Source organism: Myotis lucifugus, unplaced genomic scaffold (genome assembly GCF_000147115.1).
Source record: "Myotis lucifugus unplaced genomic scaffold, Myoluc2.0 scaffold_46, whole genome shotgun sequence".
Taxonomy (NCBI): Eukaryota; Metazoa; Chordata; class Mammalia; order Chiroptera; family Vespertilionidae; genus Myotis; species Myotis lucifugus.
The window spans coordinates 7,301,863-7,364,657 of record NW_005871094.1 but is presented as its reverse complement, the minus strand read 5'-3'; the positions used below and the strand labels follow the sequence as shown (position 1 = coordinate 7,364,657).

General features: G+C 46.3%; 2 protein-coding genes across 4 annotated transcripts; both read left to right on the top strand.

The window, feature by feature from the left end:
* The first annotated feature begins 11,203 nt into the window (after window positions 1–11,203).
* On the top strand, window positions 11,204–19,139 carry TSPAN33 (tetraspanin 33). 2 transcript variants are annotated; one of them, XM_023753533.1, is made up of 8 exons: window positions 11,204–11,384; window positions 13,421–13,478; window positions 14,129–14,256; window positions 14,545–14,619; window positions 15,623–15,718; window positions 17,163–17,291; window positions 17,693–17,854; window positions 18,064–19,139. In XM_023753533.1, the coding sequence occupies exons 2-8, from the start codon at window positions 13,430–13,432 to the stop codon at window positions 18,163–18,165; spliced, it is 741 nt and encodes a 246-aa protein (XP_023609301.1). In that variant the 5' UTR covers window positions 11,204–11,384; window positions 13,421–13,429; the 3' UTR covers window positions 18,166–19,139. The 2 variants fall into 2 exon arrangements, with proteins under 2 accessions (XP_023609301.1, XP_023609302.1); XM_023753534.1 differs by lacking the exon at window positions 11,204–11,384 and having other exon boundaries at window positions 13,426–13,478; window positions 14,132–14,256.
* Window positions 19,140–35,806: 16,667 nt separating this feature from the next.
* On the top strand, window positions 35,807–58,468 carry SMO (smoothened, frizzled class receptor). Of its 2 annotated transcripts, none has more exons than XM_006088371.3 (12): window positions 35,807–36,670; window positions 48,880–49,085; window positions 50,748–50,957; window positions 51,176–51,348; window positions 51,695–51,914; window positions 52,011–52,134; window positions 53,648–53,740; window positions 54,423–54,531; window positions 55,296–55,481; window positions 55,890–56,038; window positions 56,575–56,709; window positions 56,945–58,468. In XM_006088371.3, exons 1-12 carry the CDS (start codon window positions 36,334–36,336, stop codon window positions 57,376–57,378), a joined length of 2,376 nt encoding a protein of 791 aa, XP_006088433.1. In that variant the 5' UTR covers window positions 35,807–36,333; the 3' UTR covers window positions 57,379–58,468. The 2 variants fall into 2 exon arrangements, with proteins under 2 accessions (XP_006088433.1, XP_023609300.1); XM_023753532.1 differs by lacking the exon at window positions 35,807–36,670 and adding an exon at window positions 47,450–47,630.
* The last annotated feature ends 4,327 nt before the right edge of the window (window positions 58,469–62,795 follow it).

Below are 62,795 nucleotides of genomic sequence, written 5' to 3'. Positions count from 1 at the left end.
TGCTTTTCTTCTTCAATATGCTCTTTCTGGGTTGAGTCTTAGGGGGTCGCGGGGGCACCCGGGCTGCAGAGGAGGGGTGGAGTGCCCCCCCGCGGCCGGGCAGGGGGCGTCCTGCGATCCCGGGTTCTAGGGAGCGTGGTGAGCGGCACTGCCTAGTTTTCTAGGCTGATGGCACTTTGGGGTAATTTATCCTGGGGAGGGACACCCCAGGGTCGCTGTGTCTGGAGGGGGCGTTGGGTGGAGGGGATGTAAGGGATTCAGTTAAGACTTCTGGGCGTTCTCTGGGCATCGGAGGAGGGTCTGTGCCAGGCCAAAGAGGTGGGTGAGCGCGGGAGGAGCGGGTTTTCCTGTGGGACCAAAGCAGACCCACTGGTACATTCATGACGGGGGGACTTTCAGGCCTGGGGACTGGGAGGCCCTGCTGGCAAAGAAAAAAGAGAAAGAGGGAAACCCCAGACCTTCCTTCCCCTGACCTCGGAGAGCATGGGTTCAGGGGCTCTGAGCTCTCCCTTCTGCAGGCCTCTGGTGCCCCCTGTCCTCAGAGGCGGAGAAGGGACGGGCATGGCCTCCAGGGGTGGTGTCTTTCCGGGCACTGTCCCAAACTTTGCCCCCTTTCCCAGGACCAGAGGCCATTCCCTGGGGTCTGCCGGTCTTCAGCGTCTTTAAATAGGACTCGATGTTGGGCTGGAAGGCCAGGGGTATTTTCAGACTCCTGCTTGGGGGTGGAAGAGTGGCAAAAACGTAGGACTGGGGTTGCCTGGCTTCTCATCCCCACTCTGCCAGTAATTGCTGACTACGCTGGGCAATATGTTCACCCCTGCAGGCCTTAGTCTCTTAGTCTCCTGCTCCAAACCCAGTTTGATCAAGGATGGCAGGAACACTCTGCTGGAACGGAGAATCCCGCTGGACCAGATCATGAAATGCTCGTTCCGTCCTGTTTCATGTCTAGAGCGTCCCTGGGCCCCTCTGGATCTGAGAGTGTAGGGAGCTTCACCCCCACCCCCCTTTCTTCTTCCAGCTCCAACTACACGGGAGCTGCCGCTCTAGGTACCCATTATGCTTGCCCCTCTCTCTGCCTGAGACCTAAATTTCAGACTTGCAGGAGGGAGTAATGATGAGTCTAAAATATGTTTCTGAGGAGAGAGAGAGCAGACCGGGCATCTAAGCCAGTTGTTGTAAAGGTTTCACAAGGGCTGTGGTGTGAAGAACAGACACAGAGTACATAAGTGCGAGCCCGTTGGGACAAATGAGAGAAATCCTGGAGAGAGGTGATGACAGCTCACACGCAGCCATTGTCCTGGGGAAAATGAAGTTTGAGCTCTTAACAAATTCTCAGTTTTAGAACTGGGGGGAAAATTTAAAAGACAGCATGTCCCACACCCGCATTTTATATATGAGAAAGCTAAAGCACATTGTTTTTATCCAGGGTCCAACAGCTAGTTAGGAAGTAGGCTTGATCTGGCAACTTTTCTGCTCAACCACAGTGCCTCTAGGGGAAGTTCTTGGCCCAGATGGCTGCTACTGTAACTAGAGTGTTAGCAGTGTTAGTCGTTAACCAGACAACCCAAGGTCCCGTGGCCTAGGTTCTGCTTCAACTGCAGATTAGAAGAGAACTGGAGAACATCTCACCACCCCTCTGCCAGGGCTTGGGGATGTCCTAAAGGGAACTCCCGCCTCAGGGCAAGTCCCGAAGAACCCTCCTAGTTGTCACTGAGTGTTGCCAGGCCAATGGCGTGCTGTCCTCAAGGAGGACATACTATATCCTCAGTGCTAGCACTAACATCCCGGGACCTCAGAGCCTCAGGCTGACTTCCCCTATCAGCCAAGACTGCATCTCCTTCGGAGCCCTTGGCACCACACCCTTATCTGTGCTCCCCAGAGGCAACAACAGCTGGGTGCATCTGTTGCCCTTGTGTTCATGGTCATTTTCTTGGACTTCCCCACTCCATTCCACCCCCTTTTACCAGACAGATGACTTGGGGAGGCTGCAGCCAGGGAGAGAGCTTGGCCCCACAGGCCCATTTACCTTGGTAAAAATGCTTCATCCGAGGTCGGAGGACCGGGCTAACCAAGCTGACGCAACCCCAAGTTAGAGAAGAGCCCCTTCTTGGTTCTGCTTTAGACTCATCAAAGTCAAAGGCTCTGGAAATAGCACAGGGAAGGATGAGTTTCTTTCTGGCACCAACTTACTGTGTGACCCGAAGCCAGTGTATCTGTCTCTCTGTCAATCTTTGTACTCTAAAAGGGAACATATTTCTGCTTCTGTGAACTATTTAAAGATGAATGTATCACTTTGGGGACTGTTTTAGTTCTTCAAGATCTGGGGCTGGATCTAAGGATACATCTCTCCTGTGTCCTGGTATCCCTGGGACATTGACCTTCCCAGGGACAGCACTTTTGGGTATTCCTGAGTATCAGTTCGCCCCCAGGCCCAGAGCTGCAGAGCTTCATTCCGCACAAGTGCAGCTGGGGATGAGGCGCTGCTTCTGCAGATCAGGGTCATCTTTCTTCCCATCCCCCCTCCAGGGACTGGTTACTGGGTTTTCTTCGTTGCAGACTTCCATAATCCTAATCAAATTCCCTTCTTCTGTCCAGGAGGCACCCATGGTTGGGACTGTCCACCCACTCTGTTTCCAGGCAGAGTGTTCTGGATGGAGTATGGATGATGTTTGTGTCTCTGCCTGGAATACATTGGGAAGGTAGCCAGCGTCGTCTGTGCTCATAGTCAGTGATGCAGTGGCGGCAGCGGTTACCTCTGCTGCTGCTCTAGGAGCCCTGACCCTGGGGGGCTTTGGAGCCTGACTCGGAAAGCTCCTCTGGGACCAGGACCAAGTGCTCCTCTTTCTATTTTAAACCTCACTTTCCCTTTTGCCTGGGAGTTCTGATTTTCTCCCCAGAATCCATGGGATCCCATGGCTTGGAGTAGTTGTCCCAAGATACCAAAAGTATTTAAATCTTTCAGTCAAAAAAATAGTCACCCATGCCCTAGCTGGTTTGGCTCAGCGGATAGAGCGTCGGCCTGCGAACTGAAAGGTCCCAGGTTCGATTCCGGTCAAGGGCACATGCCCGGGTTGTGGGCTCGATCCCCAGTGGGGGATTTGTGGGAGGCAGCCGATCCATGAGTCTCTCTCATCATGGATGTTTCTATCTCTCCCTCTTCCTTCCTCTCTGAAATCAATAAAAATATATTTTAGCCAAACCGGTTTGGCTCAGTGGATAGAGCGTCGGCCTGCGGACTGAAAGGTCCCAGGTTCGATTCCGGTCAAGGGCATGTACCATGGTTGCGGGCACATCCCCAGTGGGGGGTGTGCAGTAGGCAGCTGGTCGATGTTTCTCTCTCATCGATGTTTCTAGCTCTCTATCCCTCTCCCTTCCTCTCTGTAAAAAAATCAATAAAATATATTTTTAAATAAATAAATAAATAAAAATATATTTTAAAAAAATAGTTACCTTGCCCTGGCCAGTGTTGCTCAGTGGTTAGAGTGTAAGCCCACACACCAAAGAGTTTCGGGTTCGATTCCCGGTCAAGGGCATGTACCTGGGTTGCAGGTTCGATCCCCGGGACCGGTCAGGATGTATGTAGGAGGCAACCAATTGATCTCTCTCTCTCCCCCCCCACCCCTTCCTCTCTTTCTCCCTTCCACTCTCTCTAAAAATCAATGAAAAAATATACTGGGTGAGGATTAACAATAACAACAAAAAGGAACAGCTGCCTGTCCTCACCAATCCAAGGGACAGCCCTGTGCAGAGGGAAGACAGGGGGTGGTACATGCTTTATCAGCCTTGGGCACACATTGGCAGGAACATTATCAGCACTGCCCACAGCAGCCACCTCCTTCCTTGTTGGTCCTTTTCCCATTTGGGGCAACAGTTGGGGTGGCTTCTGAGTCAGGCAGAATCCAGAAGCTCAGACCTCCAGCCCGTGCCTCAGCCCAGACTTCCTTGGTGTCCATGCCTCAGGGCTCCCACGGCACCTTATACATACTTTGATTGTCAGGCCCCTTATCTCTGCTGCAATTAGGCGTTTATTTATGTCTCCTCTAGACTTCAGGCTCCTGAGGGTAGATTAACTTCTGTATTCCCAGTGCCCGGCTGTGTTTGGCAAAGAGTGGGTATTTATTGAATGTTTACTGGATAGCAAATGAGAGAGCAGACCCTACAGGGTGGACATGTCCTTCCTTCCTCTCATGGACATTAGTCTGTCAATATGTATCACAACCTTAAGTCCTTGAGCATTCCTGCTAGGGGTTATCCAACTGCGTTCTCCTTTGCAGGGGGTCCTGTGGCCTTCTCAAGCCAGGTCTGAAAAAATGACAGCCATCCTCTCCCTCAGGGCCAGGTATAATTACAATCTGTAGCAGCCGGACTTTTTTTACTTCCAATACAGCACACGTGGATCCCCATTCAGGTCCTCCCTAGGCTGACGAAGGCCTCTGGTGAAGTATTTTCTTCGAGGAATTCACTTTCTTGTCCAGGCCACAGTATTGGAGTCTCCAGGGCACTCAGAATGCCCCACACATCTGCAGCACCATCTGTTATAATCTGACTCAGAAGCCATGAGGAAGTGACCAGGCATCAAGCCTGGCAAAAAACCCTCCTGAATGGCAGAAGTCCCTTCCCGCCACCAATACACGCCCGCGCGCGCGCACACACACACACACACACCTAAATATACTAGGAAGTAGAGCCCATCTCCCTCCCTTCCCCATAGATTTAGCAGACTGCAATAAGTGAAGTAGTCACATTCTTTTTATTTTTTTAAAAAGCAAAAGATAAAATAATAAAACCTCATAGACACAGACAACAGTATAGTGATTACCAGAGGGAAAGCGGGGTGGGAGGAGGTATAAGAGGGTAAAGGAGGGATAAATGGTGATGGAAGGAGACTTGACTTTGGGTGGTAAGCACACAAGACAATGTACATATGCTGTATTATAGAATTATATACCTGAAACCTATATAATTTTATTGACCAGTGTCACCCCAATAAATATTTTTTAAAAACCACCCAAAATGAAGACAAGAACCACACCCTTTGCTGTCAAGTCACATGCATACCTTCTTAACTACCCTAATAGCTCTCTTTGCCTTCTACCAAGTGGAAAATCATAAACTTCGAGCAGTCTTTGAAAAAAATAAAACATATAGCACTTCTCAGGGTCTCAATAGCAGGCTATGCATCAGGCTGGTCACTCCAGGGCCACGAGTTTGAGTATCTAGACTACTGTGAGCCCTTGTGGGCTTCCCTTATGCACTTGTAAACTTGAGAAACCAAAACCAGCCATGGCCTAAGTCAGCTAAAGGGTTGGCCCTAGACATTGGAGAGGAAAGAGCCCCAATTCAGAAAGTCAAAAGCCATTTTCACACAGAGACTTGCCTCCTCAGAAACCCAGGAACAACAGTGCTGGGTTGGCCACAGATGGACCAGAATGTGCAGATCCTGGGCCCGGCTTTAGCTCTAGCAGGCTGTGATTTCCTTGACATCATCCAAAATAAGAACAGAAAGGACCAAGAAACCGGAGTGCAGACCCTTCCCTCCCAACATCCCTGTGGGGAGGGACAGGATTTTGATTCCTACAAAGGGAATCATTCTAATATCAGCTGTCCTCCACCATCACCTTCAAAAGAAGAGGGGAAGACATTTCAAGGATGAGGAGAGGACCCTGAGACAGATACACCCACTTCACACAGACCAGACTTTAGAATGTGGAAGACAGGGCTTTCTCTCGGGGACTGGTGGGCGCTGGGTGGTGATGCTGTGTCTTCTCCTTTGGGGGCACTGTTCCAGGGACTTCCCTGCTGGCACCATCACTTCCTGGTGCTATCTTCCTTCCCCTTGCCTGAGCCCTACCCAGTTTGGAGATTACCAGCTGCTCCCCCAGAAGAACTGTAGGCAGCTTCTTCCCACCTCATATGTCCCAAGGCGATTGCACTGGTCCTGAGGTTGCTGTGAGGCAGAGAAAGGAAGGCAGCCATAAGGACCTAGGTTCCAGACCACCTCAGCCACTCACTAACTGAGTGAACCAGGGAAAGTTACTTGAATTCTCCCAGCACCAGTTCTATAAAATGGAGATACTAACACCCTCTTGGGGTTGCGGTCAAAATGCAATGAAATAGTGATATAAAGTGTTTACACCAATGTTTGGTCCATTAATTACTGTTGTGTTAAAAATAGCTCCTAGAGCCCGGCCGGCCGGTGTGGTTCAGTGGTTGAGTGTCGAGCTATGAACCAGGAGGTCTTGAATCAATTCCCTGTCAGGGCACATACCCAGGTTGCAGGCTTGATCCCTAGTGCAGGGTGTGTACTAGTAGAAGGCAGCTGATCAATGATTGATGTTTCCATCTCTCTCTCCCTCTCCCTTCCTCTCTGAAATCAATTTTTAAAGAAAGAAACAGCTCCTAAAGGTCACCTGTTGAGGGTGAACTTGAAGAGCTAGGATGTGTGCTTCTCCGACAAGTAGATGGAGATTGAGCCTGACTTCCTTCAGTCTTGAACTCCCTACTATTAGCCAGAGGGAGATGATAATTAATGATGTCTTAATATGTTACTAGAGGCCCGATGCACAAAATTCGTGTAAGAGTAGGCCTTCGCAGCTGCAGCGGCTGCGTGGATCTCTCCCCTGCAGCCACAGCAGCTGCCTAGACCCCGCAGCTGCAGCCCCGGCTTCTTGTCCAGAAGGTCATCCTGTCTAATTAGCATATTATGCTTTTATTATTATAGATAGTTTACAGAGAAATTATATGTATATAACTTCTGTTATCTCTGAGGACTTGTTATAGGTTCATGCTTTAAGGCCTGACACACCACCTTAGTCTTAAGATGGAAATGGACTCCAAGAGCTAATCTGTGTGTGATTTTTGGCATTTGAGCACGAGAGCCAGAACTCTTGTTCAGGGCCTTAACTTGAGGCCCCTATAACTCTTCCTCTCCCAGCACTGATGGCCCTGAAGTAGTGTCCTGGGGGCTGGAATAAGGTTGTTTCTCACAAACATCAAATTGTGGCCATCTTTTCCCAATTTGTTGGGGGAGGGGTGAGGGAGGCAAGATAATGGAGATAATTTTTTTTTCTACCATGAACATTAGTACCTGTGGCTGCTTATTTACCAGCTAGTACTAGCCAATGGCAAAGGAAAGAAGACAAATGGCAACCAAATATTATAGAAAATAATTTAGAGTAGTTCCTATATTACTATTTTATGAGATGCAGAGACATATGTTTAACAACTACATCATCTCTTAGTAGATCATTCCTTATTTCTATGATAGAAGTTATGTTGTGCTTCCTCACGTGACACACTAAGAAGGAAACATTATTCCCATCATATTCTTGTAAAAAATATGTCATCTGATTCGAATTGTGAGGAAACAATCAGATAAATCCAAATTGAGGGACATTCTGCCAAACAACAGGCCTGCACTTATAAAAAATGTCATTGTCGCCCTAGCTGGTTTGGCTCAGTGGATAGAGCATCGGCCCATGGACTGAAGGGTCCCAGGTTCGATTCTGATCAAGGGCATGTGCCTTGGTTGCAGGTTCAATCCCTGGCTCCGGGTCAGGGTGGGTGCAGGAGGCAACCAATCGATGTGTTCTCTCACATCAATGTTTCTCTCTGTCTTTCCCTCTCTCTTCCATTCTCCCTAAAAATCAATGGAAAAATATATCCTCGGGTGAGAATTAACAGCAACAACAAAAAAAGGCAGAACAAGGGTTAGCAATGATGTAGAGACTCTAGAACCCTCATACATTGCTGGTGGGCCTGTGAAATGGTACAGCCACTGTGGAAAAACAGTTTGGCAATTTTTCAAAAAATTAAACATAGAATTACCATATGACCTGGCAATTCCATTCCTATGACCTGGCAGGTCCACCCCTTGGTGTGTACCCAAAAAAATTGAAAACAGGTATTCAAACAAAAAATTTGTACACAGATATCCATAGCAACACTATTCACAGTAGCCAAGAGGTGGGAAAAAAACCCCAAATGTCCATCAATGGGTGAATGGATTAACAAATTGTGTTATATCTATACAGTGGAATATTATTAGGACATAAAAAGCATGAAGTACTGATACATGCTGTAACATGGATGAACCTTGAAAACATTAGGCTACGCGAAAGAAAGCAGAAACAAAGAGCCACATATTGTATGATTCCATTTATAGGAAATGTGTAAAATAGGCAAAACCATAGACACAGAAAGCCAGTTGGTGGTTGCCAGGAGTTGGAAGAATGGAGGGAATGGTGAGTGGGTACAGGGTTTCTATTTGGAGTGATGAACAGATAGTGGTGAACAGAAATGTGAATGTACATAAGGCCACTGAACTGTACACTTTAAAATGGTTAATTTTTGTGGTATATGTATTTTACCACAACTTTAAAAAGAGTCAGTATCTTTAAAACAAAGTAGAGGAAAAAAGTTGCAAAACTGTTCCAGGGTAAAGGGGACTTGATCACTAAATGCATGATCCTTGATTGGCTCCTGGATCTGAAAATGGAAGAAAATAGTTAAAAGGACATTATCAGGATAAATGGGAAACGTTAATAGGGACTGTAAATTAGATAACAGTAATAGCATATTAACACTTGAGAAAAAATTTAACATCTCAAAATTGCACAGGCTAAACCAACAGAGCACTGTAGCTTCCCAGCGCGCTGTCACCTCAACAGTGTTAAGATCCGCTGCTTTACACTTTGGTGATTGCATGCAAGAGAATCCAGTTTAAGAAAATCTGATATAAAAAATGAGGATTTTCAAAACTAATAAATGGGGGGTGGCTATTTTTAAAATGTATTTTATTTTTTTTATAAGTTTTAGTTTAGGAAAATTGAGAAGGTAGTACAGAGAGTTCCCATATACTCCACATCCAGTTTTTCTTGTTATCAACATCTTACCTGAGTATGATATATTCGTTAGAATTAGTGGCATTATCGTTATTGTTAAGGTCCATACTTTATTCAGATTTCCTTAGTTTTTACTTAATGCCATCTAGGATAAAACCAATTTCATTTAGTTGTCACGTCTCCTTAGGTTTTTCCTGGCTGTTACAGTTTTTCAGATTTTCCTTGGTTTTGATGACTTTGACAGTTCTGAGGAATACTGGTTAGATATTTTGTAGGATTTGCAGCAATATCCCTCTATTGCAGTGGTTCTCAACCTTCTGGTCCCTTAAATACAGTTCCTCATGTTGTGACCCAACCATAAAATTATTTTCGTTGCTACTTCATAACTGTAATGTTGTTACTGTTATGAATCGTAATGTAAATATCTGATATGCAGGATGATCTTAGGTGACCCCTGTGAAAGGGTCGTTCGACCGCCAAAGGGGTCACGACCCACAGGTTGAGAACCGCTGCTCTATTGGAACTTGCCTGATGTCTTTCTCTGATTATGTTGGAGTTACGGGGGTTTGGGGAGGTAGACCACAGAGGGGCAGTGCCATTTCCATCACAGCATATCAGACACCAGTGATTTTTCTCGTTGATGTTGACCTTGATCATTTGGCGGAGGTATGTTTGTCAGTTTCTCCACTGTAAAGTTAGCCTCCCCCACCGCCCCCCCGTTTCCACACTGTACTCTTTGGAAGGAAGTTACTATGTGCAGCCCACACTCAGGAGTGGGGAGTTACACTCCGCCTCCTCGAGAGAACAGTATCTACATAAATTATTTGGACTTCTCCTGCATGGGAGGTTTGTCTTTTCTCCCCCATTTATTAAGTCATTTATATCAGTATGAACTCATGGGCATTTATTTTATATTTGAGGTAGTAATTCCATACTTCTTTATTTTGATGTTCCTTTGTCATACCCACATCAATGTGTGGTTTTGTTTTTGCTTGTTTCTGAGCATTTCCTTATTTTCTGGTATTAGAAGAAACTCCAGGCTTATCGTGTATATTTCCTGCCCCAGTTCTAGAATCAGCCACTTTCCGAGGAGCCCCGGGGATGGCTATTTTCATTTTTAGTTGATTACTCACCCCACATATGGATAAAGGTACTGGTGCATGCAAATTAGTTTACATAATTTGATCGACAACTCTTCAGGAACATGCCTTTTGCTGGACTCAGCTATTTTAAAAACTATGTCTGGTTTTTTAAAGTTTCCAGCGAGGTTTTATTCTAGCCAGAGTATGAAAAGCTGTTCTAAGATGAGAAGTGTCTTTATCTCCATCCTTATCATGAAAGGAGGTCATTGGTGATACTGCGGGGTGTTATAAGGGTTTTGTGGCAAAGACTGATATGGTGGAAAGAACCAAACTGAGATCGGAAATTGGATTTAGTCCAGATGTTACCACTGCACCTATGTGCACTTGGTCAAGTATCACTTTGCTCTTTCTGCCTCATCTATAAAAAGAGATGAGTGGCAGAGCTCATTTCTAAGGTTCCATTCAGTTTTTAAATGCTCTGCTATTAACAATAACAGCACTATTTTGGAATGGCAGGAACTTTAAAGACTTCAAGGTGAGAGATGTGGGCAGGAATAGAAGTGTGAAAGGGCAACTTGTGACTCCAGGAGAAAGAGGCAGATCAGTGACCGAAATGCAGAACTTTAGAGTTAGCTAGTGAGCACCAGCATAAGTCGTATCATTCATAATCACATGAAATATTAATGATAATATTAAAGTCTTAATCTTGATTGTAATATAGCCTGCGGCGGCTGCCCTAGATCCCTGGCAGGGTGGGTTTTAGGCTGTGGTTCTCAAACTCGGCCACACATTGGAATCACCTGGAATACAATCAGAACTACTGTTGCCCAAGTTCCAGTGCCAGAGATTCAGATATACTTGTTTTGGGGTATAGCCTAGGCATCAGGAATTTTAAAGTTCTCCTTCCCCCACCCCATTCTAATGGCGGCCAAGGTTGAGAAGCACTGCTTCAGGCTATAGAGCAGTGGTTCTCAATCTTCCTAATGCCGCGACCCTTTAATACAGTTCCTCATGTTGTGGTGACCCCCAACCATAAAATTATTTTCGTTGCTACTTCATAACTGTAATGTTGGTACTGTTATGAATCGTCATGTAAATATCTGATATGCAGGATGTATTTTCATTGTTCGAGACCCACAGGTTGAGAACCGCTGCTATAGAGGCTCTTGCCCCTCTCCCAGATAACACATGTATCTCCTTAAGGGTAAGGACCACATCTTACTTGTCTTTGCAGTCCTCAGAGTACCTTGTACATAACACCTGATGAATTGGATTTGGAGAGTGTATTTGTTTTCCTATTGCTGCTGTAAAAAATTACCACAAACTTACAACACAAATTAATCTTCTTACAGTTCTGGAGCTCGGAAGTCCAAAGAAGCTCTCACTGGCCTAAAATCAAGGTGCTGGCAGGGATGTGTGTGTTTTTTCTGGAGGCTCTACAGGAGAATCCATTTGCTTGGTTCGTGGCACCCCATCACTCCAACCTCTGTTTCCATTGTCACACATATCTCCTCTGACACTGAGCCTCTTGCCTCCCTCTTTAGGTCCCTTGTGGTAATATTGGGCCCAAATGGATAATCTCCCCATCTCAAGAGCCTTAACTGAATCACATTTGCAAAGCCCCTCTTGTCACATAAGGTAACATGCACAGGCTCTGGGAATTAGTACAAGACATCTTTGGGGGGACACTATTCTATCTACCACAAATAGAACAACTGCTATAGCTACAGGCCCATGCCTGGAATTAAGCCACCCTGTGATACATGGCGGCTCTTTACTTTCCCTTTCTTGTTTCAGCTGTGTTAGGATTTAATTAGAGAGCATCTTTGTGGAAAGTTATACACTCTTGTGAAGATTTAACATGTGAGAAAACAGTGAGGCACCTGAAAGCAACAGAAATAAAGAGCAGATACGTATTTTTAAACGATCCAGTAAAGTGATATTCAGAAATGTAATTGCCTGTGGTGTTTTAAAGAGCAGGCAGAGATGCTCCTTCGCTCTGGCAAAGTGCTGTGCCTCTGGGCCTGGGGGGATGACTGCATCTCTGTCGTGTGGTTTTCTTGCCGCCCACTCACCCTATTGCTCCCTGAGCCTGGTTGTGCTTAGGACAAGAAGCCAGTTGGCACCTCCAGCCCCACCCTCCGCTCTACAAGCCACTCCCTGGACAAAGTGTGTGAGGGCCAGATGATAGCATATCTGGCCCGAAGTCAGAGACAGTGTCAAACGGTTGAGGGGTAAGGAGAGGGGGCTGTATATTTAGGCAGAGAAGGGTCCTGGAAGACATGGTTTTGGATAAGGGTCTCCCATTTACTGCTGAGTACACCAGATGGCAGAGGCCCCTGAGGAAAAAATGTCTTTCTATGGAGGGATTAGTCTCACCCTGTTACCTGCTATCAGGGTCCAATTCCCTTCTCCCATGAAAGCCCCAAGACGGCTCTTTCCAGCTGGTCTCTGTCTTGCAGGACAGTGGAGTCTAGCCAGCCGTATCCCCCACTGAGTTGGTCAAGACCCTGTTCTGAGATCTCTCTCCAGCCAGAGCGTGGCCCCAGCTATTGCCATGGTGACAGCCAGCTGCTGCTTAGCACCACCAGCCTGGGGACAAAGAAAAGGCGGCCTAGGGATGTGCAAACTGGGCAGCCCTGGACGCCTGGAGGCCTTGGGGGGTGGCAGAAAGACCCCTTTGAGGACCCCTGGTAGTCTCTGATGGGCAGTCAGGAAGTTTGAAAGGCCTCCATCCTCCATTCCTCCACACTGTAATCGGGGTTTATAAAGATAAAGGTTGCTTTGCCAAGGGAGTTCTGCTGTTCTTACACCCACACATTCATGCATGCATTCTTTCACTTTGGTATGCACTGTAATTCTTGAATTTGACATCATATTGACCTTCAAGAGAGTTGGAGACCTGGGAGTATGCATCTGTTTGTCCTGCTTTGACTTTAAGACCTGCCCTTAGATGTAGCTGCGTTAGAATCCAGAACTTCATGGCGCTTCTGTGTGACCCAGGGCAACTTAGTTAACAGTAATGATAGATCGTTTATTGTCAGGCATTGTGGTGCATACTTCCCATACATTATCTTATTTAATTTTCATCTACTTTTTTAAAAAAAATGTAGTTGTTTTTAATTCCCACCTTTAGATACAGAAACTGAGGCTCACGATTTGTCCAGCATGGACCAGGTCTGAGTCATTCTGAAGCCCAAGTTCTTAGCCATTGTTCTTAACCTTGTAAGCTGTGATTTCCTCATCTGTACAATGGGGATAACAGCTGCCTCCCAAGATGACGGTGTTGTGAGGATGGAATGGGATAATCTTGGTAGAAGCTTTTCATGGAGATAAAGCGCTGACAGATGCTATCAGCTGTATCCCTGAGGAGGAGAAGGCTGCTTATCTCTGGGTCCTGGGAAAGTCCTCCCACTCTCCTTTAAGGTTACCCAATGGTGGCCGGGCCTCTGGTTTCCAAAATCTCAGGGTCCGGCTGGTCCCTTGTCTCCACAGGTGATTTCCATGGTGATGGTGGCCATAGGAGTCTATGCTCGGCTGATGAAGCACGCAGGTGAGCTATAGGTCCGCCTCTGTCTCCCTGCGGCTCTTGCCTGGCCTCTTCCTTCTCTGTCTCCTTCGGCCCTGTACCAGCCCTTCCCATATAAGCTATGGGGCTAAATGGGTCAGCCACCCTCTAGCCAAATCTTGGCAGCTTGTTCTCACATCAGTTCACCTGGATTTCCCAGAGCTCCCATGAACCTTGCAAATATACCTGACTTGTAGGCTTAGGAAATGTCTAGGATGGAAGGTAGGCCTCTGGGAACAAAGTAATCAGAGGCTTCAGCCCCTCCCTCACTCTGTCCTGGAGTAACTCAACCTCCATTCCTATTCCAATGCACAAAATCTCCTGGAAACGATCAGCAAAGCTGGCAAGCCTAATGCCATTCTAATTCTTTTCTGGAGCGAAAGTGGTCCCTCCTTTCTTGATCCAAGGAATGAAGGCTCTTACTTTGTTAGTTCCTCAACTCAAATGCCACAAACCCTGCTGGCCCTTTTTGTTCTCCCCTGAGAGGGGAGCACTGCCTCCCCATAACCTTCACCCAACCACAGTAGACATCCCCCCACTAGGGGAGGAGAACATTTGAGGGGGCACCTCCACCCATTCTGGGTGCCACCTGAGTCGGCACCAGGCTCAGACTGAGAAACAGCCCCTTCTCCCAGAAGCAGCCTTGGCCTGCCTGGCTGTGGACCCAGCCATCCTGCTGATCGTGGTGGGCATCCTCATGTTTCTGCTCACCTTCTGCGGCTGTATTGGATCCCTCCGGGAGAACATCTGCCTCCTGCAGACGGTGAGTGCTCAGCGGCCCCACTAGAAAGACCTTGGCCCCCTTCTCCCTGCGCCTCTCAGCCTCCCAATGCCATTCCTACAACCTTTCGATGTCCTCTGTCCCACCCTACCCCCGAGGTCGGTGCTGTCCACTCCTCACTATAGAGTTCAGCCCAGGTGACCCCTTTACCGGGTGGGGGGTCATCTGGGAGAAGTAGCCTGTGGTCCCTCAGTACTTCCCCTGGCCCTGGGAGGGGCTGCTGCCCAACATGGTAACAGACTGTTGCCTTTTCCTGCCCACTCCCCACAGTTCTCACTCTGCCTCACCATCGTGTTCCTGCTACAGCTGGCTGCTGGGGTCCTGGGCTTCGTCTTCTCAGACAAGGTAGTGTTGGGAGCCGAGGGCCTTCTCAGGTGTGAACCAGAAGAGGAAGGGAAAGTTTCTGCCTGGGATTAGCCTGATTAATTAACCACAGCACGGAGAAGTATCAGCCTTTGAAAGTTTCTCCTTAGGGATGAATGAATAGCCTTTAAAGTCACCATATTTAAAGAGGACTTTAAGAGTGTGAGGTGTTCCCCTCTGACAATCTGAGAGGCTAACAGGGAAGTAAGTTCTATGAACACAAAGTCAAAATAATCTGCAAACTTTAACGGCAAATGATTGGACCACAGACAACATGAAAAGCTTTTTACTTCTTTGGAAAAAAAAAAAAGTCTATTGGAATAAACAGTAGGAAGGAAGGAGGAAAGTAAACAAGATTTTGAACGGTGCTCGCCATATCTGGACGTGATCTGTCATTCAGTGATAGTTCCTTTCATTAAGAACCAAAATTCCTTTCCCAAAGGGCAAATGATTGTAGAGGACAGTATAGGATTATGGATAGGACATTTTGGGAAAAGTAGTGGAGCAAGAAGGAAGAGATCATGGTAGAAACTATGAAGTTGAGAGCCACTGTATTCATTCAGAATGTCCTAGTCCTTCTGGCTTAGTGAACTCTTAAAATGATAAATGTAGATGTGTTGAGTCTAAAGAGATGTAGTTCTCTTATGTCCACTAGAGGTCAGTGCTTCAGCTCAGTAAACCTTTTTCTACTAAAAAAAAAAAAGTTTGTCTGCTTTGCATCAATCAGCAAGTATTTTGTGGTAATAGTATTCAGAAGTAGATAAATATTTGATTATCATGAAATGTGGCTCTTTGAAGGTCCACTGGTACCTGAGGGCCCAGGGATGGATGGGCTTCAGAACTGGCTGTCTTCCAACACTAGGACATGGTTCTGATGTCAAGGCTAACTTAAACAAAGATGACTGCTGTCTACTGTTATTTCTGCAGGGAGGAGCAGGTTAGGGTTTAGTTCTGTGTTCTTATTCCCTACTTCTGTCTCTGGCAGGCACGAGGGAAAGTGAGTGAGATCATCAATAATGCCATTGTACACTACCGAGATGACTTGGACCTACAGAACCTCATTGATTTTGGCCAGAAGGAGGTATGGGCTAAGAGGTGGGGGTGGGCAGCTAGTGGTCTGGGAAGCTGTGAGCAAAAGTGCCTCCCCAAGAGAGGCCTCGCCCTGCAGGCCTGTGGGCTTCTTCATTACCTGCCAGAATAATGGATTCTGGGAAGGGGGTTGGAAAAAGAAATACATGCAGGGTGCTTTAAAAGTATTTTTAAGGGCATAGAACAGAATATATAGTAATCTACCACTTGTGTAAAATAAGAGGGAGGAAAGAACATGTATTCATATTTGCAAAAGGAATCTGAAAGGATATGTAAGAAACTATTATAAGTGGTTGCTTATAGGGGGGGATGAAGAACTTGGAAGATTTTTTAATATTAACTTTTATTCAGAAATTAAATTTTTAAGATTGTGATAAAATATACATAACATAAAATTTACAATTTTAACCATTTTTCAAGTGTACAGATCTGTGGCTGTAAGTACAGTCACATTATTGTACAACCATCATCACCATTTACCTCCAGAACTTTTTCATCTTCCCCAACTGAAATTCTGTACCCATTAAGCAATAACTCCTCATTTCCTCCTCCCCCAGTTTCTGGCAACTACCATTCTACTTTTTGTTTCTATGAATTTGACAACTCTAGTACCTTTTATAAGTGGAATCACACAGTATTTGTTCTTTTGTGACTGGCTTATTTCACTTCGCATAATGTCTTCAATATTCACCCATATTGTAGGATGTGTCAAAATTCCCTTCCTTTTTAAGGCTCAACAATATTCCATTGTATGTATATGCCATACTTTGATAATCCATTCATCTTTTGATGCACACTTGAGTCAGTCCCAACTTTTGGCTATTGTGAATAATACTGCTATGAATCAAAAGCTACATTTTAAATAAAAGTGCTTCTGAGACCAGTGTTGAGTTCCCCTTCCCCTGGCGTAATAGACACTGACCTAGTCCTACTTGCTTTCATGGAGTAATTATGGGCCCACAATATTGCAGGTCCTCCTCTTGTGTTTTCCCTACATTAGCACAAATGTTTACAACACTGAGCCTTTTATTTCAGTCAGTATTTTTGAACACCTCCGTTTGCCAGGCTCTGTGCTATTCAGGACTTCACAACCAGAAACTGCCCTCAAGAAACTCATAGTTTAAAGCAGTGGTTCTCAACCTTGGCTGCACATTAGAATCACCTGGGAATCTTTTTAAAATCCTGATTTCTGGGCCTCGTTCTCTGGAAATCCTGTTTCTTTGTTATGGGGTGGGGCCACAACAAGTTTAAAGTGTAAAACTTCTTCCCCTCAAGGCCATTGAGAAACTTGGGCTCATGTTTCAAGGTTGTGTTAAACACAACCTGCCCTTACAAGTGGAAACTTGCCATAGACTTTTGGCTGCTCTGAGAATTCTCCTGATCACCTCATTGTGAGTGTGGGTGATTCTTAACCTCTGTGATGGGCTTCGTTGCAGTTCAGCTGCTGTGGAGGGATTTCCTACAAGGACTGGTCCCAGAACATGTACTTCAACTGTTCAGAAGATAACCCCAGCCGTGAGCGTTGCTCTGTGCCTTACTCCTGTTGCTTGCCTACTCCCAGCCAGGTAAGCAGACTTCACACCTCATTTCCTCCCGGGCAGTGATCTGAGTTACTTTCTGATTAGGGCAGTCACAATTGGGAATCCCCATTCCCTGGTTTAACCAATCAATTTTGTTGGACAGCTGTCAGAGGTTTTTCTTCACCCCAATCTGATGGCTTTGTTAGCCTTTTACTCATGTAGCCCACATGGGAGTTCAGAAGGGGCGAGTCTCTGGAGCAAAGAGAACTGGACTCGGATCTCTCTGAGGAAGGGAAGCCTACATTTAGCAACTTATAACCTAGCATCCTCCACATATATTCTCTAACAATTTAGGACTTTAAGAAGGGTGGGAAGCCCATCAGCTGGGGTCTGAAAGAAAAGGTCATTGGAATGGGAGTCCCACTCGGCTTTTACTTTCTCACTAGGCAGTGATCAACACCATGTGTGGCCAAGGAATGCAGGCCCTTGAGTACTTGGAAGCTAGTAAAGTCATCTACACCAACGGCTGTATTGACAAATTGGTCAACTGGATACACAGCAACCTCTTCTTACTTGGTGGTGTGGCACTGGGCCTGGCCATCCCCCAGGTAACTTACCCTGCAAGACTTGTGGGTCCCACAATTCTGCAAAGACTCCTTTGTTTGGGGGAGGGCACCTGGGATCAGCTAGGGTGTCAGGCACTGACATTGCTGAGGAGCAGGGGATGAGATGGTGCTGACGGAACTGGGAAGATTGAGTCAGGGAAAACAAGGGCATTGCTCATTGCTGAGGGCCCAATCCTTCTTGCCTCTGCCAGCTGGTGGGAATCCTGCTGTCCCAGATCCTTGTGAATCAGATCAAAGATCAGATCAAGCTACAGCTCTACAACCAACAGCACCGGGCTGACCCATGGTACTGAGAGTCCATCTGCACCTCCTCACTATGGCAACAGGCAAGCCTCATCACCAACAGCAGTGGGTACAGCGCTCAGTGCTCAATGGAGACTTGGATTCCCCCCAGCAACAGCCCAGTGGGAAGAAGCAAACTCCAGACAGGCAGATGGCAGGTGCACAGGTGGCTCAAGTCTCGGGAAGATGCTCCTCCGCTCCCCTTTCTAGCCCTCAGCGTAGTGTTAGTTATTTTGTATTGTTTCTAACCTAACCCATTTGGGTTTATGTTTTTTTAAGTTTTGTCTGGGCAGAGATGTTTGGGAACAGCAGTTGCACCGAGTCATGGGGTATAGCTGCTGCTTTTCATGGAGGCACTATAACTGACCGCTCTACTGAGGCTGCTACTGAGGTTGACGGACACACTCGGAATCCAACTGTTGCCAGCAAGACCTGGCTGAGGAGTGGACCCAGCAGCCCTGCCTGGAGTCCATTTGGCATGATCCCGGCTCCAGAAGGGAAGGGAAGGGAGCAGGCAGTGAGCTTGGGGGTCAGCTGGGGACAGTTGTATGTGTTGGGTAGCAATGGAAGGCAATATGTTTACTAAATGCCTGCCCTGCCATCCTCCCAGGTAGTCAGAGTGAGGTACATCCTGTCCCTCCCTCATTTCCATGGAAACATGGCAGCAAGGACAACAGCAGCCAAATTCATCCCTCTCTCCGACACCCTTTGAAAAATGTTCGGGACCATGGTCTCTATATTCTGCAGCCAGCAAAGGTGGAACTGAGCCATTCCTTCTTTTTAATTCCTCCAGTGTGGCCCTCCCTCTCCAGCGAGTGGGGTTCTTTAAGCTTGGCAGTGTACTGAGGAGGGGAGGTAACCCCCGCCCTCTCGCCCCCCCATTCCCCTGCACCAGAGCTCAGTATTTCTAGTGTGTAAGAAGCAGGGATCTTGCTGGGGCAGGGGGAGCCAGAAATGGCAATAAAAGTTTGTTGACCTGGGCTAAGCTGAACTCCATGAATTTTCCATTCTGGCAACTAGAAGGGGAAGGGTAGCGGGCCCAGCGCGGGCCCTCCCTCCAGGAGGGGACTGGAGACTCCCCTACATACCGCTGTACCTCCTCAGTCCCATGTCCCTCTATCAGATGTGCCCCCTTCTCCCACAACCCGCTTCGTCTAAATTAGGTCGAAAGATCCCAATTCTGATGTGGAAATGCGTTAACTGTATCCCAAAACCTAATGTTAATTTTCTTTTTGCCAAACTAAAAGTGAACTAAAATTTGCCACCCAAAACTTTTAGGGTAGGGGTAGGTAAAGATATGTCTGGATATCGCGGTCTAGCCCTCTCCCCGGGTGAGACAGGAGCAAGGAGGGCAAAGGCCACCTCTTCACGCCCAGTCTGGGCCCTCCAGCCCCCTTCATCTTTATCTGAAAGAGCTGGTCACCACAGCCCAGTGGTTCTCAACCCTCTGGCCCTTTAAATACAGTTCCTCATGCTGTGACCCAACCATAAAATTATTTTCGTTGCTACTTCATAACTGTAATGTTGCTACTGTTATGAATCGTAATGTTAATATCTGATATGCAGGATGGTCTTAGGCAACCCCTGTGAAAGGGTCGTTCGACCGCCAAAGGGGTCGCGACCCACAGGTTGAGAACCGCTGCCACAGCCCATCTTGCTTAGGAGAAGACTCAGAAAAACATGTGAGCCCGAGCGGGGCTTCCTCGGGCCCAGAGGAGCGTGCAAGGGCGGGGAGCGGGGAGGCCCGCGGGCGAGACGGAGGGCGGGGCCGGGGCGGGGCCATCGTGGGTGGTCCTCGCCCCCGCGGCGGCCAGAACCAGCTTCTCAGCTCACCCCCTCCGGGGAGCGGGGGCTGGGCTGCGTGACCCCATTGCGCCGTGAGGGTGCCCCGAAGTCTCGCCCGCCCCTGCAGGCGGGGGGCTCCGACTAGGGAGCCCAGGAAAGACCCGAGAGAATCCCTGCGGCGCGGGGGAGGCAGAGTTGCGAGTTCTCTCCCGCCCCGAGCCTCTCCTGAGCGAGCCTTCTGCTCCTGGGAGGGCGCCTTTCCAGCAGCCGCCTGGGGCCCCAGCCAACGTTTCGTTCCAGCTAGTAACAGAACGGAAAGAAAAAAAATCATCACAAATAAAAAATTAAAAGCAAGGGCCTTTTCTTCTGGGAGAGAGGAGTTGAAAAGCACGCTTTCTTAGTACCAGAGACGGGCGTTTTATACTTTTTCTTCTTTTGGTGACACAGGTCCAGAAATCCGTGTTTTGGGTTAGGAGTTGGAGTGATACATCTCCCCAGCTCACTGCCTTTTGGTGAGCTCACCTGACAGGAGGGTCTTTTAGGGCCTCGTGGAGAAAGAGACCAAAAACGGGTCCACAGCCGGCTGGTGTGGCACCAGGTCGCCCATTTGATTCCCAGGTCAGGGCACATGCAGATTGATGTCTCTCTCTCATTGATGTTTCTATCTCCCTCTCCTCCTTTCCTTTCTCTGAAATCAATAAAGACCTATTTTTGATAGAAAAGAAGGAAGGGAGGGAGCGAGGGAGGGAGGGAGGGAGGGAGGGAGGGAGGGAGGGAAGAAAAGAAAAAGAAAAATGGTGGTCCACAGAACCAGTATTCAAATCCAGATTTCTTAAACTCCAAGCTGTATTTTTACTTAAGTCTCTATTGTCTCTCGGTATCTAGGCTTCTGGGCTTGGACAAAAGGTCGGGAATTTCTGCCCAAGCCCCAGGTCTTAAAACAATCTGAGCAAATGTTCAGAAGCTTGTAGTGTGGTTCAGTGTTTCTAGCTAGATTTGTTCCTCAGTGTCTCTGGTATCAGTATCTCTCTAGCTTTCTCTTTGGCCTGATATCGAAAGGGGAAAAAATTGCCCCAATTTTTAAAAGATTTTTTCCCATTATTTCTGTTATTTCATGTTTCACCTTAATTTGCTCCCTGAATTTCCATGTTTCTAATAACCTCAGTTTCAAGTATGTGGGGTTAACACTAGTATTTTAGAACAGCTATTAAGTCTAGGTTCAAAGAAGAAGATTGTTGGAGTAGTGGATATCAGGCTGGATAGTCAGAAATGGAGAGAAAAGACTTAGAGCAGAGGTCGCCAACCGGTGATCCATGGACCACGGGTGGTCCGTGAGGTCCGAAAGGTTGGCGACAGCTGACTTAAAGGATGGTGAAAATCTGGCTGGAGTGACATGGCAAGAAAGGTACCACTAGGTTCTGTGGGCCTCAAACCCTACAATTTAAACAAGGACTGGAGTCCAGGAGCGCCAGTTTTGCAGAATGTTCAATGAAATTCTGATTCCCTCTGTATTCATTTTCTGTTGCTGCTGTAACAAATTACCACAAATTTAGTGGCTTAAAACAGCACAAATTTGTTATCTTACAGTTCTGGAAGTCAGAATTCAAAATGGGTTTCTCTGGGCTAAGGCAAGGTATGAGCAGAATTGAGTTCCTTCTGAGGCCTCTAGAGGATCCACTTTTCAACTTCTAGAAGCCACTTGCATTCCTGGCCCCATTTTCCATCTTTCAAAGCACATCACTCCAACTTCTGCTTCCATGGTCACATCTCCTTTTTCTCTCTGACTCTCCCATGTGCCCTGATAAGACCGTGATGATTATATTGGGCCCACCCAGATTATCCAGAATAATCTTCCCATTTTAAGATTCTTATTTTAACCACATTGATAAAGTCCCTTTTACCATGCAAGGTAATAAAACCAGGAGGTTTCAGGGATTAGGACATGGACATTTTGGGGTGGCCATTACTTTGCTTACCACATCCCTTTCTCACTCGCATGCATGACTTAAGGTGGGGAGAGGTAGGAATGAGCAATTGTTGGATACTAGCAGAGTTTGAGGTAGGTGTTATCTGGCCTTTGTTCTAATAATTACTTAATATTTATTGAGTGCTTACTGGCTTGTCCCATCCCTAAGACCAGATATGTTATAATGTCAGGGACTAGTTTCAAAACGGGAATACGGAAAGGGCACACTTTCTTCCGCCAGAAGAGTTCTCCTGATCCATTCATCTAAAATGGTTAGAAACATTGTGAGAGCCCCCACCCCCTAAAAATAAGTTGAGTAATTACATGTTTCATCCATAGATAAAACACTTAGAGGAGGGAGTAAAGCAAGGGATAACCATGCTCTAGAACTCAGGTTGGAAGTTAAGTCCCTCTCACAACCATGCCAGGAATCTGGTAAATCCATCAGATGAATGGAATAGCATAGAGATTCCAGAAACGTTTTCAATTATCAGTACACCAATACACAGGTGTTAGGGCAAATGGATTACACTAATTATGCTATGGAAAAGAAGTAACTTAGATTCATATCTCACCTCATACACTGAAATGCTTTCCAGAAGGTAAAATAATTAAATATTTTCATGCAAAACAAACAAACAAACAAACAAACAAAAATGAGTCAGAATATCGTATTTGTCCTAGCTCTAGGGAGCTGTAGTGGACAGTTTTCAGTGCATCTGCCTAGCTCACAATAATTCTTCCTTTTTTGGAAACTGGCACCCTACTCTTCAAGCCATAGGGGTGAGTCTTGAGGAGCCATATCTGTACTACAAGACGTGGTCTCCTGGACATAGCTGACTGGATCAAGCTTGGCCACTATATTAGTTTCCTAGAGCTACTGTGACAAAGTACCACAAACTGGGTGGCTTAAAACAACAGAAACTATTGTCTCACAGTTCTGGAGCCCAGAAGTCCAAAATCAAGGTATTGGTAGGGCCATGCTCCTTCTGGTGCCTCTAGTGGAGGATTCTTCCTTACCCCTTTCAGCTTCTGGTAGCCCCAGACATTCCTTGGGTTATGGCAGCTATCTGCGATCTCTGCCTTTATCTTCACCTGGCTATCTTACCTCTGTGTCTATGTCCTAATTTCTTCTTATAAAGACACAAGTTATACAGAAACTAGGGGCCCAGTGTACGAATTTGTGCACCTTGAAAGGAACTGTGGGCCTCAAGGCTGTGGTGGGCACAGGGGCGGGTCTCGACTCATCCTCCGTGCCCCTGCCCGGCCCCTTTCGCCGCAGCCCCCAGTCCCCTGTCTGCCAGCAGACCCGCTCCCACTGCCACCACTCCCACCCACTGAGGGCGACGGCCCCACTCGCACCCACTGAGATTGAAGCTGGCGTCAGCAGCGGGTGTGAGGGGGGCCAGCGCCATCAGCAGGTGTGAGCGGCGGCTGCTGCCCCGATAGCCCTTCAGGAGCAGGTGCTGCCCCGATAGCCCCTCAGGAGCAGGGGGAGGTGGAGAAGCCCTCAGAGGAAATTGGGGCCGGCAGCTGCTGCTCGCACCTGCTGATGGCGCTGAGCAATCGGGACTGGCGCAGGACGCCAGCAGCAGGTGCAAGTGGTGGCTCTGGCGCCGGCTGTGGGTGTGAGCAGGGCCTGCACTGGCAGTGGGTGCGAGAGGTGGCTGCTGGCCCCGATCGCCCCTCTGGAGCAGGGGGAGGTGGAGAAGCCCTGAGGGGCAATTGGGACCGGCAGCCACTGCTCGCACCCGCTGACGGACCTGAGCAATTGGGTCCAGCGCCATGTGCTGGCAGTGGGTGCAAGTGGCAGCTCCAGCGCCAGCAGCGGGTATGAGCGCTGGGCCAGACCACAGCACACGGGAGCAAAGAATTTTCAGTAACCACCAGAGGCTCGCCCCGATGACAGCGACCAGCACCCCACCTTGGTGTGGTGCCCCTGCTCACCGAATCCATCATCTCACTGCGGCTGAAGCCTACCACATTCCTCGTTCTGCCACCTGCTGCTGCTGCCCACCATGTTCCGAGCATGCCTCCTGGTGGTCAGCGCATGTCATAGCGACCAGTTGTTCAGTTGTTCCATCGTTCAGTCTATTTGCATATTAGGGTTTTATATATAGATAAGGGCCCTCTCTACTCTAGTATGACCTCATTTTAACTCATTACATCTGCAATGACCCTGTTTCCAAATAAGGTCACCTTCTGAGGTCCTAAGGGATTAGGGGTTCAACATATCTTTTTTGGGGGGGGGTGCAATTCAACCCATAGTGGGCATCTAGCCCATCCTGCCAAACACTTTCTTCTCTGGGACTTCAGAATTGAGAATGAGATTCTAGTCACAGCCTGGGCTGACTGGTCTGATGAAGAAAGAGAGGACAGGGGGAGGCTGAGGCTCAGCCTTCTCACACCTATGCAGTAAGTAGCAGAGAAGGTCTGTTTACAGAAAGCAGAAGGGAACAGAGTATCAGGAGGCAGAGACAAAAGGGATAGAGGAAGGGTAGTTCTGGTGGCAGCTTTCACTACGGTCCTACCTTTTTGCAGTTCTACAGCTGTGCTGACTTGGGCCCCCTGGGACACTTCTTACAGAGAAGCTTGCTTTGTTTGCTTAGGAAGCTCAACTTGGTTTCTGTGGCTTACAAGCAAAGTTAATAGAAAAGCTATAAACAGAGTAAGATACTATATTAGTTTCCCATTGCTGCTGTAACAACTCACCACAAACTTAGTACTTAAGACAACACAAATTTACTATTATATAGTTCTATAAGTCAGGAGACTGCTGTGGGTCTCACAGGGCTAACATCAAGGTGTTGGCCCTAGCGGGTTTGGCTCAGTGGATAGAGCCTCAGCTGGAGGACTAAAGGGTCATGGGTTCCATTCCTGACAAGGGCATGTATCTCAGTTGCAGGCTTCATCCCAGGCCCCAATTGGGGTGTGGCAACCAATCCATGTGTCTTTCTCACATCAGACACATTGATGTTTCTCTCTGTGTCTTCCCCTCCCTTCCAGCCTCCCTAAAAAATCAATGGAAAAATATCTCAGGTGAGGATTAACAAAATAAATAATCCTGTATAATAAAAGCCTAATATGCTAAGGATCCTACCGTTCATTTGACCATCCGACCAGTCGCTATGATGTGCACTGACCACCAGGGGGCAGATGCTCTGACTGGTAGGTTAGCTTGCTGCTGGAGTCTGGCCAATTGGGACCGGGCCAGATGGGCTGGACACTCCCTGGACGAATCTGTGCACCAGGCCTCTAGTAAATAAATAAAATCAAGATGTTGGCAGGGCTGCATTCCTTTCTGGAGGTTCCAGGAGAGAGTCTTTCCTTGAATTTTCCAGCTTCTTCAAGCCCCTTCCTTCCATCTTTGAAGACAGCAACAGCAGGTCAAGTCCTTCTCACAACAGCATCTCTAGTTCTCTACAGACAGGAAAGGTTTGCTGTTTGTGAAGACTCCTGTGATTAGATTGGGTCCATCTGCGTAATCCAGGCTGATTTCCCCATTTCAAGGTCCTTAATCTTTTTTCTTCTTCTTCTTTATGGAAGAGCATCCCAGGCCAGTAAACAAACAAATAAACAAATGGAGAACAGTATTATGAGTAATCACTACAGTGACTTATGTTTTATCAGCATTGGAGCAGGGTATTATTTTGATCAATTGTAAGGAGTGAGAAAAGATATGCCATGATGTCCAATATTCTTGGTGTATGAGCATTATAATGTAGATACTGGACTAAATGGAATGGTGACTTTTTTAGGAGAATAGTGGGAAAGGTTAGTTACAGACTGGATATAAAATACAGAGAATATTATTCAAGATCCTTAATCTTAATTTCTTCCATCTTCAAAGTCCCTTTTGCAATGTGAGGTCTCATATTCACAGGTCCTGGGGATTAGGACATGGACATCTTTAGGACCTATTATTTTGCCTCCCACAGATGCACAATAAAATATATCATGACCATTTGTAATAAGATAGATGGCTGAGAGTTTAATGATCTTTCTTTGCACTGTTTCTTTTTCTTATAAAGTTGTTTCATTCTAATTGAACAACTCACTCTGAAGCCTTGGCCTCCTAAAGGTCTTTATGAAGAACACAAGGTCAAATCTGTCAGATTCAAGGACCTTTAATTTGCTGCCTTCTTATAGTTGAAGGTTTAACTATCCCAGAAAGACACTAAATGAGGACATACTCCCAAAGGCCTGATTGGAGCCAGGAAGGAAGGAATAGAATGAGATAAAAGTCCCTGCTAGAGAATTGCACATATTAAAATGTTCTTACTGACAAAAAGGCAATTGAAATTCTTCTGAATGGAGAGTCTGGGGTAGATACCTTGATAAAGGTATTGTTTCTGGCAAGCTGTAAAGGCTAATTTAAGTATATACACACTAAATGAAATGTACATCTACAGGAAGGCAGGTTCACGTGTTCACTCAACAAGGTACAGTGGAGAACACAACTTCCTGTCTTCCTAAGTGTACTGGAAGAGACAGATTTATGCAAAATACGTTATACCTTATACATGGAAATAAAGTATTTGAAGAAAAATAAAGCAAGCTATGAAAGTAGAGAGTGACAGAAGAGGTGCTATTTTGGGTGAGGCAGTTTGAGGCAGTTTTTTAAAATGCCTTAAATTTTAAAAATAATTTTAGACTCCCAGGAGGTTGCAAACAAATATACAGGGAAGCCCCACACATTTTTCCTAATATCCCCCAATGTTAAGATTTTGTTTTCAATTATAATAAAATATCCAAATCAAGGAATTGACATCACCAGTTATAAATGCACTCATTTGAGTATGTGTGCATAGCTCTGTGTAATTTTATCATACTTGTAGCCTTGTGTAATCATCACTACAATCAAGGTACTGAACTGCATCTATGAATTATACTCAATAAAGCTATGACAAAAAAATACTCAACTGTATCAACACAAGAGATGTCATTGTTAGCCACATCTCTTTAAAGCCACATCCATCACTCCTCACCATCACTAACCCCTGGCAACCACTAGATCTGTATCTCTATAATTAGGTTATTTCATAAAGGTCATATCAATAGAATCATACAGATTGGCTTTTTTCACTCAGCATAATTCCCTTAAGATCCGTCCAAGTCAGGTGAACCAATGGTTTGTTCCTTTGTATTTCTCAGTAGTATTCCATGGTATGGATGTACCACAGTTTGCTTAACCATTCACCTATGAAAAGATATTTGGTGAGCATTCACCCATGAAAAGATATTTGGTGAGTTTCAAGTTTTGAGCGATGACAAATAAAACTGCTATGAATATTTGTGTACAAGTTCCTGCGTGAAAATAAGTCTTCATTTATCTTGGCTAAATGCCCAGAAGTGTGATTGCTGGGTTGTGGTAAGCATACAAACTGTTTTCCAGAATAACTGTCATTTACATTCCCCAACGATGTATGAGTGATTCAGTTTCTCCATAGCTTTGCCAACATTTGGTGTTAATCACTGTTTTTCATTTCAACCATTTTGATAAGTGTGTTGGGATATCTCGTTGCGGTTTGATTTACATTTCTCTAATGACTAACGATGTTGAATATATTTTCATGTATTATTTGCCTCCTCTATAATCTCTTTGGTAAAGTGTCTGCATGTTTTTGCCCATTTTCTAATTGTATTGTTTGTTTTCATATTACTGGTTTTGAGAGTTCTTTATATGTTCCAGATATTAGATCTTTGTCAGATATGTGCTTTGTAAATACTTTCCCCCAGTCTGTAATTTATCTTTTCATTTTCATAATAGTGACTTTTGCAGAGCTAAAGTTTTTTTAAAATTCTGATGAGGTACATCTATTTTCCCTCTTGTAGGTCATTCTTTTGGTGTCAAGTCTAAGAACTCTTTGTCTAGTCATATCGGTTCTGAAAATTTTCTCCTGTATTCTTTCCTGGAAGCTTTATAGTTTTTGTTTACATGTACTAGTAAGTCCATGATTCATTTTTAGTTAATTTATGTATAAGGTGTCAAATTTAGGTTGAGTTTCACAAGTTTTGCTTATGGATGTCTAATTGCTCCAACACCATTTATTGAAAAGGTTATCTCTCCATTGACTTTCTTTTGCTACTCTGTCAAAAGACATTAGGCATATTTGTGGTCATATTTCTAGGGTTCCTATTCTGTTCCACTGATCAATGTGTGGATCTTTCTGCCAGTACCACACTGTCTTGATTACTGTAGCTATATAGTAAGTCTTAATATTGAGAAGTGATTTCTCCCAATTTATTCTTCGTTTCCAAAAATTATGTTGTCTATACTAGTGCCTTTCACTTTCCAAATAAATTTTAGCATAAACTTGTCTATGTCTACAGAGAAACTTGCTGAGATTTTGATAGGAATTCTGTTAAACTGAGAGGTTTAGAGAATCAATGTATAGGAAATTGACATCTTCACTACATTGAATCTTCCAATCCATGAACACAGTGTGTCTCTCCAAGGATTTAGGTTGTCTTTTATTACTTTCATCAGCATTTAATAATTTTCATCATATAGATCATGTTCATATTTTTGTTAGATTTAAACTTAAATATTTAGTTTTCTTTGGAGTAATTTGTAAGGGATGCCTTCTTGAGGAGAGATAGTTGAACCGAGATTTTAGTTAACTTGAGAACGAGTGCAAAGGTCCTAAGGCATGAGCCTGTTGGTGTGTGTAAGGATCAGCAAAGGAACTGCATGTCTGAGATGGAATGAGCTAGAAAAAGAGTCGCACCAAATGAGATCCAGGAGGTTGCTAGGGGTTGTCAGGGCCTTTGTAAAGTCCTGATGAGATCTTGAAGATTTACTCTACGTGTTATGAGATACCATCGGAGAGTTTTGAGCGCAGGAATGATATGATATGACCTTTTAAAAGGATCTCCCTAGCACCTGGCTGGAGAATAGGCTGTAGGAGGATAAGGGGAAACAGAGAGCTCTGTTAGGAAGCTCTTGGAGTGGCCAGGTGACAGATGATAGTAACTCAGACCAGGTTGGTAGCTGTGGAGGTGATGAGGAATAGTTGGAGTGACAGGGTTAGCTGATGGATTGCGTGTGAGATGTTAGAGAAAGAGGGGAATCAAAGATGACTCCAAGATTCCTAGCCAGTGCGGCTGGGTAAAGGAAATGATGGTGCCATTTATTGAGCATAGGAAAACTGTGCTCTGCAGTACAAAAACAGAACCAGAAAGACCTAAAATCTGATATCACAGACTGGAATAGGGTAAGATTACTTTTTCTCAAACCAGACACATTTCTACAATGTTGGCTACTAGTTGGGCTTCCAGGAATTATTACAATGGCACCATGGGAAAGATGTCAGAGATAAAATAAAGGAAGTGAAATTGACAGTTATTAAGCATTTAAGGACCAAGATTTCTCATGTTAATATTAATTCTCATTAGATTCCTTTTGGCTAAATAGTAATATGCCTCTCTCTCTCTCTCTCTCTCTCTCTCCCCCCCCCCCCCTCTCTTCTTTCTCCTCTTTTTCTCTTTTTGGTTTATCCTCACCTGAGGATATTTTTCCATTGATTTTTAGAGAGAGTAGAAGAATCCACCACCCTTCTATGTGCGGACTGACGCTCTAACCACTGAGGACACTGGCCAGGGTTCTCTCTTTTTTATAAATTAATCCTCACCTGAGGATATGTTTTTATTGATTTTTTAGAGCGAGAAAGGGAGGAAAAGAGAGAGGGAGGGCGAGAAAGAGAAACATCCATGTGAGAGGGAAATATCGATCCATTGCTTCCTGCATGCACCTTGACTGGGGATTGAACCAGAAACCTAGGTACATATGTGCCCTGACCGGGTATTGAACCAGCAACCTTTTGGTGTATGAGATGATGCTCCAATCAACTGAGTCACCTGGCCAGGGTTCTCTCTCTCTCTTTTTTAATGAAGAAAAGTATACATAACATATAACATGCTAGTTATCATTTTAACCATTTGTGAATTTACAATTCAGTGGCATTAAATATATTTACAATGTTGTGTATCCATCACTACTATCTAGACCCCAAACTTTTTCATCTCCCCAGCAAAAGCTCTACAGTCCAGTGGTCGGCAAACTGCGACTTGGCAAACCGCGGCTCGCGAGCCACATGCGGTTCTTTGGCCCCTTGAGCATGGCTCTTCCACAAAATACCGACTTCTGCACATGGGCCACGAAGTTTCCATCGCACTGTGCGTGCACGCCCGCACGTGGTATTTTGTGAGAGAGCCACGCTCAAGGGACCAAAGAGCCGCATGTGGCTTGCGAGCCTCGGTTTGCCGACCACGGCTCTATACCATTAAACAACAACCCTTTCTTTCCTCCACTTTACCCCTAGTAAACTATATTCTATTTTCTGTATCCATGAATTTGCCTATTCTAGATAGCTCATAGAAGCAGAATCATTCAATATTCGTCCTTTTGTATTTGGCTTATGTCACTAAGCATGTTTTCAAGGTCCATCATATTGTACCCTGTATCAAAATGCTGAATAATATTCCCTTGTATGTATAGGCTACATTTTGTTCACTCATTCATGTATTGATGGGCACTTTGGTTGTTTCTACCTTTTGGCAATTGTGAATAGTGCTGCTATGAACATTAGTGTACAACTTTCTGAATTCCTGCTGTCAGTTCTTTTGGACATATACCTAGAAGTGGAATTGCTAGGTCATATGGTAGTTCTGCATTTAGACTTTTGAGAAACCACCAAAGTTTTCCACAAAGTTGCACCATTTTGCATTTCTACCAGCAATGCACAGAGTTCCAATTTCTTCACATCGTTGCTAACACTTATTTTTCATGTTTTTTTTTTTTTAATAGCCACCCTAGTAGTTGTGAAGTTGTATCACATAGTGGTTTTGATTGCATTTCCCTAATGACTTATGATGTTGAGGATTTTTTTCGTGTGTCTTTGGCCATTTGTATATCTTCTTAAGAGAAATATCTATTCAAGTCTTTGTTTGTTTGTTTGTTTATTTATTTATTTATTTATTTATTGTTATTCCTCACCCGAGGATGTTTTTTCCATTAATTTTTAGAGAGAATGGGAGGGAGGGAATCAAACCTGCAATGCTTCAGTGTGTGGGCCAACATTCTAACCATTTAGCAAATCTTTGCCCCTTTTAAATTGGGTTGTTTGTTTTGTTGTTGAGTTGTAGGAATTCTTTTTTTAAAAATATATTTTATTGATTTTTTACAGAGAGGAAGGGAGAGGGATAGAGAGTTAGAAACATCGATGAGAGAGAAACATCGATCAGCTGCCTCCTGCACACCCCCTACTGGGGATGTGCCCACAACCCAGGTACATGCCCTTGACCGGAATCGAACCTGGGACCCTTGAGTCCGCAGGCCGACGCTCTATCCGCTGAGCCAAACCGGTTAGGGCATGTAGGAATTCTTTATATATTCTGGATATTAATTCCTTATAAGACATATGATTTGCAAATATTTTCTCCCATTTTATTGGTTGTCTTTTTTTAATAGTATCCTTTAGTGCACAAAAGTTCTTAATTTTGAAGAAGTCCAATTAATCTGTTTTTTTAATTGCCTGTGCTTCTGGTGTCATAGTCATGAAATTGTTGCCAAATCCAATGCTATGCATATTTTTCCTGAATGTTTTCTTCTAAGAATTTTATAGTATTAGCTCTTAAACTTAGGTCTTTGATTCAGTTTGAGTTAATTTTTGTATATTGGGTAAGGTAAGTGTACAACTTCATTCTTTTACATATAACTATCTAGTTTTCCTATCACTATTTGTTTAAAAGACGTTCTTTCCAATTAAATGGTCTTTGCACCTTGTAAAAAGTCAATTGGCCATATATGTAAGGGTTTATTTTTAGGCTTTCTATTCTATTCTATTGGCTTATATGTCTGTCTTTATGCCAGCATCATAGTTTTAATTACTGCAGCTTTATAGTAGGTGTCAAAATCAGGACATGTGGTCTTCCTATTTCATTACTCTTTTCCAAGAGTGTTTTGACTATGCCCTGGCCAGTGTGGCATGGTATGAGTGTCGACCCATGAACCAAGAAGTCACTGGTTTGATTCCCCGCCAGGGCACATGCCCCAGTAGCAGCCTCAATCCCCAGTAGGGGTTGTGCAGGAGGAAACCAACCGATGACGTTTCTCTCTTACCAATGTTTCTATCTCTCTATCCCTCTCCCTTCCTCTCTCTCTAAAAATCAATAAAAACATATATTTTTTAAAAAGATTGTTTTGGCTATTCAGGACCCCTTGCAGTTCTATATGTATTTGAGATCAACTGTTCCATTTCTGTGAAAAAGGCTGTTGGAATTTTAATAGGAATTGAGGTGGCTCTACAGATCACTTTGGGTAGTATTGACGTCTTAACAATGTTAAGTCTTCCATCCATGAACACAGAATGTCTTTCGACTTATTTAGGCATTTTAAATTTTCTTTCAGCAATGTTTTGTAGTTTTAGGTGTATAAGTTTTCATTTCCTTGATTAGATTTTTCCCCTAAGTATTTAATTCTTTTGTATGCCTTATAAATGGCATTTCCATCTTAATTACCTTTTCAGGTTGTTCATTGCTGGTATATAGGAACACAATGGATAACATCTGATTTTTGTAAAGGAAGAAGCAATAGGGACTTAGAACAAGTTGCTCAAAGGTTCTTGGCTAGTAAGGCCCAACTTACCTCTAACTCCAAATATATTGTGCTGCCTCTCTGAAGAGGTAGCTTATCTAGTCCCTTCCCCATTTTGCCCATTCCCTCTGACTTGATGCTCTTAGTTGCAAAATAAGAAACACCAGGAAAAGAAATAACTGGCAACAATTATGCTCCAAATTCTAACCAGTGTGTCAACTGAACCATAAGGAAGCAACCAAGGCCTCAAGGATACACATGGATATCCCACAGATACTTTCATGTTCATTCTTTTTGAGTGGAAGTTCCAGAGGCAAATCACAAAGAGCCAACACTGAATGTGTGACTTCAAAATGCCAACATATTTTATGAGAATGACTCAGAAATCAAGAAGCTACTTGTAGCAAATCAAGTACTGTAATAGGTTGTCGATACAGGACAGCTTCTCCTGGCCCTGACAAAAGGACCGTGTTATGACATGTGTTAAGACTCTTGAGGAACTGGGTAGGGAGGTGGCTCAGGATCAGGAGAGAAGCACTTTGCAGCCTTCCATGAGTTTGAAGACTAGGACTGTGTCAAATCACTTCAAAGAGTCTCTAAAACACACTGGCAGTCTTGTTATGCCTGTAGGAGGGCTCAGCTTTCTCCAGGACTCCGAATGCCATTCAGGAACCACCAAGACATTCTCTCCTCCCTGGTCCCTGTTGAACACTTTCCTTCCTTCCCAAACCTGAAACTCTGCTTCCTTCTGTTTCTAGGGAACAGACATTTTAATGTGTAGCCATGGCTATTGCAGCTGCCACTGATGGGAACCTGGCCCAGTAGCTATAGACAGTATGATGAGAATGTTCTCAATCTGCCTTCCTGCTGGCCTTTGTGTAGGCCAGCAAGAAGCCTAGAGAACACAAGTGTATGAGAGAGAGAGAGAGAGAGAGAGAGAGAGAGAGAGAGAGAGAGAGACTTAGAATACCTTCTCCTTCCTTTTGAAGTGAAGAACATTTTGGCCATAAGACACCATCTTAGGATCTTCTCACTTCACTCTCTTTTATCTCCAGTGTAAAGATACTATATTACAATTATGTGGTTATTCCTCATATTTCCCAAGAAATCCCAGACAAGGAATGATAGAGCCTTCATACTTGAAGAATTTTTAGGCAGAGAGGTAAGCACTTACGTAGGTTCCTCCCTAATACACAGAATATTGAGAAAATTTCACAGGACTTCAAAGCTGCCACAGTAACAACCAGATTGAAAAATAAGTGGAGAAAGTTCACAAAACAAAACATCAGTATGATATCAGATCACTTTCTCTGTGGCTCAGACCTTGGACATGTTATAAAAGTCATTTCATTTGCATCACAGAAAAAAATAATGGAAGTAGGTCATAATGTTTCAAATTATTTTTCCAGTGGGAATATTCTGCCCTGATGACAGTCTATTCCATAAATCACCAGCAGCTTCCTTCAAAATGGCCCAGCCTCTCGCCTTCATACCATCCTCACGTCGCCTGACTAATGTCCTTACACATATCAGATCAGAACTTTGCAGTTTTCTTTTAATATTTTTTATTGATTTCAGAGAGAGGAAGGGAGGAGAGATGGAAACATCAATGATGAGAGAGAATCATTGATTGGCTGCCTCCTGCACGCCCCCCATTGGGGATAGAGCATGTTGCCCTGACCGGGAATCGACCGAGATTTCCTGGTTCATAAGTGGACACTACCTCTGAGCCACACCAGCCGGGCTTGCACTGTTTTGTTATTGCCAACAGAATTAAACCTTAATTCCTCTGTATATTATTCAAGTTTTCTTGCCAATCAGTTTCTCTGTTTATCTCTTACTCTGTCCTGATTGCCAGGCCAGTCATGCTCTGAGCCATAGTCATAGTTTCTTCCACTTGTAATGCCAGCTCCACTCGCCTATACTTTTCTAACTCCTCTTACTCACATTTCAGGGCTGGATTCAAATCCCACCTCCTCAACTTCTACCCACTCTCCCTGATATGAATTCCTACAGCATACTCACCTCACTGTACACCTCACTTACGCAGTTTATTTTTGAGTGATCAATATGCATGTCCTACTGCACTGGATGCTTTGTGGATACAGAGAATAGAATAAGGTCCCTGCACTGGAGCAGGAGACTTTGCTGTGACATCATATTACTATTTCTTGAGGGCAAGCTTGTCACCACAGTAACATGCACAAGTTCTGTGAGGATGTCATGCTTATCATAGTGCTATGTATATCCTAGGATTTCAGAAGGACTTGCTAAATAGAATTAAAGTCAGTCTCTCTCTCTCTCTCTCTCTTTCTCTCTCTCTCCCCCCCCCTCTCAATTGAGGATGGTAGCTGAAGTGCAATTGCTAATTTGCTCATAAATGGCCAACCCTAACAGAACTAGTCCATTTCAGCTAGGCTGAAGGTCAGGGTAGGGAGTAAGACAGGAAAAGCCACCCTAATGTGTTGCCCCATCAGCAACTCAGAAAAGTTGCTCAATGCACGTCCACTCTCCTGGCTGGACCCCTGGCTCTAGGTGTAAATGGAAATCAAGTGCAGTGACTTGCAGAGGCAAAGGAGCGGGGAAAGGCAAAATGAGCAGAATAAGGGAGGAGAGCGGCGGAAGAAACGCCCTCTGGCAGCGTATGAGCAGCAAGGGCCGTCAAGGATGGACTGGCTTCTTTTGGACCCAAACAAAGACACGCCAGGGCTAGTCGTTGGAAACCACAATTCGGGTTTCACACATTTGTAGCAATAAAGGCTTGACGTGGAACGTTTGGTTTTGACACCTGCATCCACAGGTAGCAGCAGTGGGGCAGCTGCCTGAGTGACTCTGAGGTCATTTCTCACGCAGGCCCCGAGCTGGAAGGATTTGGACAAGCGGGAACCCAATACCTGTTTTTATCCTCCATGGGGCTACGGGACAAGCGGAAAGATCTAACCCAAAGCAGAAAAGATTGGCGCGTTGGGGATGGGGCGTGATGTAGATAGAGGTTTCCGCTGACTCCAGGCATCTCCTGTCTCTCCCACCCTAAACCAGAAGAGTCCATTCCCTGCAGAAGACCTAGTGTCGAACGATCCTCGGGTGAATCCAGGTGCCCGCTGAGTTTCGGCGCAGCTCCGGACACGATTTCCACCTACCTCCAGCCCGGGCGCAAGCTGGGTCAGAGCCCCGGGCCCGGGCCCAGCGGCGCGCCTGGGTCCCTGAAGCTGGTGCTCCTCCTCTCTCTCCTCCTCCCCTCCTCTTCCCTCTCTCTGCCAGTCCCTCCCCCAACCGTGGCGGAGGGGGGGCCGGGCTTGGCTCGTGGAGGCCCGTGCATTCCAGAAAGCCTAGCGAGCTAGAGCAACAAAGGAGCCGGGTAGTCGGCGGGAGGAGTCGGGGGGCTGCGGCGCGCTTCGGCCAAGGTGGCTGCTGGGCCCCCGGCTGGTGCGGGGGCGGCGCCGGGGACCTGGTCCCTCACCCCCGGCCCGCGCCTGGCCTCCATCGCGGGCCCCCGAGGTGGTTTTTAATGGTGGGAGAGGGGATGGGGCTGCAGATCGGGGGCCCTGGGGGCTCCCGGGGCTGAAGACAACTTGGATTGCCAGGGAAAGGGCGAGGGAGCGGTCCATCCCCGCCCGGGCCTCCGCCGCCCAAACATGGGCCCCCGGTCCCAAAGTTTGCGAAGTTGGGCGCCCGAGGGGCCCGCGGCGCGCGGAGCATCCGGGGGAGCCGGGCACCGGACTCGCGGGGCGCACAGGTCGCCTGAGTCGCCCCAAGAGTTGCGCGCGTGCCCTGGGGGCTCCGGGGAGCGGGCGGGGGCGCGGGGCTGCTGCTGAGTTGGCGGGTTTGGTCATGGCCGCGGCTCGCCTAGCTCGGGGGTCGGAGCTCTGGCTTCTGGGGCCGCTGCTGTTGCTGCTGCTGCTGCCGGGGGGCCCGGGCCGGGGGACGGCCTTAAGCGGGAACGCGACCGGGCCTGGGCCTCGGAGCGCGGGCGGGGGCGCCAGGAGGAGCGCGGCAGTGACTGGCGCCCCGCCGCTGCTGAGCCACTGCGGCCGGGCTGCCCCCTGCGAGCCGCTGCGCTACAACGTGTGCCTGGGCTCGGCGCTGCCCTACGGGGCCACCTCCACGCTGCTGGCCGGGGACTCGGAATCCCAGGAGGAAGCGCACGGCAAGCTCGTGCTCTGGTCCGGTAAGCGCGCGGGAGCCGGGTCCGGGGAGTGCGGCGCTGGGAAGCCGGGACTCTGGGAAGGAAAAGGCTCAGGCCTGAGCTTTGGAAAGGGCGGGACCTGCACCCGAGTGAGTTGGAGGAACAGAGTCTGAAACTTTGGGGCTGACTGAATGCAGGATGGGACCGTCGGTGATGAGGAAGGAGCGGGTCATAAAGCGCCTGAGCAAAGGATGCCTGGGAGCTAGGGGTCGATCAGGAAGGGGCTCTGAGCCACAGGAAAGGACTTAAAAAAAAAGAAAAGAAAGAAGAAGAAGAAAAAAAGAGATGCTCCACCTAAGTGCCACTCTGGAAGTGGGGTCCTCAGGGATTCAAGATGTTTAGACCTTGGAGAAGAGACCAGGAAATCGAGTTGGAGAGGAAAAAGGAAAGGATGTGGGTAGGCGATCTAGGCAAGGGGGTGGGGAGTGAGAATTGCGTGAAATTTGTGAAGGCTAAGAAACCCCGATGATGAGTGATTAAAAGGCAACCAGAAAGTTCCAGAAATAATGTTTTGGGAGACAGGAAGTCCAGAGAACCCTGATCTTGTGTTGCTTTCACAGGAGATCGCACAGTTTCCTCACCTGGAAAACGGGGACTCTGGTTTTTGCTGGAAATTGTGAAGGAATGAGACTATTCTAAAGGTTATGTGTGTGTTCTTTGGAAGCTTGGTTGCTCAGGCTGGTCAGGGCTTCGGAAGGACACTTAAGCCTGGGATGTTGAGAGCCCGTGGAAACCTCCATAGTGATCTAAAGTCCCAGAGCCCTCACCTCAGGGTGGGATTATGGTCGGCCTGAAAATCTGCAGACTGAACGCACTCAGTCCTTCCTTAACAGCGTGGAGTGAATTATGTCCCCACCTGTCACTCTTCTGAGCCCAGGGCTGGAAGAGTGCTCAGGAAGGTAACTGGCCTTGTCATCCCTTGTTTCTAGCCAGTGTGATTCAAAACTGACCTTGAAAAAGAAAAGAACATCAAAAGCCAGGAGCACACCTGGCAGCCTCCTTTTGATAGGCCTCGATGCCCACATCTCCCATCTCCATTCTGCCCTGGGTGCTGATCCCAATGAGGGAAGTGAAGTGTACTAGTATATAGGTTGCCTGTCATTGTCCACTGGGCCATAGAGTTCTCAGAGTGTTTGCGGGATGTTGGACAAAGCCATATGGATATAGGCCTGGCTTGGTGCAGATGCCAGGTGAGGAACTTGGAGGATGGTGCCCATGGTGGAGCTTCATTGTCTGTGGGTATCAGATCAGCATATTGGCAAAAGCCATGTGTAATCAGTAAAAATCCATAAATTACCATAATATAAGATCTGTGTAATTCTGCATACACACTGCGCCCTCTTTGTGGTAATATGTTTGTATAAATGTGTCACAAATAGTAACGTACAGAATGTAAAAAGGGGGGTACGTAGAAATTATCATTTTAGTCTTTAAGGGATATAAATGTAAAGCAGAAGACCAAGGATAAAAAACAAAACATAAAAGGTATGAACAATATTTCTTTAAGTACAACCTGAAATAAGGCTTGAGTTTAGGAGCCAGCTGTATGGACAATCCAAATACATTTCTCAGCACTAGAATCTTGCTCACATTATGAGAGGATATTCTGTTTCTCTCTTCTTACGTATTTTGCAAGGGCCGATGGTTGAATTCTCCTAAGTTCGATACATGTGTGGTGCTGCCCTTCTGTCGTTACCATCACATCAAGGAGGAAGGGTATGAACCTCTTTCCAGCCCCTACTCCTGAGAGCAGCTGCTGAGTAGGCAAACGCGGTTTTGGCAGGAAAGTTTAGGAGTTAGAAACATCTGCTGGGTATGCAGGTTCAAACCTCACTAGCTGTGCCTCTGGTGGGGTAGGTTCCTGCAGAAGTGCCAGCACTGAGCCCAGATCCTTAGTTCACTCTGAGCTCTCCTCTGTTGCCACCCATCATCCCTCAGCTCAGTCCCATTCCTATGTGTTTTGGTTGTTCTCTTTCTGCTTTGGGTCCTTCTGTGGGATGTTCTATGAAGTAGCGTCAGAAGCAGGTGTTGGTATGAGCTGAGTCATTGTGGGGGGGGGCGGGGGGAGGGGGGAGAGTGAACCTGCACCAAGAGAGAATCAGAGACAGGCCATCAGCTAGGAATTGCAGCTAGTGGCAAGTGATTGGTCCTATCCTGAGTTAGTGGTCTGGACTTGGCATTAGACATGGTCAGTGTCACCCAGCTCTTGGGGGCATTTTTGTGGGTAAAGAATGGAGATGATCTAGGTTGTCTTTCTCTGTAAACTTTTGAAAGTGGAGACTTGTTCTTCACTTTTTTTCTGAAAGCCTGAGTTCTGAGTATACACACCCACCCAGTCATTTATTCATTTAGATATTAGGTGCTTGCTACATCCTGGAGCGGGTCCTGGGGAATATAAAAATGAAGAATGCAGGCATGAACCCTGCTATCAAGGGGAAGACAGACAATTAAACAGGCTTTTGCACTATTTGTGATAAAGTAGAGTGCTGAAGGAACACAAAGGACTTTGCATAGCAAGAGAAGACCTACCCCCTCTCCCCCAAAAGAACTGACATTTACTCCATGACCTGAGAAATAAGTAGGAATTACCTGAGCCAAGGATGGGTCGGATAGGAAGGGATAGGAAGAGGAAATAACAGGCACAAAGGTGAAGAGGTGAGAGGGATTGGTACTTTTGAGGAAGTGTAAGAATTTCAGTAGAGCTGGATCAAAGCATGTGAGAGATAGAATTAATAGAGATAAGACCTAGAAAATTAGAAAATAAAGGGATTCATCCCCCATATTAAGTTGGTATGTTGTCCTAAAGATAATAAGGAGCAGTTGAAGGCTTTTAAGCAAGGGAGAGATGTAATCATATTTGCATTTTAGAAAGGCCTGGAGTACTGTGTGAAGAAGCCATGGTTGGAAAAACCTACAGGCTGGTTGCTTGTTTAGAGGATGGTGAAGGAGTCCAGGTGCGAGATGATGTGTCAGGACTGTAACAGGTATGTTGGTTGCGGGCAAATCCCCAGTGGGAGATGTGCAGGAGGCAGCTGGTCAATGTTTCTCTCTCATCGATGTTTCTGACTCTCTATCCCTCTCCCTTCCTCTCTGTGAAAAATCAATAAAATATATTTAAAAAAAAAAAAAAAAGAAGCCATGGTTGGAAAATCCTACAGGCTGGTTGCTTGTTTAGAGGATGGTGAAGGAGTCCAGGTGCGAGATGATGTGTCAGGACTGTAACAGGCTGTAGGAAGTAGACAGATCCCAGAGTTTTAGAGCTAGAACCAGTGGGTCTTGCCGATGAGTTGGATGGAGGGCTTGAATGGAAAGTGGTACCTTCCCTTTCACTAAGCCAGGGAATGCTAGGGGAGGACTAGGTTTAGAAGAAAGCATGGGTTCAGTTTTGGCCATGTGATGAATTAGAGACACTTATTGGACATCTATGTGGACAGACCAGCAGATCTGGACTAGCAGTTGCTAAAGAGAGGTGGCCACCATGTGCTTCTTTGGCCCAGACCACTGAGCCTTTGGGAGCAATGCCACAGAGTGAGGAAGTTCATTGGCTCAAGTTGGATCAATTTCTAGATTTGAATAGAACTCGGGTCTCTCCTATATCTTTCAACTCTGGACTTGGGATTTTTTAAGCACTCAGCATCTTCCCCATTATAGCTTGAAATGCCTCCTCTCAGGCATTCTAGGCTGACCAGACAAACATAATATCCAGGTCAGGGTCCACCTTCGGCCAAATCTGGTTTGGCAAATGGGGCAAGAAAGCAGAGAGGCCAGAGACTGGCGAGGGAAATAGGTCCCTGAGAACCAGCACGTAGCCTCTTTGACCACTGCTCTGCTCTGTGTGTGCACAGGGGTCTGTGGCGCTGTCATCGGCCAGGGCAGCCAGTAGGAAAGAGCCAGATGAGTTATGAGAGGAGGGATGTTGTTGGTGATGGTGAGTTATTTGCAGGGTCAGATCAGGAAGAATCTCCTTGGAGCTGTTCCCAAACCTGACTGGCTCATGATCAGAATTAGTTTCTAAAGTATATATTTTGGGAAAGTATAAAAATTCGGAATAATTTCCACTTGTTCATGTTTTCAATTTTGGTTCAGATTTTTAACTTTTTAATTGTGAAATGTATCATATTTACAGAAAGTGCATTAAACATAGAGGTACTAAATAACAGATAATTATCAAGTGCCATCTGAATCAAGAACTAGACCATAGGGGGGTGGGGGGCGGGGGCGGGCATGAGAGGTCACTGAGGGAAAAAGGGGGACATATGTAATACTTTCAACAATAAAGAATTATATTTAAAAAATAGTAAATAAAAAAGAAAGAAAAACAAAATGTGCAGTTAAATTTCAACTTCAGATAAACAACAAATACATTTTTATACAAGTATGGCCCATGTAATATATGGGATATACTTATACTAAAAATTGATTAATTGCCTAGAGCTGGGGTGGGGGCGGGGAATGAAAGTAACTGCTAATTAGTATAGTTTCTTTTTGGTGTGATGAATATTTTCTAAAGTTGATTGTGGTGATAGTTGCCCAATTCTATGACTATACTAAAAACCATTGAATTGTATACTTTAAATGGGTGAATTTAATAAATCTATTATATTTTAAAATAAAATAAAAAAGAACTAGACCATGGTGGGGCCCTCAGAAGCTCCCCCTTTGTCTTTTCCAATCATATCCCCCTCCCTCCTCTTTTTAAAAAAGAGTTTTTTATTGATTTTTAGAGAGAGAGGAAGGGAGAGAGTGAAACATTGATTATATACCTCCTGCACACCCCCTATTGGGGATCGAGCCCAAAACCCAGGCGGCATGCACCCTGACGGGGAATAAAGCCAACAACCCTTTGGTGCACTGGACGACACCCAACCAACTGAGCCACACTACTGGCCAGGGCGTCCCTTCCTCTTCTTTTAGAAGTAGCCACTATCCTCATGTTTTTATAATCATTTCCTTTTTCCTCTATAGTTTTGCCATCTAGCTTTAGAATCCCTAAACAAGATATTTCAATTTCTCATGTTTTTGAATTTTATAAAATGCAATCATACTGTGTGTATTATATGTCTTGTTTCTTTTGTTCTACATTATTTTGTAAGATTCATGCTATCACAGCTCATTTGTTTCATTGCTGATTAGTATTCCATTGTAGAATATATCCCAGTTTATTTATCCATTTTTTTTGTTGCTAAACATTTCAGTTGTCCTCAGTTTGGGGCCATTGCTGGGGATGTTCTTTTATGTACGTCGTGGTGCACTTGAGTAAGAATTCTCTAGGAACGTACTTAGAGATAATAGGGAATGTATACTTTTAGCTTTACTAGATAAAGCCAAACAGTTTTTCAAAATGGTTGTATAAACGTACACTCCCAGTAGCACTGTAGAATAGTCACCGTTGCTCCACATGATTCCTGTCCCTTGGTATTGTCCACCTTTAAAATTTTGCCAAACTAGTGGATAGGTTGTGGTATGTGTTTGTGGTTTTAATTTGCATTTCCCTGCTAACTAGTGAGGTTAAGCACCATTTGAAATGTTTACTGGCCATTGGAGTTTTTCTTTTGTGACGTGTCTATCCAAATCTTTGGCCCATTTTTCTATTGGCCTAGCTGTCATATTATAAGATTTGTAGGTCTTCATGGATGAATCTTTTATTGGTTGTATGTATTGAAAATAGTTCCAATTCTGTGGCTTGCCTTTTCATTCTCTGTGTCTTTCATTGAACAGAAATTCTGAACTTTAGGATAGTCGTTTATCAAACTTTTTTATGTGTAGTGTTTATTGTGTTATTATTTATTTATTTATTTATTTATTTATTTATTTATTTTTAGTTAATCCTCATTCAAGGATATTTTTCCATTGATTTTAGAGAGAGTGGACGGGAGAGGGAGAGACAGAGAGAAACATCGATTAGTTACCTCCCACATGTGCCCCAACCAGGGCCGGGGCTTGAGCCTGCAACCAAGGTGTGTGCCTATGATCGGAATCGAACCTGGCACCCCTCAGTTCGCAGGCCAATGCTCTATCCACTGAGTCGGCTAGGGCTATTGTGTCTTATTTTAAAATGTCCTTTCACCCCACAAAGTAATGAATTTATTTTCTTATGTTATTTTCTCAAAACTTTATAGATTTTTCCTTCCATAATAGGCATATAAATCACCTGGAGTTGATTTTTTTTAGAACTTCAATTTTATACATAGTCTCAATATAATTTGTTAAATACAATGTCTCAGCTCTGTCATAAATCAAGTGTTGAAATATATATTTATTTCTGGAATACTTATTCTATTCCGTAGGTCTATTTGTCCATCCCTTGCCAATACCACTCCATCTTAATTATCATATGTTTATAGCATGGTTCTTCACTTCTTTGAGTTATGAACCTACTTGGCAACCTGATAAAACTCATGGGCCCCTTTTTCAGTGTAATATTTTTAAATTTTAAAGTAAAACACATACAATTGAAAAGAGCATTTAGGATTATAAAGGAAATGAATTCTATTGAAATATAGTTATCAAATATTTACAAAGTTTGTGATCTAATGTATATGTGCTTCTTTAGTAATACATTATAAGATCTAGTATGGGTTTAATATCCATCATAATATCTAGGTGATGATGAGCAGTGACAATATTTTGAGATATCTGCAACAAAAATACAATATCTGATTTCCATTTGTGACAAAGCCCCGGGCATTGCTAACAGTACTGTGGCATGTTGTTTACATTTATAAGGGAAGGAAATGCTAAATTTCAGTTAGATGTCATTTTCCCAGTCTCTCCAAGAATCCTTTATGAACTCAACTTTATGAACTCAAGGCTAGGAGCCTCTACTTTATAGTACAACAGTAAGTAATAGAGAGTCTGGATAAAAATAGTCGTTGGTGGATTTGAAAAAAAAGACATCTTTACATTATTGAGTATTATAATAATTTCATTATATATTTCTATTTAGATCTTCCATTTTCTCAATATTTTTAGTTTCTCTGCAGGGAGTTCTTAAATATCATTTGTTAGATTTATTCCTAGATACTTGATAATTTTTACACTATTATAAATGATTCCTTTAACATTTTGTTAAAATGTTAATAAAAATACGATTTTGAATCTAGTAAACTAGCTAAATTTACTTTACACACATAGTTATCTCATTTGTGAATAATGAGTTTCTTTCTCCCTTTTTAAAAAATATCCTCACCAGAGGGTATTTTTTCAATTGATTTCTAAAGAGAGTGGAAGGGAGGGAGGAGAGAGAAATGGAAGAGAGGGCGGCGGGGGAAGAGAGAAACATCGGTGTGAAAGAGACACATTGATTGGTTGCCTCCTGCATGCGCCCCCACAAGAGCTGGGGAACCTACAACTGAGGAGTCAAACCCTCAACCCTTCCGTCCATGGGCCCAAGCTCTAACCACTAAGCAAACTTGCCAGGGCTCTTTCTTCCTTTTTTAAGCCATATATTTGTTAATGTTTATTGCCTTGTTGCACTGCTTAAGACGTCTAATACATTGTTAAATAGAAGTTTTAATAGTAGCTGCATTCTTTATCCTTGACTTTTTCTGTGTTCTAAACAGAAAGCTTTTCTACCTTCCACCCTTAAATGTGGTGTTTGGTGTAGTTTTCTTGTAGTTACATTTTATCAGGTTAAGGAAGTTGTCTTCTATTCCTAATTTGCCAGTTATCTTTTTATTATAGATGGATATTGATTTTATCAACTACTTCTGCATCTATTGAGATGATTATGTTTTTTCTTTTTTAATCTGTGAATATAGATTCATTGATTAAATTTTCTAATGTTAACCCAACCTTAGAACAATGGTTTTCAATTTGACTACTCATCACACAAACAAAAAGCATTTTTCAAAGTTTAGATTGTGGCAATGTTATTTTTAATTTCTATGAATGTAGAAAAATGTGTCCCTATTTTTTCTTTTTCATATTTTGTTAAAATAAAAAATAATACAGATAAAGTTGATGTCCCCTTGCTTCCTGTTATCAATCTCATTCCCTGCTCTTCTTTGGGAAGCTTCCCTCATCTCAGTAATTTGCATACTTATTTTTTAAAAACTTAATTACTTTAAAAAATATGTAGTATATGCACATAGTACAAAACTCAAAAGCAACAGAAGTTAAATCTCTCCACTTGTGTTCTCAGCTACCCTTTTTCCCTTCTCAGAGGCAACCATCAACACTGGCTTTTGTGTGTCCTTCTAGATGTTGCCAGCATATTTCCAAATGTAGGTGTGCCCTCTGTTTATTTCCTCCCACAAACAGTAGTAGCTTGCTCTTTGGGCTGTTCTCCACTCAACTAAATCCACTTAACAAGATCTATTGGAGATAGTTCCATTTCAATGCAAATAGTTCAACACTGAATAATGTCCTATTATATTGATGTATGATACTTTTTAGCTGGTCTCCTAATGATGGATATACATTCAGGTTGTTTCTACTCTTCTGCTATTACAAACAATGCTGCAGTGAATACACTCATAAATGATCTTTGTGAACATGTAAAGTGGAATTGCTAGTATAACGTTTTGATAGATAATGCCAGATAGTCTCTACAAGTATTTACTATTCCTACTAAAAATATGCAAAAGTGCCACTTTCTCCCACACTCTTGCCACTACAGCATTTTCAAATATTTTTGTCTTTCTCACTCTAAAGTTAGAAAAATTGTGTACCATTACAGCTTTATTTCACAATTAGAGCATCTCTTTATGTATTTAAAGGCCATTTGTATTTTTTTCTGATCTGTTCTGTTTGCCTTTTGCCCCTTTCCTAGAGGCTTACGAATTTCTTACTGATTTGGAAGAGCTTTATGCATATAGGAAAATTAGCTCTTTACCTGTAGTATGTATGAAATATTTTCTCAGGATGTTGCTTTTTTTAGGATTGTGTTTAAATCTTTTGTTTCATAGCTTCTGGGTTTTGTGTCATACATCAAAAAATCTTCTCCACTCCAAGGTTTCAAAAATTATTTCTCACCGTTTCTTTTAGTACTTTAATTCTTTTTAAATAATGTAATTATTAGCCCTGGCCAAGTAGCTCAGTTGGTTAGAGAGTTGTCCTAATACATCAAAGTTGGGGATTCCATTCTCGGTCAGGGCATATATACAAGAATCAACCAATGAATGCATAAATAAGTAGAACAACAAATTGATGTTTCTCTCTTTCCCTTCCTCTCTTTCAAAATCAATAAGTAAAAATTAAATATTTTTAAAAATAATATAATTATTTTGATTTATCAGGCACTTATTTTTAAAAATATATTTTTATTGATTTCAAAGAAGAAGGAAGAGGGATAGAAACATTAATAATGAGAGAGAATCATTGATTGGCTGCCTCCTGCACGCCCCCCACTGGGGATGGGTCCCATAACCCAGTCATGTGCCCTGACCAGGAATTGAACCATGACCTCCTGGTTCATAGTTGAAGCTCAACCACTGAGCCACGCAACTGGGCAGGAACTTATTTTTATGTAAGACACAAGGTAAGGGTCCAACTTATTTTTTCCCTAGATGGTTCTTCCATTGTCATTTAAGATTTATGTAATAATCTATCTTTTCCTTGGAAGTTTATTTTTAAAGAATAAAATAATATTTAAAATGAGAAAAACTGAGAACAATAAATTACATATTTTTGAAAGTTGATAATTACCACAAATTCCTGAAAAAAACCCCCAATACTTTATTAACTGTCTGCTGCTTCTCTAGAATACATTTTACTCTAGTGAGCCCCCCACCCATTTTAATAAACATCTAGTAAAATTCACTTTTTCTTTGTTGTGCAGTTCTATGAGTTTAGACAAGCACACAGAGTTGTATAACCAGCCACTATATTCAAGACAGAGAACAATCCCATTACCCCTAATAGTCCTTCACGCTGCCCCTTTTGTAGGCAAACCCTCCTCCTGCCTAACCCCTGGCGCTCACTGCTGTGTGCTCCACCCATACCCATTCAGTCAATTTCTGTGAGTGGGTTCTCCATCCCGAGTGATAAGGGTTCCCCAAATGATTTTAATTTGAGTCAGGTCTGGGTGCCATTGCCCAAGATCATTGCTTTTTTATTTCTTTTTAATTGATTTGAGAGAGAGAGAGAGAGAGAGAGAGAAACAACACTCACACACATTGACTTGTTCTACTTATTTATGCATTCACTGGTTGACTCTTGTATGTGCCCTGATCAGGGATCAAACCGGCAACCTTGGTGTACCTGGACGATGTTCTAACCAACTGAGCTACCTGGCCAGGGTAAAGTCATTGCTTCTTAAGTGACAGGAACTTGCTCTGTGCCCTGAGGCCGTGTCACCGTGAGAGCAGTGAGTTGTCAAAGGCCTCAGATAGGTAATAATAGCTGACATTTTCTGAGTGCTTAATATATAACAGGTACCATGCTAAGCAGTTAACTTGCTATCTCATTCTTCACAACAGCCCCACAAGGTAAATGTATTGTTCCCATTTCACAGATCAGGAAACTGAGGCTTGAGATAAAGTAATTTGCCCAAGATCACACAGCAAGGAAATGGTAGAGTCAAGATTTGGGCACAGACAGGCTAGTTGCAGTGTCCATGCTCCTTACCTCTCTACTATATTGCCTTCCTCCCCCAAAAAGAGCAGTTACCTATCTACCCCCATGTCCCCCCAGCCCAGCAGTGTGGCCAACACCCATGTTGGCTCTCATGTCCGCAAAAGCTTCTCCTAATTCAACTTCTTGTTTGGGAAATAGGTGTTCCTGAAGCGAGGATGATTCAGGAGGGCGAAGTAGGCAGAATGCTGAGTGAGCCCAGCCACTGGGCAGCTGTTTCTGTCTTGCTGGCACCTCGTTACCTCTCTCTGCACTGGACACAGCCTCCTCTGTTTCTCTGCACCTGCTTTCCTGTCTCCTCTTCTGACCTGGCTCCCCTGACTACCTCTTCTTAGCTCCTACCTGTTCTCTGTCTCACCTCAGCTTGGTAAGAAGACCCGGGGTCCTGGGATCTTGGCAAGGGAAACCGTTTCCGGTTCTGAAGCATGGGCCGTGGGGGGTGCGGGGAGGGGAGGGGGCATCCCACCACTCTCCTTCCCACTGGAAGAGGCCCTGAAGCGGGTTTTTAAACTGCCCCTGAAAAGGTAAAGTGTAAACCAACCTGGGTTCTCAGCCAGAGGTGTTACACTCCCTAGCAGGGCATTTGGAAATGGAAGCTGTTTTAATTGAATGATAATGTACATATAGAAAAGTGCACAGATCATAAACTTAATATCCACAAGGTGCATACACCCAGCAATCCAGTACCAGATCAAGGCATAGAGCATGTGTAGCGTCCCAGAAAGGTCCTCTTCAGGTTCTCTTCTAGTCACCACCCCTGGAATGGGGCTTGGTGGGGAGCAGTTTTGGTTGTCACAATGACTCAGGTTCTGTGGGCATTTAATTAATTAATTTTATTTTTTGTTAATCCTCTTCTGAGGCTATTTTTTTTTTAAGGCTATCCAAACTGTAGCTTGTCACCATTAAGACCATGGGAGTTTATTTATGTATTTATTTTTATATATATATTTTTTATTGATTTCAGAGAGGATGAGAGGGAGAGAAAGAGATAAAAACATCAATGATGAGAGAGAATCATTGATTGGCTGCCTCCTGCACGCCCCCTACTGGGGATCGAGCCCGCAACCCAGGCATATGCCCTTGGCCAGAATTGAACCTGCGATCCTTCAGTCCGCAGGCCAATGCTCTATCCACCGAGCCATGCCGGCTAGGGCGCTGAGGCTATTTTTTCCATTGGATTTTAGAGAGAGTGGAAGAGGGGGAGGTTGGAGAAAGAGAACATTGATTGGTTGCCTCCTGCACGGGCTCCAGGGCCAGGGATGGAGCCTGCAAATGAGGTACATGCCCTTGACCCGGAATCGAACCCTCAACCCTTCAGTCGGTGGGCCGATGCTCTAACCACAGAGCCAACCTGGCTAGGGCCTATTGGCATTTAGTGGGCAGGTCCTGCGATGCTAAATGTCCTGCAATGCATGGGACAGTCCTGCAGCACAGAGAATCGTCCTGCCCAAATGCCCTGTGGAGAAACACCTTGCCCCACAGCTCTGAGCAATAATGGCCTGTGTTGAGGCAAAGAGAGATGCCTTAGGCCTGGGAGCAGGGGGTGCTGCTGTGATTGTGGGTATGGATGAGGAGGGGTCTTCATTGCCATGTGTCCTCACTGTCTTCACCTGCAGGCCTCCGGAACGCCCCCCGTTGCTGGGCAGTGATCCAGCCCCTGCTGTGTGCTGTGTACATGCCCAAGTGTGAGAACGACCGGGTGGAGCTGCCCAGCCGCACCCTCTGCCAGGCCACGCGAGGCCCCTGTGCCATCGTAGAGAGAGAGCGGGGCTGGCCTGACTTCCTGCGCTGCACCCCTGACCACTTCCCTGAGGGCTGCCCGGTGAGTGCCCTGTGGGGTGAGGTCCATGCTCTCAGGGCTGGTCAGGACCAGGCACAGGGCAGAGCCTGGCAGGAGGTAGGGGAGCCCAGAGCCTTCTCCCTGGGTCACCCCAAGCCTGCAGCCTTGGTGTCAACAGGCCAAAACCCCAAACTGAAGTTTGTTGGCTGGGCCCATCCACCAGGGATTATCCTTTATTAACTTATTCATTAATTGTTATTTTACATTATTGTATCCTCACCCAAGGAGTGAGGATATTTTTTACAGTGATTTTAGAGAGAGTAGAAGGGGGAGGGGAGGTGGAGAGAGGAAGAGAGCAAGGAAGAGGGACAACCAGAAACATGTGTGTGAGAGAGATACATTGGTTGGTTGTCTCCCACACTTGTCCTGACGAGGGGCAGGGGCTGGATTGGACCTGCAATCCAGGTATGTGCTCTTGACCAGGAATCAAACCTGCAACCCTCCAGTGCGCAGGCCAATGCTCTAACCATTGAGCAATGCTGCCAGGGCAATTTCTCTCCCGCGCCCCCCCCCCCCGCCTTTTTTTTAAATAAAAGATAACTGTTTAACAAATATTTTTTGAGCACCAGCTCTGTCAGGTGTTAGGGAGTTACAGGAGTCACATGGAGTCAAGGCACATGTAAAACAGCTGGAAACCCCAAGATGGGATGTGCTCCAGTTCTGGGTGGTGAAGGAGAGCTCATAAGTGATAATAATAATAATCCTCCTATATAATAAAAGCCTAATATGCTAAGTGTCTGACCATTCGTTCGACCAATCGCTATGACACGCACTGACCACCAGGAGGCAGACACTGACTGGTAGGTTATTTTGCTGCTGGGGTCTGGCAGATCAGGACTGGGCGAGATGGACTGGACATGCCCTGGAGCCCTCCCGCAGTCCCTCCAATCGTGCACCGGTGGGGTCCCTCAGCCTGGCCTGCGCCCTCTCACAATCCGGGACCCCTTGGGGGATGTAGGAGAGCTGGTTTTGGCCCGATCCCTGCAGGCCAGACCGAGGGACCCCACTGGTGCACAAATCCATGCACCAGGCCTCTAGTGATAATAATGATGATAATAACACTACTTGTTATTATTTCCTACCTGCCAAATACTATTATAGCACTTTACATTTATTTATTCATTTGCCCCTGAGTCAGCTCTGACTTACGGCGACCCTAGGACTGTGTCCACTCCTGTAGACTCATGCCTATGGCTTCTTTTATGGCGTCAGTTTATCTCATTCTTGGCCTTCCCTTTCCCTGCTGCCTTCTATTTCCCCAAGCATTAATGTCTTTTCCAAAGACCCCTGCCTTCTCATGATGTGCCCGAAGTAGGACAGCTTCCGTTTTGTCCTTTTTGACTCCAGTGATGTTTCAGGCTTAATTTGCTCTAGGACGCACTTGTTCATCTTTCTGGTGGTCCAGGGTGTCCATAGAGCTCCCCCCGAGCACCGTATTCCAAATGAGTCCATTTTTTTTTCTGCTGTCTTATAGATAGGGAAACTGAGGTAACAGAAAAGTCAAGTCATTTGCCATGGGTTGTCTCCAGCGTCTGTGCCCTCAGCCACTCTACGGTGCCACCCCTGTGCCCTTGGTGAAACCAAAGGTTGCGGCTGAGCCTCCTGCTCCCTTGTGCAGTGTCTTCTCTCCTTCCCTTGTGCCAGAATGAGGTGCAGAACATCAAGTTCAACAGTTCGGGCCAGTGTGAGGCTCCTTTGGTTCGGACCGACAACCCCAAGAGCTGGTACGAGGACGTGGAGGGCTGCGGGATCCAGTGCCAGAACCCGCTCTTTACGGAGGCGGAGCACCAGGACATGCACAGCTACATCGCGGCCTTCGGCGCCGTCACGGGCCTCTGCACGTTCTTCACCCTGGTCAGCCGGGGGCAGGCCTGCACGTGGAGGGGTCAGGGGAAGCGGGTGTCCTGAGCGCTCAGCTCGTAAAGCGGGAAGGGAGCGGGATTGTCGGTGAGAGAGGCTGGGCTCTGGGGTAAAGAGGGAGGTGGGGAGGGGACGACTTGGCGGGGGGGCCCCCCAGGGAAGGGTCTAAGGGTGTCTGCAGCAGCAGAGTAACCCCAGCCTCTCTCTTCCAGGCCACTTTCGTGGCTGACTGGCGGAATTCGAATCGCTACCCTGCGGTTATTCTCTTCTACGTCAATGCGTGTTTCTTCGTGGGCAGCATTGGCTGGCTGGCCCAGTTCATGGACGGTGCCCGCCGGGAGATTGTCTGCCGGGCGGATGGCACCATGAGGCTTGGGGAGCCCACGTAGGTGACTTGGGGACCCAGAGGTGAGGGGAGGAAGGCTGAAATGTGTGTTGACCACAGAAGGGGCAGGTTGGGCTTGACGCTGAGATTTCAGGGTAGGATTCAGCTCTGCCTTGTTGCATCCAAGGTCTCCAGCATTAGGACCTCGGTGTCTGTCTGAGGACCTTGACTGTTGGCATCTGTTCAAAGGGGCCTCTTGTGTACTCTCTTCAAATCTGACTGGGTCCTGTTTCCAAGCCCTGACTCCTAGGGAACCTCCAGCCCTTAGAGCCAAGGGTCTGGAGACAGGGTGAAGAGAGGGAGTGCAGCATGACCTCCCCAAGTGACACCCCACATGTGTGCGTAGCTCCAACGAGACCCTGTCGTGCGTCATCATCTTTGTCATTGTGTACTACGCCCTGATGGCCGGCGTCGTCTGGTTTGTGGTCCTTACCTATGCCTGGCACACCTCCTTCAAAGCCCTGGGCACCACCTACCAGCCTCTCTCTGGCAAGACCTCCTACTTCCACCTGATCACGTGGTCACTCCCCTTTGTCCTCACTGTGGCTATCCTCGCTGTGGCCCAGGTACAGAAACTGGTCGGGGGCTGGGGTCCCGAGCGGGGTGGACTTGGCTGAGGGGCCAGTGACCGAATTTGCCCCTCCCACCCCTTCCTGCTGTAGGTGGACGGGGACTCGGTGAGCGGCATCTGTTTTGTGGGCTACAAGAACTACCGATACCGCGCCGGCTTCGTGCTGGCCCCCATCGGCCTGGTGCTCATCGTGGGAGGTTACTTCCTCATCCGAGGTGAGTGAGGACCCGACCAGGACTCCGGCAGCTAGCACGCTGAGCACCAGCGTTGTGAACGCAGGAGCTCGACGCAGCCAGCTCCGCTGCCTTCACGGTGGGACCTCAGCCGGTCGCACTGGGTGTTGGTGCTAAGTGGAAGGTGCCCCCTCTAGGCAGACACAGTGCCTTCCTTGGGCACTTGGTGTGGGACAACACCTTTGTGTTGGCCGGAAAAGTGCACGCCTTTCTCACGGCTGGTTGAAGGCAGCCTGGGCTGGTTCCAACCGCTCCGCAGCTCTTGACCAGCGGCACTTATGTGCTGGGTAACCTACCCGGTCCACGTGAGCCAATTTGGGGCCTTCAGTCTAGTGCGCTCACTCTGCAGTTATATATACGCTCAATGTTTTGGAGTTGGCTTCTCGTCTCCCTCCTGCCCACAACACACACTCACAGTTTTCACAACATGCACAGATTCTCTGTTCCCTAATTTCCCTGTCTCAATCTGCCACCTCCACAATAAGCCTTCCTATCTTCTTAGCTCATGTTTGTTGCGTGTTTTTTGCTGCTGTTGTTTCTTTTGGTAAGTTTCCATTTCCTCCCCCTGCAGAAGGTCAGCCTTCTGTGCAGCCCACCTCTTTTCCCTCTTTTTGGCTGTGTCTGGGCCTCTGATTTCTGTTCTGTGTCTATGCTGTCCTGTTTGGTAGCCACTTGCCACATGTGGTGAAACTAGTCCAAATGGAGATGCGTCATATGTGTAAAATATACACTGCATCCCAAAGACACAGCACACTCATTAATAAGTTGTAATATGTTGAAATAATATGTGGAAATGATCATATAATGAACAGTGGTGTGCTTTTTATAAAATATATTGAAATCATTTTCACCTGTGTCCTTTTACTCTTTTAATGTGGCTTCGGGAAAATTTGAGATTATGTATGCAGCTCATATTATATTTCTATTGGACAGCACTGTTCTCAAGTCTCTTTTTATGCCTTTTCCAGCAGAACAGCTTTTTTTTAAAATATGTTTTTATTGATTTCAGAGAGGAAAAGAGAGGGAGAGAGAGAAACATCGATGATGAGAGAGAATCGATGGTCAGCTGGTCAGCTGCCTCCTGCATGCCCACTCCTGGAGGTTGAGCCGGGGCATGTGCCCTTGACCAGAATTGAACCCAGGACCCTTGAGTCCGCAGGCCGACGCTCTGTCCACTGAGCCAAATCAGCTGGGGCTCCAGCAGAACAGCTTTGACCTGACTGCCTTACTTAGGGATGGGCAGGCCAGACACAAGGTGATTTCTTTCTCTTCTCTACTGTCCATCTGTGCTCTGTCCCCGTCTTTCACATACAAAACACATCTGCCACCATCTGTGCTCCATTTCTCCGGTGTCTCCAGTTCCCTAAGCTTGACACCAGCACAGAAGTAATTAGACCCGGACTCCAGCGCCATGGGAGCCTCCCCTGCCACACCCCCCTCTCTCCCAGGAGAGTGGCCGCGCCCCACTAATATATGAGGTGTCCCTTCTGTCCAGGAGTTATGACTCTGTTCTCCATCAAGAGCAACCACCCTGGGCTCCTGAGCGAGAAGGCTGCCAGCAAGATCAATGAGACCATGCTGCGCCTAGGTGAGTGGGTTCCCTGGGCCCTTGGCCTGAGGAACTCTCCAGCCCAACACTGCACCCTCCTGGGGCTGTGGGACCTACAGGATAGGGCCGTGGTCGGCAAACTGCGGCTCGCCAGCCACATGCGGCTCTCTGGCCCCTTGAGTGTGGCTCTTCCTAAGCCTTAGGAGTACCCTAATTCAGTTAATAACAATGTACCTACCTATATAGTTTAAGTTTAAAACATTGGGTTCTCAAAAGAAATTTCAATCGTACTGTTGATATTTGGCTCTGTTGACTAATGAGTTTGCCGACCACTGGGATAGGGTCTTGGAGGATGTAGTAAGTCAGTGGCACAAGGAGCAGCCCTGGGGCAAGACAAGGCTGGTGTGTGTGTGTGTGTGTGTGTGTGTGTGTGTGTGTGTTGGTAGCAGCTCAAAAGAAGGGGACCTTCTTAGGTGGAAGAATTCAAGTTCATGCCAAGTCTGCTTCCTCATGTCCACTTCCCTCCCAGCGGGCCTCCCACAGTTGCCTCAGGTGTCCTTCATGCCTTATTTTGGAGACTTCTGTTCTTGAACTGAGCCTAGCATGAGTGTACCCCAGACTCAGCTGTCTTTCAGGCCCCAGTGGGTCGAACACCCTACTCCCCACCGCTGCTCCCACACCTGGGATTGGTAATACTCTGCCCACCCCTGGCCCTCCACAGGCATTTTTGGCTTCCTGGCCTTTGGCTTTGTGCTCATCACCTTCAGCTGCCACTTCTACGATTTCTTCAACCAGGCCGAGTGGGAGCGCAGCTTCCGGGACTACGTGCTGTGAGTGCAGGACTGGGGCTTGGGGACTTGGAGGCAGCCGGAGTCAGGACTGCAGGGGCAGCCTTCCTGTGCTGCCCGGCAGGGGTCTGCCCATCTTGTTCTGGGCACTCGAGATGTCAGTTGCTCTGTAACTTGCCAACATAGCAAACAGCCCTCAAGTTCCTGCTCAACTCTGCATCCCCATGGCGTTCTGGCTGGTGCATTTGTAACTGTTCAGAAGCCACCTCGTGTTTTGGCTTCTCTGACCGACTCTGTTGGCCACAGAAGTTGCTGTCTCCAATTCTCATGTACTCTTTTACACAACTTATTGGAGAGCCCTGCACAGAAGTAGTTACCTTTATGATAAGTCAACAGCCTGTTAATGCCTGCTAATTAGTCTGTGCTTTTTGTGTCACAACGAGGACGAATCTGAGAGATTAAGGCATCTCGGCTGTTGAAAGAAATGCAGCAACTACTGACACGAGGAACAGCAGTTAAAATGCCCATTAAAATGAATGCCAGTCCACATGGACTGCTTCAGACTCCTTCAAGGCTGCAGCTTGCAGTTTGGGAAGCTCTAAACTACACCCATGCCTGGGTCTCTACCCCAGAGACTTGATTTAATTGTCTGGGGTGTGGCCCAGACATCAGTAGTTATTAAAAGCTCCCGGGGGACTCTAATGAGCACCCAGGGTTGTGAATCAGTGCTGTGGGGCTTAGTGATTGTCTGGGTACCCACCCAGGAGACCTAGAAAATCTCACCTGCCTACCACCCCTCACCACAGGTGCCAGGCCAATGTAACCATCGGGCTGCCCACCAAGAAGCCCATCCCTGACTGTGAAATCAAGAATCGCCCTAGCCTCTTGGTGGAGAAGATCAACCTGTTTGCCATGTTTGGAACCGGCATTGCCATGAGCACGTGGGTCTGGACCAAGGCCACGCTGCTCATCTGGAGACGCACCTGGTGCAGGTGGGGTCAGCAGCCAGCCCCATCTTAGTCTCTCATCCTCGGTTTCCCATGTCTCCCAGGATAGCCTTGGGCAGGTGTGATTTCTAAGGGTCTGTGGGAGCGCCTAAAGCTGACTTCTCTGTGTGGCTCACCACTGCCCCCTGGTGACACCTCCTGTCCTTGGGAGCACCAGCTAGGTGTGAGCCCACTGCCAGCATCGTTTAAAAGTGCAGTGATTTGAGAACTGGGCACACATGGGCCCTGCATTCTAGGCCTCCTCCTTTGCAGAGTAGACCTCTACTCCTCAGAGTCCTTGAGGAACCTGAGCCCCTCTGGAGGCTCCTGCCCTAGAGGGGATGGGTTTGCTGTCTCAGGATTTGACGGGAAGTGGCTGCTCCGCATTCCCTCCCCCACCCCTGCTGCTCTCAGGTTGACGGGACAGAGTGATGACGAGCCCAAACGCATCAAGAAGAGCAAGATGATCGCCAAGGCCTTCTCCAAGCGGCGCGAGCTGCTGCAGAACCCAGGCCAGGAGCTCTCCTTCAGCATGCACACCGTCTCCCACGATGGGCCTGTGGGTGAGCTTTGGCCCCTTTCCTCCCCTGGAGCCACTTAACACCCGCCACGCCCGGGCCCCATTCCCTCCCAGGCTGGTGTGGGCGTGTGGACTGTTGGGAAGGCTCTGAGGAATACAGTGCTCCCTCCTCTCCGCAGAGTCCTTCCTTTCCAGTACCCTGCCCATCCCCAGCAGCTCTCCCTCTCTGCTTCTGTCCTGGGTTCAATAGTTGGTTTTGGTTCCCAGAGGATTCATCTCCCTCCCCCTTCTCCTGTCTTCCCCAGCTGTTCCCCCTGGGCTAGAGTACGCCAGGCTTTCAGGAACTGGATTTCTGGCCTTTAGTGAGGCCCCACTTTTGCTCTGGGTGCCCAAGATGCCAACTGCTCTGTAACTTGGGAATGGGTGGGGATCACTGTGATCACCAGGGTGGGTTTTCTGGGCAAGGTGGAGTGGGAGCCATCGGCTGGGGGGGAGGTGAATGGTGCTGAATAAGGGAGAGTGGTTGACTGCAAGGGAGGGGCAATCATGATTCCTTATCCTTTCCTTCCATCCCCACAGCGGGTTTGGCCTTTGACCTCAATGAGCCCTCCGCTGACGTGTCCTCTGCCTGGGCCCAGCACGTCACCAAGATGGTGGCTCGGAGAGGAGCCATACTGCCCCAGGATGTGTCGGTCACCCCTGTGGCAACTCCAGGTATAGGATTCAGGTCTCTGTAGGAAGGCGGGGGACATAGAGGCTGGGGGTTACTGGGGCTGTGGTATCAGGGGCTGCCAGAGGGTGAGGGGGAAGGGAAGGCTGTGGAAGAACTAAAGTGTGGAGCTGAGGCCTAGAGTTGTGGATCCCAGACCTCAGAGTGGGGATCCGAGGAGAGAAGGGTGATGTGGACAGAGTCGGGGTCCCAGGCTCATGTTCTCTCTCCCGTCATCAGTGCCCCCAGAGGAAAAAGCCAACCTGTGGCTGGTTGAGGCAGAAATCTCCCCAGAGCTGGAGAAGCGCCTGGGCCGGAAGAAGAAGCGGAGGAAGAGGAAGAAGGAGGTGTGCCCGCTGGTGCCACCCCCTGAGCTTCACCACCCCGCCCCTGCCTCTGCCTCCAGCGCTGTTCCTCGCCTGCCCCAGCTGCCCCGGCAGAAATGCCTGGTGGCCGCCGGCGCCTGGGGAGCTGGAGAATCCTGCCGGCAGAGAGCCTGGACCCTGGTCTCCAACCCCTTCTGCCCAGAGCCCAGTCCCCTGCAGGATCCTTTTCTGCCCGGCCCCCCAGCCCCCACGGCCTGGGCGCAGGGCCGCCGGCAGGGACTAGGGCCCATTCACTCCCGTACCAACCTGATGGAGGCAGAGCTCATGGATGCAGACTCCGACTTCTAAGTCAGGAGAGCAGGACCCGGGACAGCAAATAGGAACAGATAGTGTTCTGAGGCTCTTCTTCCTCCCTGAGGTGCTTCCCCAGGATCTCGTCTTCCAGAGAACCCGAGGGCCCAGTGCCCTCCCAGGAAGGTTCTGTGTCTGGCTTATGGCAGAAGTGTGGGAAAGAGCCCTGAAAATCCATGGGCGGGCCTCACCCAGAGAACAGCCCTGAGCTTCAGGGCCCTTGTTTCTGCCCCACCAGGGGGAGTCTGGCTGGTAGCCCCAGTCTGCAGCAAGGTTACGGGGTGCACAGAGTTCCTGGTGAGGCAGCAATGGCGAGGGTAGGAGTGGCAGTACCCGGAATGGGCTGTGGTGGCCAGGGAGACAGCCAAACCTATGTCTGGCAGATGAGGGCTGGCTGCCCTTTCCTGTAATAATGGGTACCAGGAAAGGGCACCCTCAGACCAAAATTGTTTATTGCATCATTAGCCCTTTGTCTAAGTGGGAACAGGGCTTCCTTCTCCCTCTTCCAGGTGGTTGTGGGGCGAGGAGTACCTACTCCTATAGGGGCTATCACCTCTCTTTACAGATGTCCGGCTGGCCCCACCCCAGGCCAGTAGCCCCGCCCATGTTCTCCTGCACCCTCCTTCCCTTTCCCATTTCGGTTCAACCAGGCCAACCTCTTCCTGTTCCCTGTGTGTTGATTAGGACCCAGAACTGCAGCCCCACCCCCCACCCCCCACTCGTGTTGCTGGACTCCATCTCCAAGAAAGAGATGGATTCAGCTATAGAAGCAGAGAGTGGTGGGGAGTCCCTGGGTCTCCGAGACACATTGTCTCTCCCTGTGTCCATCCAGTGAGGGATGGATCCTCTGCCTTGAGGGGCTACGCTGGGAAGCTGCCGGAGCGTCAGGCAGGCAGGACAGCTTCCTTCAGCTTCCACGACTGGTGGGCGAAGAGATTTCCGACCCCTTATAGGCCTCCTGCATGTCTCCAAGGCCCCAGTGTCAAGAACCAGGCAGCAGGAAGTTTGAGGAGCTGGCTGGGTTCCAGATCGGGCATAGGGGTGGGGAGAAGAAAGATAAACAGTAAATAAAAGTTTTTTGTATAAACTCCTGGTGTGCTTCTTTTCCATAGGCCCCGGTCTCCACTGCACTGTTTACCAGGTCCTGATCTCATTGGTGTTCCACTCCTTCCTCGGGCTATTCTGAAAGGCCCGGAGCTTGGTGCTAATGAGGTCATGACTGACAGAAGTACTGGCAGTCCTTCCTGACTTGTCAGTTCTATGTGGCCAAAAACTCTTCTGTGGCCACAGCGGCCTCACTGCCTACTGATCTTACTTGGTTAAGAACACATCTTGGGCAATGGGGGATAAAGACACATATGCAATACCTTAATCAATAAAGAAAAATTTTTTTAAAAAAACGACAAAAAACATCTTGCCCCTGAAGTGACAATTGGACTCCTAATGTAGATGAGCATGGCTCCTGTGGCAATCTGAGCCCCACCTCTGGGGGCCTCTTGCTTTCAAGAGATGTCAGGGGGGCCCTAACCGGTTTGGCTCAGTAGATGGAGCGTCGGCGTTCGGACTGAAAGGTCCCAGGTTCGATTCCGGTCAAGGGCATGTACCTTGGTTGCGGGCACATCCCCAGTAGGGAGTGTGCAGGAGGCAGCTGATCGATGTTTCTCTCTCATCGATGTTTCTAGCTCTCTATCCCACTCCCTTCCTCTCTGTGAAAAATCAATAAAATATATTTTTTAAAAAAGAGATGTCAGGGGGTCCAAGAGGAAGCTGTGCATCAGTCACAGGAATTCAGATTTCCTTGAGGGAAGCCTGTTAGCCCCACTTCCTCCCCCCAAAAAATGTCCGTAGAAGACTGGGACTATTTGGGTTGCAAGGACTCGAGATCATATGGAAAGGAGAGCTGTGGAAGAAGGGGTGGCACCCACACACTGGGAAGGTGTGGAATACTGACCAGACTCCTTTGGAGACTAAGGTCATGTGATGGGGAATAAGCATTTTGCCCAGAGGAAGGGGAACTAACTTGATTGATCTGATTTTATTCTAATTATTTTACATGTATTTTATTAAAACAATAATAACTCTTATTTGAAGGCTTGCTGGGCTGTGTCCCAAGTACTTCACATGCATTAACTGGAATCTCGCAACAGACCTTTGGAGCACTGTTAACACCCCCAAGGTTCTGAGACGCAGAGTTCCAATAGTTTGCCCGAGGCCACACAGTAAATAGTAAAGCTTGGATTCCATTCCAACCCTGGCTCCACCGTTGGCTCTTGGGCACTGTATGCTGCCTCTTGTTTAATTCAGAGGGACCAGAGGAGCTAGTTTTTTTCTCCAATTAAGCTCAGTGAGTAAAAATGACCTGCCCACAACCTCACAGCTACTAAGTGACAGACACTGGGCCCAGGCTCTTCCTGATGGATCCAAGCTCTTCACTCTCAGTTATGACGGTTGATTTGTCCTTCTATCCAGGTTTCCTATGTTGTGTTCCCTCTGGCTGCACTGTATCCCTAGTTTACCTTGATCATTCTGGTCATCACTCTTCTTTCAGCTGTAGTATTGCTAGTTTTTACCCTTTATCAGCAACAGTATTGAAAACAAAATTTATCAGTGTTGTCTAATGATTTTTTCTGAAGTAAGAGACTACGTTAACAATTTTCTTCCTTCTTTTCATCTACAAGGACATTCCCTCCATCCCCTTTTTCTTTAGTGGGAACACTTATGTAAAGAATAGGGAATGGGATGTAGAAAGAGTTCATTCTAAGCTTTTAAAAGCTGAGAAATGTTACCTTTTTATGTCTAGCTGTGGAGGTGGACAGAGACTTAGCCACTAGAGGGCACTGTGAGCCCACCTTTTGTGACTGCAGAGGTTAGGCAGCAGCTGGAGTTCCAAAATCTTGCAGTATTTTTTATAGGAGCACCAGACCTTGTGACTGAGCCACAGAGCCCACTTTCCCGCCATAGATCCTGAATTAGGACCCTCCCTGGAAGAAACACCTCAGGATCCAAGAGGAGCTTGGTTTGTGGGACTCCCTCCATGTGTTCACTGCTCTGGCAGGCTCTTACCACTCATACTAAGTGCACGTCAAACTCACATTCACTTGTGCTTCTTCCTAGATTGTGAGGCCCGCCTCTGTTGGTCCCAACTTCTTTTCAGCAGTCTCTCCACTGCCTCATCCCTGCCTGTTCCTGAGCTTTATTTATTTATTTGTGGGGGAGGGGAGGGCTTTTTAATCTAAGAAGTTAAAAGATATTTTAAAAAGCACAAAGAACAACTTAATAAACATTCCTATTTCCACTATTCAGAAATAACAACTCATAAAATTATTTTTCTCAGTCCTGGCTGGTGTGGCTCAGTTTGTTGGAGCATCATCCCATACACTGGAAGGTGGAGGGTTCAATTCCCACTCAGGGCACCATACCCAGGTTGTGGGTTTGATTCCCCAGGTTGGGGCACCTATGAGAGGGTGGCAACTAATGGATGTTTCTCTCTCACATCGGGATGTGTTTCCCTCTCTGAAATCAATGTTAAAATTGTTTTATCATATTTGCTTCTACCCTATTTTTAAAAAAATATGTTTTTATTGATTTGAGAGAAAGAGAGGGAGAGAGAGAGAAACATTGATTAGCCTCCTGCATGCCCCCTACAGGGGATTGAGCCTGCAACCAGAGCATGTGCCCTTACTGGAACTGGTGGTGACCTCTAGTGCATGGGATGATGCTCAGCCAACTGAGCTACACTGGCCAGGACTCCACCCTATTTTTTAAAAAGAAATAAAATGTAACAGACTTAGCTAAAGTCCTCTTTGACCAAAACCCCGTCCCATTCCCCTCTCCCCTCTCCTTCTTTGACAGAAAAACTACTGTTTGAGTTCAGTGGGTTTCCTTCCAGTTCATTATTATGCTTTTATATACAGGGTGGGACAAAAGTAGGCTTATGGTTATTCCTATGGAAAATAATATACTCATTAATAAATAACAATATAAGAATAAACTCTGTTTCTCATACAACTGTAAACTACTCTCCAATATAGAAAATAAGGACTTAGCTCTTTTTCATTCTTCACCCACAAGGAAGACAAAAAGAGGTAGAGTGGTGAGGAGCTCTTAGTAACAGCCTTTGAAAGTTGGAAAGAAAACGATGAGTGGAAATTTAGCAGACTTGAAAAAGCTCAAATCTTAGTCAACAGTAGAGAAATGTATATTGCAGCACCATCAAAAGGCTTTGAATTGAAGGGAGCAGGTGCTTCAGAAGGTAGAAATGAAAACAGGAGGGTGAAAATGAGAACTGATCCCCTAACTCTGCACAGTTCGGTGACTACCCAATCTTGGCTGTCAGTTTATTCTCTACAGAAGGCAAATGGAAGGCCTATAGTATTTGAAGGCATTATCTTCTAGATTCCAGAACTAATTTTAAGTTCAACATCACCTGGGCCAGGTTAGTTCAGTTGGTTACAGCATTGTCCCAATACACCAAGGTTGTGGGACCCCAAAGTGGCAGGTTTGATCTCTGGTTAGGGCACATACAAAAATCAATCAAACGCCCTAGCTGGTTTGGCTCAGTGGATAGAGCATCAGCCTGTGGACTGAAAGGTCCCAGGTTCGATTCCAGTCAAGGGCATATGCCCGGGTTGCTGGCTCGATTCCCAGTAGAGGGTGTGCAGGAGGCAGCCAATCAATGATTCTCTCTCATCACTGATGTTTCTATCTCTCCTCTCCCTTTCTCTCTGAAATCAATATATATATTGAAGTCAATCAATGAGTACATTGGAAGAACAAATTGATGTCTTTCTCCCTCTGTCTCTCTAAATGTAATAAATAAAAAAATTTAAAAAGAAGTTCAGTACTTTCTGACACTTGAGCCTTTGTTAAAATACTTCCTTGATCCACTCCAGACATTTGAAGGATCATCTCTTTGTCCCAAAATTTTGAAATTTTACATGCTGTATGTTAATATAGGTCTATTTTCATCTATTAGGCTCAGCTCCTAATGGCCCCTTTCATTCTGGATATTCTCATCTTTCAATTTGGAGAAATTGTTTGAATAATTTCTTTGATTAGCAGCCCCCCTCCATTTTCTTTGTTGTCTCTTTTTGGCTTTCATATAATTCAGATGTTGAACTTCCTGGACTGACTCTCTAATTCATTCTCCTTCCTTCCTTCCTTCCTCCTCCTCCTCCTCCTCTTCTCTTCTCTTCTCTTCTCTTCTCTTCTCTTCTCTTCTCTTCTCTTCTCTTCTCTTCTCTTCTCTTCTCTTCTCTTCCCTTCCCTTCCCTTCCCTTCCCTTCCCTTCCCTTCCCTCCCCTCCCCTCCCCTCCCCTCCCCTCCCCTCCCCTCCCCTTCCCTCCCCTCCCCTACCCCCCCCCCTCTTCCTTTCAGTCTTTCATGAAAATTGAAAGAAAGACTTAATGGAGATC

Coding starts and splice junctions, on each gene's coding strand:
- SMO (XM_006088371.3), top strand. CDS start 36,334: ATGGCCGCGGCTCGCCTAGCTCGGGGGTCGGAGCTCTGGCTTCTGGGG. Junction 54,532..55,295: donor AGCTTCCGGGACTACGTGCT/GTGAGTGCAGGA, acceptor CCCTCACCACAG/GTGCCAGGCCAATGTAACCA. Junction 56,039..56,574: donor CTCCCACGATGGGCCTGTGG/GTGAGCTTTGGC, acceptor CCATCCCCACAG/CGGGTTTGGCCTTTGACCTC.
- TSPAN33 (XM_023753533.1), top strand. CDS start 13,430: ATGGTGATGGTGGCCATAGGAGTCTATGCTCGGCTGATGAAGCACGCA. Junction 13,479..14,128: donor TCGGCTGATGAAGCACGCAG/GTGAGCTATAGG, acceptor CCCTTCTCCCAG/AAGCAGCCTTGGCCTGCCTG. Junction 14,620..15,622: donor GCTTCGTCTTCTCAGACAAG/GTAGTGTTGGGA, acceptor TGTCTCTGGCAG/GCACGAGGGAAAGTGAGTGA.